The sequence below is a fragment of the Brienomyrus brachyistius genome, unplaced genomic scaffold (genome assembly GCF_023856365.1).
Source record: "Brienomyrus brachyistius isolate T26 unplaced genomic scaffold, BBRACH_0.4 scaffold32, whole genome shotgun sequence".
Classification (NCBI taxonomy): domain Eukaryota; kingdom Metazoa; phylum Chordata; class Actinopteri; order Osteoglossiformes; family Mormyridae; genus Brienomyrus; species Brienomyrus brachyistius.
The window spans coordinates 4383729-4449440 of NW_026042307.1; the positions used below are offsets into that span (position 1 = coordinate 4383729).

A 65712-nucleotide genomic window follows, 5' to 3' on the forward strand; every position below is an offset into this window, starting at 1 on the left:
GGATCCCACATGCTCGATTTGCTTAAAAACATTACCAACCCGCATAACGTGAACGAGGGGAGAAGACCTGTGGGATGGGGCGAATTTCTACAAGGACTGGCTAGACTTAACATGCCTTGCACCCTCATACCTAACCAAGATGTTGGGCGTCTCATAGAAGCGATCAAAAACAAGCCCCACACCGAGGAGCAGCCTGACGGGACACCCCGAGATAGTCGGTCACCGCGAACCCCACGGAAATTCTTAAGACCCGACTGGCTTGTGTTTTAAAATGCTTTTGTACTTACTTAATTAAAACACTCAAACGTGATATTTTGTCTTTGTGGTTTTTATTTGGCATACACAGTCTTTTTCAAAGCCTCACAACATCTCACCGTTTGCATTTTGGTAAATACATTTTTCACATGATTGATATATTTAAATTTAGAAACAAAGTGAGAAACCATATCATCGTTCTTTTTTAAATCATTGCTATAAAACGATAGAATTTTACAAAAAGAAAAGCCTCTACAGCAGTTAATTAAATAAAAAATGCAATGTTGTCCGCACGTCACACTGAGATCGCTTTGAATCTGGTTTGCGTTGCAAATGAGACGGGCACAGTGCCTTGTCATAAAAGCGTTTATGGCCCTCGGAAAGCTGGGGTGATCCGGAGGATTTCCATACGAGTCGAAAAACTCTGCGGTGCTGTCAGTACCGATGAAAAGGGCCAGCCAGTGCTCTCCGTGGGCCCAACTCGCATGTGTGTTGACGATGAAGATTGCGGGTAATTTTTCAAGTTTTACATCCTCCAGCTCGTCACAAGCCAACACCCCATAAAAATGTCTTGCAGTCTAGCGGTTTCTGCTAAGGATGTTGGATAGCTCCAGGGTGTTCATGACTAGTAGTAATCGTACAATACATTTCTCCTTTGGTTAATCTCGATTATATTGTCGAATGATGCGTAAACTATCAATGTCGCTGTCCTGGCCAGCGGCTGGCGGAACCTCATCTCCAGGCGCATATTTCCGCTTTTAACCATGGAGAGATCCTGATTACATCCTTCGTTGGGCGACAAGTTAAAGGCGTACAAAGTGTAGCCGTTTATGTACTCGTTTCTGTCAACAGTGAAAGGCTCGTTTTTCAAATGTCTCCCCGTAGCCAAAATCAAACTAATATTCACGGGCCACGTTTCCTCGGATAAAATCTGGTTGAAAAGGTTTAGCGGGATACTGCTGGCCATCTACGTAAAGCGCTACAAATTCAGCGTCGTAATGTTGAAAATTGAAGGGGTTTTGATCGTACACGCCCATAAAACCCATATTATCTACAAGTCCGATGACTACTGTTTTAGGCAGCTGTCCTAGAAACAAATTTTCTTGCGCACAAACACGGCTTCCCGTGGCAACGCTAAATGCAATGCAATGCAATGGGTAAATGTTTTCATACAGACTCTCTCGATCGGGTATTTCGCGTTGGCTGTCAGCAAAGCGCTCGCGTGTCCCAGTTTGAGAGCCGTCGATACAAAAACTTTTTTAACAAAGAGGGATGCCGATACTATTTTGAGCGAGTACTGCTCAGCTGCATCTCTGCTCATGAGGCAAAACTCATCTTTGTTTCGGACCATTTTAATTTTGACGTCGACCCCATTTAGCATTAGTCGCTCCTGAAAAAATATGTCAGAGTGTATTGGACCCATCAAATCGAAAATGCTGCTTCTTGCCGAAAATGCAGCTCTTTTCTCTGGCCCCGCGTTAATGCCTTGCGGGTCTGTCTCATTCACTCCTGTACTGCTATCTTTGAAAAACAACCCGCAGGTAAACTGTCTGGAGAGTGTACCGATGCTATAATTAAGCAGGCACTCCATCATCACTCTGTAAGGGTAAGTATTGCTAGATTAGCTCATTAGCCCAGGGATACGTCCACTTGTGAGAAAATCGAAGCGATTGGGTAATTTATGACCCCTACTTTTGCACCTGCGTCAATGTTTGCACCGTTAGCTCTTGTGATCCGACACCCGAGATGCAGTAGCGTGTTGTTGAGATCTAGGAGATCTTCCCCATTACTCCAGGGGGCCATTATCAGTTAAGGCTGAGAGTGGTGGCACTTCCACGTAAATATTCTTATTAATGCTTGCTTGCGTGTATGGTAATGCAAAAATATCCCATTCTGATTTCATACACTCTTCCAACATGTTGTGAATGAGGGCCATAGTTTTAGAAAATGTATCTTCTCTGCTTTTTTGGCCATCTTCTTCTCGTGCTTCTTTTTGACTACTGTGCCTCTCTTGGGTATTGCTTTGCGTTTTTTAGCGGAGGTAATTCGATCCCCAGGGGGTCTATGACGCTTGCCACGAGCAAGCACCATGAGCCCCGAGCCCTCTTGCGGGTGTGCTGTCAATTGACCCGTCATGGCTCCTGTTACTACGTCTAACGATACTTTGTGCGGCCAATTTTAAATGCGGTTTCGCCATATTGAAAGTCCTTTTCAGAAATGGCAAAGCCATTCTGAGGAGGCCTCGAAAAAGCCCTCACAGACTCCCGCCGTACATAACGGGGGCGCCATTGTATCCGGGTAGCCCGTTACCCGCCTGGTTTCTGTAGTATTCCACATATCTATGTGGATCTGAAAAGCCGTCGGCGCTGTACATTATTGGGGGTAGTACTGCTTAACCAGCCTGAAATGCAGTTTTACGAGCATTTTCCCGTATCAGAAGGGTATCGCCTTCTTCTGGTCAGACTTTAACTTGATGACTATGTTATCAATGTGATTCTTGCAGAGCGACACATAATGAATCCTGTCGTAAGATATTGTGACCATCGAGTTGTGTTCCCCCGCTATATGTACGCTCCGTAAAAGAGGCAAAAAAAAATATCCCGGCTTTAGCATGTATTGTAGGATCGACGGTATCGACATCCTTCCGGTCAAGTAAAATAAGGGTGTCTTCTTCTACCAGCGTATCCCATGTACGCGAGTAATGGATTTCAGCTACTCCTACTTCCCATTTACTATTCATTTCAATCGGCTTGGCTAGTTGTCGTGTAGCTTGATATGGTATTGTGCGGGAAAACATCTAGAGACGCATTGCTTGGTTAGCGTGACATAAAAGCCGCTTTCCTCCATGGCTGCTTTTGATGGAACTGAACACTACAAACAAGGGGCCGTCGCACTTATATGTCAACTACTTGTTTAGCAGGAACCCAGCTGTTCAATTTGTCTGACTATTCCTGCCATTTCACAAAAAAATTTTTTTTACCACGCTGCGTTTTTTCCGCAACGATTTTCTCAACTTCAAGTTTTTGTCTTTGTCTAGTCTGATCTTTTGTAGCTCTTCGGCGTAAAATGTCCCCTCTATGATTTCGCCATCATAATCTTTTAGCATATACACCGGCGGTGCTCTAGGTAGATGTTCGGCGACGGTGAAATACTCGTCCGTAAAAGTTTGCTCGTATCCTTTGGTGAATTTTCCATGTGCTTTAGACACCCTGACCACATCTCCATTTTTAAACTTATAACGATGCTTTTTAGATGTACTCGGCACCAATCCATAAACGTTGTTGAAGACTTGGGCCGCGTTCTGTGCATTTACCTCGACCGGCTTCATTTTAATGGTACTGTGGTGTGTATTATTGTAAGCTCTCGCTAGGTCTTGTACAATGTCCACATACCTTCTTGTATTATTAGCTGTAAAATAGCGCCACATTCGTGTCTTTAATGTGCTGTTAAACCTTTCCACTACAGACACCTTAACATCGTTACCAGTGGCAAAAAGTATTATTCCATGTTTCTCGGTAAGCTTATGAAACGACGCATTAAACTCTGTCCCGCGATCGGTTTGTAGCTTTTCAGGTGTCCTGCCTTCAGAAAGAAAGTGTTTGAAAACACTCTTTACCTCTGCCCCCGTCTTGCTTTTAAGACATCGTACCCATGTGTATTTTGATGGAATGTCTATACACGTTAACATGTATTTAAAAATTGTCATTCTGTTCCGCGTAAGTCGACATGTCCACCAAGTCAGCTTGCCATTGAGAAACATTTTTATCCCATAGTTCAGCGTTTACACAGCAGCTTGGGGTTGTTTGTATGCGTGCAAAATACAGAATTTATTATATGCATCATCTATAGCCCCCTCGTAATCTGACCCTTTAACATCACGTTTCAACTCACGCAATTTCTCCCGCACGTTTATTTCAGCTTTAAGATCATACATGACTGCCTCAACAGCATCCTGTACTTTCACGGGCGAGGGGTGGGGATTGAACACCGACACCGCTTTCATGATGATATGTTTAAATCATGGTCTATACAGTTTTTTGACCAACTTTTCAAAATTGTTAAAGAAATAAAATGGCTCGGGGTCGTACAAACACGTGTGCCGACGCTGGCTAGGGTGCATCACAGCGCACCCTACACAGTTCTCCTTCAAGTCCTCCTCGATTACTTGATTTAGAATGTAGGATAGAGCCCCTTTGATAATCTTTATAGCCGAGGCAGTGATGCTCCCATCCACATCTTCTTCAGACAATGACAGCGCAGCAAAACGCTCGCAGAGTTCGTCGATCGTTGGTGAAGGGGGCCGTGGTGCTCCCAAGAATACATGCGGGGTCACCGCCGCAGCCTCAACCATTGATGCCGGCCATTGCACCCATGTTGGGCTCGAAGGGGATGACGATGAAAGGCACGGGCCGCCATACGGCCCCCATGATGCCACCTGCTGAAGGTCAAAAGGCTCTGGTGAGTTGTCAAGTCGCAGCCCAAAAGTTGATGGCTGTATAGGTGGAGACCAGGATGGTGGCCGCTGAGGGTGGGTTTCAGCATTGTTCAGCAGCAGTGAACAACAAAATTATTTTCATATAGCGCATTATCACAACATTACATTGTCTCAAAGCGCTTTACAGCATCCTCACCCAAAGCCCCCAGTGAGTAAGCCATAGGCAACAGTGGCAAGGAAAAACTCCCTAGAAGGAAGAAACCTTGGGAGGGACCAGACAGCGCAGTCCAAAAGTATGTTCGTCTATCAGAGGCAGCGGACAGGACAGATCCGGTTGCGTGGTCGCTTCAGGAAACGGCGGGATAGTCGAAGTTGTCTGTTTGCACGCCATTGCTACCTGGGGAGGTGCGTCTTGTCGTCTGAGCGCTGGCTCACAGCCGCGATGGGTATTAATACGTTTTTCACCATGGTTAAGTACAGCCTTCTCTCATCTTATTGGTTGCTAATGCCAAAGGGGGCTGGTCTAATGATTCCCCGTCGATCTCACTTTGTTCAAACTTTCGAGTTTTATACAGATACATTCTTTATGCGAGAATATGCTGCACAGAGCTCCATGCTTGTGTTGCCTCTGCGGCTTGCGGGGGGCCCATGTTGGGTTTAGCGGCACTAAGTCATGTGCCATGTGATGGTGCGTCGCCGCTGTCATCAAACTCATGGCCATGTAAGGACATAAAACTTATAGGTCCTGCAGGCCCCAACTCTGATCAGCCTGCATCAGGCTATTTCAGAACTCCAAGAAAAGGATCCACTGGCCCAGGCATGATTGGACTCCACGCATCAAACCATCCCTTTTAAGGAAGGCAAAGGCCTGCTGGCTCCTGAGAGACTGGATAGGAATAACTGGAGCAACACAGAAAAAGCAAGACCTTTCACCCCCCGGAGTGGCTGGAGTTCCACAGTCAATCCACAGCAACAACAGCTGTCAGTCTCCATACACTGACACCTTTTCCACTATAAACAGGATAACTCACCACACATAGATGTTAGGGACAAATACACGCGTGTTTGGTCTTGTTTGAATAGGCATGAGACGGCGAGTGCTGTACACTCAGATTTAAGGCAGTATAACTTTCCCTAAGAGATATATATAAACTTTGGCTAAACCTACCAAACTGAGAGAGCCTCTCACAGGGTAGAACAAGGGAATTACAACCGCCCCTAAAGTAATCTGATTGGCTGGGGACTTGAGAACCAAGGTCAGCAATGCCCCTAAAATTAACCATTGACCGAAATTGGTCAGTCTTCAGAGACATGCCATCACCTGGGTTGGATACTTAAGGAAGGGCTTCAGAAGAGGTCAGGAAGTCACTCTGTAATCAGAGCTGGCACAGAGAACTGTGTGAAAGTCAGATACTGTAAGTAGTCAGATACTTTCCGCAGAACTTTGTGCACTCTCAGCTGAGGAATGTGATTGTTTAATATTGTATTTGTCCAAATAAGTATGTGGCCACATGTCAATAATTGTATATTGTAATATGTTTAATAAATGTTGTCTTGATTTCTTCATGACTGTCTGATTTGCTGACTTCTTTATAAACTTTCCAGATTGGACTTCTATCCTGATTAGGACTAAAGTGGTAACTACTATCTTGCAGCCTCTGGGTTAAATCCCCTTTATCCGGGTCTCAAACTCGACAGCCCAAGTTAAGTTAGATGGATACCAAAACCACACCTCTGGAGTTCGCACACGCTCAGTTCGCACACGCTCACAATGGGCGGCATCGGCGGAGTCCCTGAGACGAGCCCAAAGTAAAACCTCGTACAAACTACCGCAACAAAAGGTGCGCCGTCACAGCCGCTGAGGTTGACACATGTTATGATATGGGCTGCCCCCGGCTGAACCTCTGAGGTGAACGTACGTGTGGTTCGGGTAAACATCGGCTTAATCTCCGAGGCACCCACATGCTCAGTAATTGGCAGACACTGGGCCTTTGGGGAATTATATAGGTCGAGGGACCCGAATAATCAGAGGCTGACATTGTCTTAAATGGTGGTGATTTCCGTACATCCAAGACAAACTCTGTGGAACAAGCCCACGGATCTGGCGGACTCCTTCGTCAGGGGTAAACTAGAGTTGGTAATCTAAAGGAGAGTCTCGAAGTAATCTGAACAACATAAACATCATGACTACAATATACTGAAATAAGGTCATTAATAAAATGGAGTCAGATATATGTCTAAAAGAATATTTTGTATGTTAAAAAGGGTAAGTAATTCCCAGGAGTGCTTGGAAGGACCAACACGCATTCACAGCCTTCGGCTGCGCCATTGGATTCTGCCATTGGGCCAGTGGGCGGCTCCCTACAGTACCGCAACACCAGACACACCGTACGCTCACGCTCCATCAGGTAACCCACCTGCTCAGCCCCCGGCGGCGGCGTCCGACAAAACCCCCTCCCCCACACTATTAAGCACTCTCCTCAATATAAAAAAATATAATTTTTAAAATAATAACTAAGTAAATTAATACACACTCATAACCACTCTCCTCAATATCATTTAAAATAATACATAAATAATTTAAAATAATAATAATTAAAAATAAATTATTAAATTATTAAATCCAACTCCCGTGACGTCACATCGTACCACCACAGCCAAGCCCCGCCCCCAAAGTGAACGTTTCACCCGTGACCTTTTGACCTTTAGGTCATAAATCATTTTTGAAAGAAGCGGTATTCCATCTCTCTCTTGTGGGCTGTATAAATCAGGATTGAGAATAATTGATTTTTTCTATAGGCTTGCCATTCTGACAGAGAAGAACCCTCTGAATCCAGAAGATTGCTTGGTTGTGCTGAGGGCTGCCAGGAACGTCTTCTTGGCGGCCGTCCTTAAGGTTTATCCAGAAGAAACACCTCTGGAGTTGAAAGAGTGCTGCCTCCTGCTCTACTACCTGGAGGCCATTGTCATCCTGAGGCATCTCCAGCAACCAGGTGTGGTGGAGCACATGACTGTAAGTATTGTTTTCTTTTTGTCTGTCACTTTTGGCCTTACCCTTATTAATCAGTGTGACTCCGTGTTTTGTGCAGGTCCAGGAGTGGCTTGAGAGGACCAAAGACGAGTCGGGCTACACGGTGATTGGGGTGAAGGAGCACACATCGTCCACACGACGAGTGGCAGCGTTTGCCCTATCCTCTGAGGAGGAGAAGGTAAGCTATTGGTCTGGATTTATTTCAAACTTCCTGCCCGAACCAAACGGCACCTTTTCCAAATTAAAAAAAAAAATGTTCATGTGCTTCCTCTGCCAACAGTGGTTTGACACCTACTTCAGTCACGTGCGTCCGCAGCTCCTGGCTGCCAACTGCAGCAAAGGAACCACCGATCATCACGGAGGAGGTGAGAGGTTCTTTGTCTCCACAACAGGAAGGCCGATATACAATGCATCAAACGACCTTCGCCAACTGCACCAAAAGTAAGCTAATCGTCGTGATACATTTCCCCCACGATATGTTCTGAATACACGTTATCAGGCGTCATGTGAGGAGTATTAATAAAGGCCATGTTAATCTTGCACTTTAGGTACCAGCTGGACCCAGTGACCAGCCAGACCGCCCGGCGGGTGTTTGGGACAGCCACCAAGAACATGACAGACTCTGAAAAGACTTTGGTGGCTGATTATATCAGTCATTCTGCTGTGACAGCTCAAAATGTGGTGGCAGGAAGGAAGCTGCTGAGCAAGCTGGCAGGTGACGTAAGGTAAGCATGTTTTATGTTTCTTAATGGACTTAGCAAATTCAACGCACACAATCAAAGCCCTCACAACTGAACATTAACCTGAAACTGTTTGTGTTTCAGTGCCTCCTCTGCAGAAGAGGGAACCATCCATGCCACCCGCGGCGCTGCAGGGAATGCCTACCCCGGATCAAATCAACGGACCGACGTCCAGGCAGCATATGACCAGCTTCTGCAGACCCACCCGGTGACCCTGGATGGAGATGTGCCAGACAGGACCGTGCGTTCACAGACGTCAGGCCAGTTCAAGCGGCAGCTTTACGAGCGCTGGCTGAAGGCCCAGATGAAACTGCGCGCGCAGCATGTCCTCTGTTGAGTATTGTTATTAAGACCAATTAATGAATGACCTTTTTACTGAGAAACTAGCCTATGTACACGATTCCCGTAGTCTTCTTGACCAACCAACCAATTTCATTTGCTTTTGACAGCACACTTTGGCAGACGGGAACCCACCGAGTCGAGGATCGACGCTTGGATAAAGAAGCGGGATTGGAAGAGCAACGTCCCCAGCACTGCCAGGATCCTAAAAGACTGGAAGCCCACCGGATCTGTGAAGACGCCGATGCACTCGAGACGCATCCAGAAGCTCATCACCACACAAAAGTGAAAGGGACTGGCAGATCCACCAGGCTACAACTGAGGAGCAGACTGGGAATATCTTTTTCCTCAAGAACAGTAAAAATAATCACATGTGCATTGATGCACATGCACCTCAATGTGAGTGCCACCCGAAGAAGCAAACTTTTGGACGGCTAATTAATCATTCCAGGAAGAAAGCCAACATTCGACCCAGGATCTGCACCGTGGAGATGGACAGGAAAGAGCAGGACGTCATCCTTTTCTTAGCTCAGAGGGAAATTGATGTTGGTGAAGAACTTTGTTTTGATTGTGGTGTAGAGCAAAAGTCATTCAGAGGAGAGGGTTTGGACCTATGCTGGACATAAAAACCGGCATGGGGCTCTGTACATGTGTGGGTACATGTACAAGTAGTTCTCCACTGACCTGGATATATACTTAGATAATGTATGAATTGAATTGTGTGACATAATGTGATTTCTTGTAATAACTTGTCATATTTTTGTGCATGAAATGGTGCGAAATAAACTGATACTTTCTATTCTAGTGACTTGCATGTATAATCATTTTCTTCTTCTGAAGTAATTATCATATTATTTGGGCGTACATATCTGGATTTTGATAAAGATGGAATAGAATATTTTCTTTTATGCTAAAATATGATCTTCCACATTAATCTAGAGATTGTGAAGCCAAGCGAGTCCAGCTGTAATAGGGTACGTTAAAGATGCTGCAGTTATTCATGTTGCACAGTTTACATACCACTGACACCAGTGACTACTGACACCAACCATGATGGAGAGAATAAAGTCGCTATCAGTCCTACAGCAGAGTCCAAATCCTATGGATGAGACTTTTATGTTGTAGTGGATCGACATGTAAAAAGTCTTTTCTCATATGAAAGGCATGCTTGAGTGTAATAAATTGAATCATGGCACTATAAGTGATATTTGAATTTGCTCAAAATCTTTTATTTGGCAACTGTAGCCAAGAAGTTGCCCTTCGGAATGATGGTACTTATTTTTAAGAAAATCATTAGTTAAAATTCACCAACAAACTTTTAAATGCACATTTGCATTTACTCAGACTGCTAGCTCAAATCCAAGGCAGCTGAATCCTATGTGTGTGACATGGATACCTTCACAAAAGCCTGCCATATCTATACAAAATATCCCAGACACTGACTGACCTGCAAATATGAAAGACACACATTCAAAAACTATATGGAAACACATTGAAACAAACAGACACACAGACAGACAGACAGACAGACAGACTTTGTGAGAGAGTAACCACTGAGACAAAAGGCAGAACGAGCATGCTTTCAAACTTGGACCATTACTTCACTCAGCTTATAACATTTGTGTACAAACATAATTGGAGACATTAGAGACTGGTGTGTTAGTAGGTTTTCAATCTATTTTCACTCTAATTTTCTATAAATAAAACCATAATTCCATATATTTTGTGAATGTGTGTCTTTCATATTTGCAGCTCAGTCAGTGTCTGGGATATTTTGTACAGATATGGCAGGCTTTTGTGAAGGTGTCCATGTCACACACATAGGATTGGGCTGCCTTGGATTTGAGCTAGCAGTCTGAGTAAATGCAAATGTGCCAGGGGTTCACTGGTGATTAGTGTGTTTGCACAACAAAAGCAGGAGGACAATCAAGCTGATGGCCTGTGCAGGCCTAGTAGTGCCAGGGAATTTACGCAAATTTGCGCAGGCTTAGTAATTCTAGTGCTAGGGCTTTTGTTTCCTTGATGAATGTTTTGCACCTCTCTGTGATGCACATGCAGGGATATCCATCCCCCAACAGTCTGGGAACACAACAATTAGGCTGAGATCACGTAAAATGCAGGTCTCGTAAACAAGCACAGTGAAACAAATAAATGTATTAAAGAATTATTTTGGAAGTTTTTTTTTTACAAGAAGTAATTGGATGAAGAGCAATACACAAAATAATTCGGAACATTACAGACCGAGCCTATCCTCCTGCTTATACTAGTAGCGTGTCACTGTATGTCAATTTGTCTGTGCCAGAACAGTACAGATTAGAACACCTTGTGGTGCCATCTGTAATGCGATCTGGGCCCTTTAAGGCTGGCTCGCTGCAAATAGTGAGCGAGTGCGAGTGTGCGTTAGAGCCAGACGGGCGAGGGGTGGCAATTTCAAGCAGAAATTGCAGGGCTGAAAACGGGGAAACCGAAATTGGATCATACTGGCAATGTTGCTCAGAATCGTCTGTAGCTTAAGAAAGCAAACTTTCATTATTATCATTCTATTTATGTTAAATTACGATCTTCCAGATTAATCAAGAGATTGTAAAACTGACATAATTACAGTTCCAATAGCTTATATTAAAGTCACCGGAGAGTCACAACATGGTTCTGAAATGGCAAAGACAGACACAAATCAAATGTATAGGAGCAGCAACGTAAGGGATCTGTTGTTTGGCTATATTATATTACAGTATACTATGTATATGTGGTGTGGTGGCGAATTCGTGCAGAAGTTTTAGAACTGCACTATCGATTTAATACTTTATTTAGAAATATAAATGCAGTTCTTATCCTTTTTAAAAGTTACTTTGTTTCACATCTGAAATCTTCTTTCAAAGCATCCCTCACAATGCCACTGGGGGTGGGGTGGGCGGAGCTACGGGGGGTGGGGACACGTTCAGAAAGGTATATTAAGAGGAGACCTCTAGATGTACGGTTACTCTATCTCTGGTTCGAGCGAGACAAGAGCTCCAGACTCTGTAGAAGATTCCATCTATTGTTGAAGAACTTCTCAAGAATGGCTCCCAAATTGTAAGTTATGATCAATTTATTATTGCATTTGAATCTGTAGGAGATGTGGATAAACTTGTTCTTCCTTTTATGTACTTTACTGACACTGTGCAAAAGTCTCTTAAACTGACTACTTATTTGTTGTTAAAACTTAAATTGCATCCATTACAAAAGTAAAACAATATTTCGAAGCAAATTAAGTGTAGAATACTATTTTTTCATTTGCAGTGTTCACACATGGTTTATACTGCTTAATATAAATGTAACCAAACAGTCAACATGTATTTGTAGTTGTGATTATGTAGTTAACTAGTTACTTTTCACAGTCTGGGATCCATCAGGATTAGAATAAATATGCAAATGTTATTTATCCAAACCGCTGAGGAATGAACAATGGAGATGATGACTGGAATGTGTCCATATTCAACTAAAAATCATGAATCAAATCTTAAGTAACACTCCCATGGCTTAACTGTGACGACTGTTTTTTTAATCCCCAGTGCTTCCAACAGGCATTTCCTGCTCTGCCCCATGTGCAAGAAGACACAGGCAAGCCTCTCGGTGCATCTGACTAGGGTGTGCATGAAGAGGTCGTCGAAAGAGCACGTCCGTGAAGTAGTGGAGAAGGAGAAGCAGGATTCGCTTGAAGTTCTGCAATGGGGCAGGGTGTTCAGCTACAGGCACCTGCGAGAGATTCTGGATGATGCTAATCCATCTAGCAGGTTGGTGGGAAAAGTCTTCGGTCTGTTTTTTGCAAATCTCACGTCGTTTCTTTTCTATGGCATTTATTTACAATTTTTTATTCACTTATTTACTTGAAAGGATGATCCAGGAGCTGGAGTGTCGACACATGGTGGTGACTGAGACTCCCTCCCCAGCAGTGGTGGCGCAGACCAGCAGTGTTCCTCTGGTGGCTGGTACAGTCACAACCGTGCAGCGACCGGAGAGCTCTGAGAGTGAGCATTCGGAAGACATTGTCAGTGTCAGCGGCGGCGAGACCTTTCAAGCGTGAGTATGAGTGTCTCGGCTTTACAGCTTCATTGATACTGTTTGCTTTTGTTTGTCAGCCAATCGAACGTGCAATTTTATGACAAAATACCTTTTGCACGTGACAGCATCCGGGAGGTGCAGTGGTCACAGACCTCCAGGCACATGATGCAGGAGAAGGGACTGTACAGGAAACATTCTCTGGACCATCCCCTCCTGAAGGGCTTCGCTACATACTTGGAGAAGGATCTCCTGAATGAAAATTTTAAGCAGGAGGTGAGGATCCCCTTAAAAATGCACTCTTGTTTTAGCTTTGTAGTAAGTATTATATTCATATATTCATTTATTCTCATACTGTTTTTTTTTCTTTTTAGGTGGAAAATGTCAGCAGGTTCATGTTTTATATGAACCCTCTGAAGCCTTCCCTGGAATTTGTCAGGGAGACAGAGAAGGCCGGGCTCTTCTTTCGGGAGCTGAGTGAGGCCGGGCTGTCCGGGCAGACCCAGGCGACCTACCTGAAGAGCCTGAAGAGGTTGGTGGCATGTTTTGTAGATTTTTATAGTATTTTAATGTGTATTTTATTTATGTGTATTTTATATATGTGTACGTCGTATATATGAATACTTAGATACCTGTACTTCCTCTGACAGATTCCTGAAGTACCACACTGTCGTCACCGACCTCCGGCAGGACAACAGAGGACTGTGGAACGACGCCAAGTTCTTCATGGAGGACCTGAGCTCACTACAGCAGAGCTGTGCTAAGCTGGTGATTAAGGAGATCATCCAGAGGAGGTGAGTTCAATCGTTATAACCTTATTTCATTTGATATCGTGATTTGCTTATAAATTCTGCCCATAGTCTCCTCTGCCATATTTAACTCACTCTTGGGATTTTTATTTCCCCCATTGCTCATGGGCCACACCTCCTGGAGACCCAGGCTAAGCAAGATGTCCTGCCTAACCTGCTGCCTGTGACAGCCCTGCTACCCTCCTGCCTGCAGAAGTGGCACAATTTGCCCGCCTGCCGTGTTACTCGAAATTTAAAATGTGGGCTGTATAAATCAGGATTGAGAATAATTGATTTTTTTTCTATAGGCATGCCATTCTGACAGAGAAGAACCCTCTGAATCCAGAAGATTGCTTGGCTGTGCTGAGGGCTGCCAGGAACGACTTCTTGGCGGCCGTCCTTAAGGTTTATCCAGAAGAAACACCTCTGGAGTTGAAAGAGTGCTGCCTCCTGCTCTACTACCTGGAGGCCATTGTCATCCTGAGGCATCTCCAGCAACCAGGTGTGGTGGAGCACATGACTGTAAGTATTGTTTTCTTTTTGTCTGTCACTTTTGGCCTTACCCTTATTAATCAGTGTGACTCCGTGTTTTGTGCAGGTCCAGGAGTGGCTTGAGAGGACCAAAGACGAGTCGGGCTACACGGTGATTGGGGTGAAGGAGCACACATCGTCCACACGACGAGTGGCAGCGTTTGCCCTATCCTCTGAGGAGGAGAAGGTAAGCTATTGGTCTGGATTTATTTCAAACTTCCTGCCCGAACCAAACGGCACCTTTTCCAAATTAAAAAAAAAAAATGTTCATGTGCTTCCTCTGCCAACAGTGGTTTGACACCTACTTCAGTCACGTGCGTCCGCAGCTCCTGGCTGCCAACTGCAGCAAAGGAACCACCGATCATCACGGAGGAGGTGAGAGGTTCTTTGTCTCCACAACAGGAAGGCCGATATACAATGCATCAAACGACCTTCGCCGGCTGCACCAAAAGTAAGCTAATCGTCGTGATACATTTCCCCCACGATATGTTCTGAATACACGTTATCAGGCGTCATGTGAGGAGTATTAATAAAGGCCATGTTAATCTTGCACTTTAGGTACCAGCTGGACCCAGTGACCAGCCAGACCGCCCGGCGGGTGTTTGGGACAGCCACCAAGAACATGACAGACTCTGAAAAGACTTTGGTGGCTGATTATATCAGTCATTCTGCTGTGACAGCTCAAAATGTGGTGGCAGGAAGGAAGCTGCTGAGCAAGCTGGCAGGTGACGTAAGGTAAGCATGTTTTATGTTTCTTAATGGACTTAGCAAATTCAACGCACACAATCAAAGCCCTCACAACTGAACATTAACCTGAAACTGTTTGTGTTTCAGTGCCTCCTCTGCAGAAGAGGGAACCATCCGTGCCACCCGCGGCGCTGCAGGGAATGCCTACCCCGGATCAAATCAACGGACCGACGTCCAGGCAGCATATGACCAGCTTCTGCAGACCCACCCGGTGACCCTGGATGGAGATGTGCCAGACAGGACCGTGCGTTCACAGACGTCAGGCCAGTTCAAGCGGCAGCTTTACGAGCGCTGGCTGAAGGCCCAGATGAAACTGCGCGCGCAGCATGTCCTCTGTTGAGTATTGTTATTAAGACCAATTAATGAATGACCTTTTTACTGAGAAACTAGCCTATGTACACGATTCCCGTAGTCTTCTTGACCAACCAACCAATTTCATTTGCTTTTGACAGCACACTTTGGCAGACGGGAACCCACCGAGTCGAGGATCGACGCTTGGATAAAGAAGCGGGGTTGGAAGAGCAACGTCCCCAGCACTGCCAGGATCCTAAAAGACTGGAAGCCCACCGGATCTGTGAAGACGCCGATGCACTCGAGACGCATCCAGAAGCTCATCACCACACAAAAGTGAAAGGGACTGGCAGATCCACCAGGCTACAACTGAGGAGCAGACTGGGAATATCTTTTTCCTCAAGAACAGTAAAAATAATCACATGTGCATTGATGCACATGCACCTCAATGTGAGTGCCACCCGAAGAAGCAAACTTTTGGACGGCTAATTAATCATTCCAGGAAGAAAGCCAACATTCGACCCAGGATCTGCACCGTGGAGATGGACAGGAAAGAGCAGGACGTCATCCTTTTCTTAGCTCAGAGGGAAATTGATGTTGGTGAAGAACTTTGTTTTGATTGTGGTGTAGAGCAAAAGTCATTCAAAGGAGAGGGTTTGGACCTATGCTGGTCATAAAAACCGGCATGGGGCTCTGTACATGTGTGGGTACATGTACAAGTAGTTCTCCACTGACCTGGATATATACTTAGATAATGTATGAATTGAATTGTGTGACATAATGTGATTTCTTGTAATAACTTGTCATATTTTTGTGCATGAAATGGTGCGAAATAAACTGATACTTTCTATTCTAGTGACTTGCATGTATAATCATTTTCTTCTTCTGAAGTAATTACCATATTATTTGGGCGTAAATATCTGGATTTTGATAAAGATGGAATAGAATATTTTCTTTTATGCTAAAATATGATCTTTCACATTAATCTAGAGATTGTGAAGCCAAGCGAGTCCAGCTATAATAGGGTATGTTAAAGATGCTGCAGTTATTCATGATGCACAGTTTATATACCACTGACACCAGTGACTACTGACACCAACCATGATGGAGAGAATAAAGTCGCTATCAGTCCTACAGCAGAGTCCAAATCCTATGGATGAGACTTTTATGTTGTAGTGGATCGACATGTAAAAAGTCTTTTCTCATATGAAAGGCATGCTTGAGTGTAATAAATTGAATCATGGCACTATAAGTGATATTTGAATTTGCTCAAAATCTTTTATTTGGCAACTGTAGCCAAGAAGTTGCCCTTCGGAATGATGGTACTTATTTTTAAGAAAATCATTAGTTAAAATTCACCAACAAACTTTTAAATGCACATTTGCATTTACTCAGACTGCTAGCTCAAATCCAAGGCAGCTGAATCCTATGTGTGTGACATGGATACCTTCACAAAAGCCTGCCATATCTATACAAAATATCCCAGACACTGACTGACCTGCAAATATGAAAGACACACATTCAAAAACTATATGGAAACACATTGAAACAAACAGACACACAGACAGACAGACTTTGTGAGAGAGTAACCACTGAGACAAAAGGCAGAACGAGCATGCTTTCAAACTTGGACCATTACTTCACTCAGCTTATAACATTTGTGTACAAACAAAATTGGAGACATTAGAGACTGGTGTGTTAGTAGGTTTTCATTCTATTTTCACTCTAATTTTCTATAAATAAAACCATAATTCCATATATTTTGTGAATGTGTGTCTTTCATATTTGCAGCTCAGTCAGTGTCTGGGATATTTTGTACAGATATGGCAGGCTTTTGTGAAGGTGTCCATGTCACACACATAGGATTGGGCTGCCTTGGATTTGAGCTAGCAGTCTGAGTAAATGCAAATGTGCCAGGGGTTCACTGGTGATTAGTGTGTTTGCACAACAAAAGCAGGAGGACAATCAAGCTGATGGCCTGTGCAGGCCTAGTAGTGCCAGGGAATTTAGGCAAATTTGCGCAGGCTTAGTAATTCTAGTGCTAGGGCTTTTGTTTCCTTGATGAATGTTTTGCACCTCTCTGTGATGCACATGCAGGGATATCCATCCCCCAACAGTCTGGGAACACAACAATTAGGCTGAGATCACGTAAAATGCAGGTCTCGTAAACAAGCACAGTGAAACAAATAAATGTATTAAAGAATTATTTTGGAAGTTTTTTTTTTACAAGAAGTAATTGGATGAAGAGCAATACACAAAATAATTCGGAACATTACAGACCGAGCCTATCCTCCTGCTTATACTAGTAGCGTGTCACTGTATGTCAATTTGTCTGTGCCAGAACAGTACAGATTAGAACACCTTGTGGTGCCATCTGTAATGCGATCTGGGCCCTTTAAGGCTGGCTCGCTGCAAATAGTGAGCGAGTGCGAGTGTGCGTTAGAGCCAGACGGGCGAGGGGTGGCAATTTCAAGCAGAAATTGCAGGGCTGAAAACGGGGAAACCGAAATTGGATCATACTGGCAATGTTGCTCAGAATCGTCTGTAGCTTAAGAAAGCAAACTTTCATTATTATCATTCTATTTATGTTAAATTACGATCTTCCAGATTAATCAAGAGATTGTAAAACTGACATAATTACAGTTCCAATAGCTTATATTAAAGTCACCGGAGAGTCACAACATGGTTCTGAAATGGCAAAGACAGACACAAATCAAATGTATAGGAGCAGCAACGTAAGGGATCTGTTGTTTGGCTATATTATATTACAGTATACTATGTATATGTGGTGTGGTGGCGAATTCGTGCAGAAGTTTTAGAACTGCACTATCGATTTAATACTTTATTTAGAAATATAAATGCAGTTCTTATCCTTTTTAAAAGTTACTTTGTTTCACATCTGAAATCTTCTTTCAAAGCATCCCTCACAATGCCACTGGGGGTGGGGTGGGCGGAGCTACGGGGGGTGGGGACACGTTCAGAAAGGTATATTAAGAGGAGACCTCTAGATGTACGGTTACTCTATCTCTGGTTCGAGCGAGACAAGAGCTCCAGACTCTGTAGAAGATTCCATCTATTGTTGAAGAACTTCTCAAGAATGGCTCCCAAATTGTAAGTTATGATCAATTTATTATTGCATTTGAATCTGTAGGAGATGTGGATAAACTTGTTCTTCCTTTTATGTACTTTACTGACACTGTGCAAAAGTCTCTTAAACTGACTACTTATTTGTTGTTAAAACTTAAATTGCATCCATTACAAAAGTAAAACAATATTTCGAAGCAAATTAAGTGTAGAATACTATTTTTTCATTTGCAGTGTTCACACATGGTTTATACTGCTTAATATAAATGTAACCAAACAGTCAACATGTATTTGTAGTTGTGATTATGTAGTTAACTAGTTACTTTTCACAGTCTGGGATCCATCAGGATTAGAATAAATATGCAAATGTTATTTATCCAAACCGCTGAGGAATGAACAATGGAGATGATGACTGGAATGTGTCCATATTCAACTAAAAATCATGAATCAAATCTTAAGTAACACTCCCATGGCTTAACTGTGACGACTGTTTTTTTAATCCCCAGTGCTTCCAACAGGCATTTCCTGCTCTGCCCCATGTGCAAGAAGACACAGGCAAGCCTCTCGGTGCATCTGACTAGGGTGTGCATGAAGAGGTCGTCGAAAGAGCACGTCCGTGAAGTAGTGGAGAAGGAGAAGCAGGATTCGCTTGAAGTTCTGCAATGGGGCAGGGTGTTCAGCTACAGGCACCTGCGAGAGATTCTGGATGATGCTAATCCATCTAGCAGGTTGGTGGGAAAAGTCTTCGGTCTGTTTTTTGCAAATCTCACGTCGTTTCTTTTCTATGGCATTTATTTACAATTTTTTATTCACTTATTTACTTGAAAGGATGATCCAGGAGCTGGAGTGTCGACACATGGTGGTGACTGAGACTCCCTCCCCAGCAGTGGTGGCGCAGACCAGCAGTGTTCCTCTGGTGGCTGGTACAGTCACAACCGTGCAGCGACCGGAGAGCTCTGAGAGTGAGCATTCGGAAGACATTGTCAGTGTCAGCGGCGGCGAGACCTTTCAAGCGTGAGTATGAGTGTCTCGGCTTTACAGCTTCATTGATACTGTTTGCTTTTGTTTGTCAGCCAATCGAACGTGCAATTTTATGACAAAATACCTTTTGCACGTGACAGCATCCGGGAGGTGCAGTGGTCACAGACCTCCAGGCACATGATGCAGGAGAAGGGACTGTACAGGAAACATTCTCTGGACCATCCCCTCCTGAAGGGCTTCGCTACATACTTGGAGAAGGATCTCCTGAATGAAAATTTTAAGCAGGAGGTGAGGATCCCCTTAAAAATGCACTCTTGTTTTAGCTTTATAGTAAGTATTATATTCATATATTCATTTATTCTCATACTGTTTTTTTTTCTTTTTAGGTGGAAAATGTCAGCAGGTTCATGTTTTATATGAACCCTCTGAAGCCTTCCCTGGAATTTGTCAGGGAGACAGAGAAGGCCGGGCTCTTCTTTCGGGAGCTGAGTGAGGCCGGGCTGTCCGGGCAGACCCAGGCGACCTACCTGAAGAGCCTGAAGAGGTTGGTGGCATGTTTTGTAGATTTTTATAGTATTTTAATGTGTATTTTATTTATGTGTATTTTATATATGTGTACGTCGTATATATGAATACTTAGATACCTGTACTTCCTCTGACAGATTCCTGAAGTACCACACTGTCGTCACCGACCTCCGGCAGGACAACAGAGGACTGTGGAACGATGCCAAGTTCTTCATGGAGGACCTGAGCTCACTACAGCAGAGCTGTGCTAAGCTGGTGATTAAGGAGATCATCCAGAGGAGGTGAGTTCAATCGTTATAACCTTATTTCATTTGATATCGTGATTTGCTTATAAATTCTGCCCATAGTCTCCTCTGCCATATTTAACTCACTCTTGGGATTTTTATTTTCCCCATTGCTCATGGGCCACACCTCCTGGAGACCCAGGCTAAGCAAGATGTCCTGCCTAACCTGCTGCCTGTGACGGCCCTGCTACCCTCCTGCCTGCAGAAGTGGCACAATTTGCCCGCCTGCCGTGTTACTCGAAATTTAAAATGTGGGCTGTATAAATCAGGATTGAGAATAATTGATTTTTTTTCTATAGGCATGCCATTCTGACAGAGAAGAACCCTCTGAATCCAGAAGATTGCTTGGCTGTGCTGAGGGCTGCCAGGAACGACTTCTTGGCGGCTGTCCTTAAGGTTTATCCAGAAGAAACACCTCTGGAGTTGAAAGAGTGCTGCCTCCTGCTCTACTACCTGGAGGCCATTGTCATCCTGAGGCATCTCCAGCAACCAGGTGTGGTGGAGCACATGACTGTAAGTATTGTTTTCTTTTTGTCTGTCACTTTTGGCCTTACCCTTATTAATCAGTGTGACTCCGTGTTTTGTGCAGGTCCAGGAGTGGCTTGAGAGGACCAAAGACGAGTCGGGCTACACGGTGATTGGGGTGAAGGAGCACACATCGTCCACACGACGAGTGGCAGCGTTTGCCCTATCCTCTGAGGAGGAGAAGGTAAGCTATTGGTCTGGATTTATTTCAAACTTCCTGCCCGAACCAAACGGCACCTTTTCCAAATTAAAAAAAAAAATGTTCATGTGCTTCCTCTGCCAACAGTGGTTTGACACCTACTTCAGTCACGTGCGTCCGCAGCTCCTGGCTGCCAACTGCAGCAAAGGAACCACCGATCATCACGGAGGAGGTGAGAGGTTCTTTGTCTCCACAACAGGAAGGCCGATATACAATGCATCAAACGACCTTCGCCGGCTGCACCAAAAGTAAGCTAATCGTCGTGATACATTTCCCCCACGATATGTTCTGAATACACGTTATCAGGCGTCATGTGAGGAGTATTAATAAAGGCCATGTTAATCTTGCACTTTAGGTACCAGCTGGACCCAGTGACCAGCCAGACCGCCCGGCGGGTGTTTGGGACAGCCACCAAGAACATGACAGACTCTGAAAAGACTTTGGTGGCTGATTATATCAGTCATTCTGCTGTGACAGCTCAAAATGTGGTGGCAGGAAGGAAGCTGCTGAGCAAGCTGGCAGGTGACGTAAGGTAAGCATGTTTTATGTTTCTTAATGGACTTAGCAAATTCAACGCACACAATCAAAGCCCTCACAACTGAACATTAACCTGAAACTGTTTGTGTTTCAGTGCCTCCTCTGCAGAAGAGGGAACCATCCATGCCACCCGCGGCGCTGCAGGGAATGCCTACCCCGGATCAAATCAACGGACCGACGTCCAGGCAGCATATGACCAGCTTCTGCAGACCCACCCGGTGACCCTGGATGGAGATGTGCCAGACAGGACCGTGCGTTCACAGACGTCAGGCCAGTTCAAGCGGCAGCTTTACGAGCGCTGGCTGAAGGCCCAGATGAAACTGCGCGCGCAGCATGTCCTCTGTTGAGTATTGTTATTAAGACCAATTAATGAATGACCTTTTTACTGAGAAACTAGCCTATGTACACGATTCCCGTAGTCTTCTTGACCAACCAACCAATTTCATTTGCTTTTGACAGCACACTTTGGCAGACGGGAACCCACCGAGTCGAGGATCGACGCTTGGATAAAGAAGCGGGGTTGGAAGAGCAACGTCCCCAGCACTGCCAGGATCCTAAAAGACTGGAAGCCCACCGGATCTGTGAAGACGCCGATGCACTCGAGACGCATCCAGAAGCTCATCACCACACAAAAGTGAAAGGGACTGGCAGATCCACCAGGCTACAACTGAGGAGCAGACTGGGAATATCTTTTTCCTCAAGAACAGTAAAAATAATCACATGTGCATTGATGCACATGCACCTCAATGTGAGTGCCACCCGAAGAAGCAAACTTTTGGACGGCTAATTAATCATTCCAGGAAGAAAGCCAACATTCGACCCAGGATCTGCACCGTGGAGATGGACAGGAAAGAGCAGGACGTCATCCTTTTCTTAGCTCAGAGGGAAATTGATGTTGGTGAAGAACTTTGTTTTGATTGTGGTGTAGAGCAAAAGTCATTCAGAGGAGAGGGTTTGGACCTATGCTGGTCATAAAAACCGGCATGGGGCTCTGTACATGTGTGGGTACATGTACAAGTAGTTCTCCACTGACCTGGATATATACTTAGATAATGTATGAATTGAATTGTGTGACATAATGTGATTTCTTGTAATAACTTGTCATATTTTTGTGCATGAAATGGTGCGAAATAAACTGATACTTTCTATTCTAGTGACTTGCATGTATAATCATTTTCTTCTTCTGAAGTAATTATCATATTATTTGGGCGTACATATCTGGATTTTGATAAAGATGGAATAGAATATTTTCTTTTATGCTAAAATATGATCTTCCACATTAATCTAGAGATTGTGAAGCCAAGCGAGTCCAGCTGTAATAGGGTACGTTAAAGATGCTGCAGTTATTCATGTTGCACAGTTTACATACCACTGACACCAGTGACTACTGACACCAACCATGATGGAGAGAATAAAGTCGCTATCAGTCCTACAGCAGAGTCCAAATCCTATGGATGAGACTTTTATGTTGTAGTGGATCGACATGTAAAAAGTCTTTTCTCATATGAAAGGCATGCTTGAGTGTAATAAATTGAATCATGGCACTATAAGTGATATTTGAATTTGCTCAAAATCTTTTATTTGGCAACTGTAGCCAAGAAGTTGCCCTTCGGAATGATGGTACTTATTTTTAAGAAAATCATTAGTTAAAATTCACCAACAAACTTTTAAATGCACATTTGCATTTACTCAGACTGCTAGCTCAAATCCAAGGCAGCTGAATCCTATGTGTGTGACATGGATACCTTCACAAAAGCCTGCCATATCTATACAAAATATCCCAGACACTGACTGACCTGCAAATATGAAAGACACACATTCAAAAACTATATGGAAACACATTGAAACAAACAGACACACAGACAGACAGACAGACAGACTTTGTGAGAGAGTAACCACTGAGACAAAAGGCAGAACGAGCATGCTTTCAAACTTGGACCATTACTTCACTCAGCTTATAACATTTGTGTACAAACATAATTGGAGACATTAGAGACTGGTGTGTTAGTAGGTTTTCAATCTATTTTCACTCTAATTTTCTATAAATAAAACCATAATTCCATATATTTTGTGAATGTGTGTCTTTCATATTTGCAGCTCAGTCAGTGTCTGGGATATTTTGTACAGATATGGCAGGCTTTTGTGAAGGTGTCCATGTCACACACATAGGATTGGGCTGCCTTGGATTTGAGCTAGCAGTCTGAGTAAATGCAAATGTGCCAGGGGTTCACTGGTGATTAGTGTGTTTGCACAACAAAAGCAGGAGGACAATCAAGCTGATGGCCTGTGCAGGCCTAGTAGTGCCAGGGAATTTACGCAAATTTGCGCAGGCTTAGTAATTCTAGTGCTAGGGCTTTTGTTTCCTTGATGAATGTTTTGCACCTCTCTGTGATGCACATGCAGGGATATCCATCCCCCAACAGTCTGGGAACACAACAATTAGGCTGAGATCACGTAAAATGCAGGTCTCGTAAACAAGCACAGTGAAACAAATAAATGTATTAAAGAATTATTTTGGAAGTTTTTTTTTTACAAGAAGTAATTGGATGAAGAGCAATACACAAAATAATTCGGAACATTACAGACCGAGCCTATCCTCCTGCTTATACTAGTAGCGTGTCACTGTATGTCAATTTGTCTGTGCCAGAACAGTACAGATTAGAACACCTTGTGGTGCCATCTGTAATGCGATCTGGGCCCTTTAAGGCTGGCTCGCTGCAAATAGTGAGCGAGTGCGAGTGTGCGTTAGAGCCAGACGGGCGAGGGGTGGCAATTTCAAGCAGAAATTGCAGGGCTGAAAACGGGGAAACCGAAATTGGATCATACTGGCAATGTTGCTCAGAATCGTCTGTAGCTTAAGAAAGCAAACTTTCATTATTATCATTCTATTTATGTTAAATTACGATCTTCCAGATTAATCAAGAGATTGTAAAACTGACATAATTACAGTTCCAATAGCTTATATTAAAGTCACCGGAGAGTCACAACATGGTTCTGAAATGGCAAAGACAGACACAAATCAAATGTATAGGAGCAGCAACGTAAGGGATCTGTTGTTTGGCTATATTATATTACAGTATACTATGTATATGTGGTGTGGTGGCGAATTCGTGCAGAAGTTTTAGAACTGCACTATCGATTTAATACTTTATTTAGAAATATAAATGCAGTTCTTATCCTTTTTAAAAGTTACTTTGTTTCACATCTGAAATCTTCTTTCAAAGCATCCCTCACAATGCCACTGGGGGTGGGGTGGGCGGAGCTACGGGGGGTGGGGACACGTTCAGAAAGGTATATTAAGAGGAGACCTCTAGATGTACGGTTACTCTATCTCTGGTTCGAGCGAGACAAGAGCTCCAGACTCTGTAGAAGATTCCATCTATTGTTGAAGAACTTCTCAAGAATGGCTCCCAAATTGTAAGTTATGATCAATTTATTATTGCATTTGAATCTGTAGGAGATGTGGATAAACTTGTTCTTCCTTTTATGTACTTTACTGACACTGTGCAAAAGTCTCTTAAACTGACTACTTATTTGTTGTTAAAACTTAAATTGCATCCATTACAAAAGTAAAACAATATTTCGAAGCAAATTAAGTGTAGAATACTATTTTTTCATTTGCAGTGTTCACACATGGTTTATACTGCTTAATATAAATGTAACCAAACAGTCAACATGTATTTGTAGTTGTGATTATGTAGTTAACTAGTTACTTTTCACAGTCTGGGATCCATCAGGATTAGAATAAATATGCAAATGTTATTTATCCAAACCGCTGAGGAATGAACAATGGAGATGATGACTGGAATGTGTCCATATTCAACTAAAAATCATGAATCAAATCTTAAGTAACACTCCCATGGCTTAACTGTGACGACTGTTTTTTTAATCCCCAGTGCTTCCAACAGGCATTTCCTGCTCTGCCCCATGTGCAAGAAGACACAGGCAAGCCTCTCGGTGCATCTGACTAGGGTGTGCATGAAGAGGTCGTCGAAAGAGCACGTCCGTGAAGTAGTGGAGAAGGAGAAGCAGGATTCGCTTGAAGTTCTGCAATGGGGCAGGGTGTTCAGCTACAGGCACCTGCGAGAGATTCTGGATGATGCTAATCCATCTAGCAGGTTGGTGGGAAAAGTCTTCGGTCTGTTTTTTGCAAATCTCACGTCGTTTCTTTTCTATGGCATTTATTTACAATTTTTTATTCACTTATTTACTTGAAAGGATGATCCAGGAGCTGGAGTGTCGACACATGGTGGTGACTGAGACTCCCTCCCCAGCAGTGGTGGCGCAGACCAGCAGTGTTCCTCTGGTGGCTGGTACAGTCACAACCGTGCAGCGACCGGAGAGCTCTGAGAGTGAGCATTCGGAAGACATTGTCAGTGTCAGCGGCGGCGAGACCTTTCAAGCGTGAGTATGAGTGTCTCGGCTTTACAGCTTCATTGATACTGTTTGCTTTTGTTTGTCAGCCAATCGAACGTGCAATTTTATGACAAAATACCTTTTGCACGTGACAGCATCCGGGAGGTGCAGTGGTCACAGACCTCCAGGCACATGATGCAGGAGAAGGGACTGTACAGGAAACATTCTCTGGACCATCCCCTCCTGAAGGGCTTCGCTACATACTTGGAGAAGGATCTCCTGAATGAAAATTTTAAGCAGGAGGTGAGGATCCCCTTAAAAATGCACTCTTGTTTTAGCTTTATAGTAAGTATTATATTCATATATTCATTTATTCTCATACTGTTTTTTTTTCTTTTTAGGTGGAAAATGTCAGCAGGTTCATGTTTTATATGAACCCTCTGAAGCCTTCCCTGGAATTTGTCAGGGAGACAGAGAAGGCCGGGCTCTTCTTTCGGGAGCTGAGTGAGGCCGGGCTGTCCGGGCAGACCCAGGCGACCTACCTGAAGAGCCTGAAGAGGTTGGTGGCATGTTTTGTAGATTTTTATAGTATTTTAATGTGTATTTTATTTATGTGTATTTTATATATGTGTACGTCGTATATATGAATACTTAGATACCTGTACTTCCTCTGACAGATTCCTGAAGTACCACACTGTCGTCACCGACCTCCGGCAGGACAACAGAGGACTGTGGAACGATGCCAAGTTCTTCATGGAGGACCTGAGCTCACTACAGCAGAGCTGTGCTAAGCTGGTGATTAAGGAGATCATCCAGAGGAGGTGAGTTCAATCGTTATAACCTTATTTCATTTGATATCGTGATTTGCTTATAAATTCTGCCCATAGTCTCCTCTGCCATATTTAACTCACTCTTGGGATTTTTATTTTCCCCATTGCTCATGGGCCACACCTCCTGGAGACCCAGGCTAAGCAAGATGTCCTGCCTAACCTGCTGCCTGTGACGGCCCTGCTACCCTCCTGCCTGCAGAAGTGGCACAATTTGCCCGCCTGCCGTGTTACTCGAAATTTAAAATGTGGGCTGTATAAATCAGGATTGAGAATAATTGATTTTTTTCTATAGGCATGCCATTCTGACAGAGAAGAACCCTCTGAATCCAGAAGATTGCTTGGCTGTGCTGAGGGCTGCCAGGAACGACTTCTTGGCGGCCGTCCTTAAGGTTTATCCAGAAGAAACACCTCTGGAGTTGAAAGAGTGCTGCCTCCTGCTCTACTACCTGGAGGCCATTGTCATCCTGAGGCATCTCCAGCAACCAGGTGTGGTGGAGCACATGACTGTAAGTATTGTTTTCTTTTTGTCTGTCACTTTTGGCCTTACCCTTATTAATCAGTGTGACTCCGTGTTTTGTGCAGGTCCAGGAGTGGCTTGAGAGGACCAAAGACGAGTCGGGCTACACGGTGATTGGGGTGAAGGAGCACACATCGTCCACACGACGAGTGGCAGCGTTTGCCCTATCCTCTGAGGAGGAGAAGGTAAGCTATTGGTCTGGATTTATTTCAAACTTCCTGCCCGAACCAAACGGCACCTTTTCCAAATTAAAAAAAAAAATGTTCATGTGCTTCCTCTGCCAACAGTGGTTTGACACCTACTTCAGTCACGTGCGTCCGCAGCTCCTGGCTGCCAACTGCAGCAAAGGAACCACCGATCACCACGGAGGAGGTGAGAGGTTCTTTGTCTCCACAACAGGAAGGCCGATATACAATGCATCAAACGACCTTCGCCGGCTGCACCAAAAGTAAGCTAATCGTCGTGATACATTTCCCCCACGATATGTTCTGAATACACGTTATCAGGCGTCATGTGAGGAGTATTAATAAAGGCCATGTTAATCTTGCACTTTAGGTACCAGCTGGACCCAGTGACCAGCCAGACCGCCCGGCGGGTGTTTGGGACAGCCACCAAGAACATGACAGACTCTGAAAAGACTTTGGTGGCTGATTATATCAGTCATTCTGCTGTGACAGCTCAAAATGTGGTGGCAGGAAGGAAGCTGCTGAGCAAGCTGGCAGGTGACGTAAGGTAAGCATGTTTTATGTTTCTTAATGGACTTAGCAAATTCAACGCACACAATCAAAGCCCTCACAACTGAACATTAACCTGAAACTGTTTGTGTTTCAGTGCCTCCTCTGCAGAAGAGGGAACCATCCATGCCACCCGCGGCGCTGCAGGGAATGCCTACCCCGGATCAAATCAACGGACCGACGTCCAGGCAGCATATGACCAGCTTCTGCAGACCCACCCGGTGACCCTGGATGGAGATGTGCCAGACAGGACCGTGCGTTCACAGACGTCAGGCCAGTTCAAGCGGCAGCTTTACGAGCGCTGGCTGAAGGCCCAGATGAAACTGCGCACGCAGCATGTCCTCTGTTGAGTATTGTTATTAAGACCAATTAATGAATGACCTTTTTACTGAGAAACTAGCCTATGTACACGATTCCCGTAGTCTTCTTGACCAACCAACCAATTTCATTTGCTTTTGACAGCACACTTTGGCAGACGGGAACCCACCGAGTCGAGGATCGACGCTTGGATAAAGAAGCGGGGTTGGAAGAGCAACGTCCCCAGCACTGCCAGGATCCTAAAAGACTGGAAGCCCACCGGATCTGTGAAGACGCCGATGCACTCGAGACGCATCCAGAAGCTCATCACCACACAAAAGTGAAAGGGACTGGCAGATCCACCAGGCTACAACTGAGGAGCAGACTGGGAATATTTTTTTCCTCAAGAACAGTAAAAATAATCACATGTGCATTGTTGCACATGCACCTCAATGTGAGTGCCACCCGAAGAAGCAAACTTTTGGACGGCTAATTAATCATTCCAGGAAGAAAGCCAACATTCGACCCAGGATCTGCACCGTGGAGATGGACAGGAAAGAGCAGGACGTCATCCTTTTCTTAGCTCAGAGGGAAATTGATGTTGGTGAAGAACTTTGTTTTGATTGTGGTGTAGAGCAAAAGTCATTCAGAGGAGAGGGTTTGGACCTATGCTGGTCATAAAAACCGGCATGGGGCTCTGTACATGTGTGGGTACATGTACAAGTAGTTCTCCACTGACCTGGATATATACTTAGATAATGTATGAATTGAATTGTGTGACATAATGTGATTTCTTGTAATAACTTGTCATATTTTTGTGCATGAAATGGTGCGAAATAAACTGATACTTTCTATTCTAGTGACTTGCATGTATAATCATTTTCTTCTTCTGAAGTAATTATCATATTATTTGGGTGTACATATCTGGATTTTGATAAAGATGGAATAGAATATTTTCTTTTATGCTAAAATATGATCTTCCACATTAATCTAGAGATTGTGAAGCCAAGCGAGTCCAGCTGTAATAGGGTACGTTAAAGATGCTGCAGTTATTCATGTTGCACAGTTTACATACCACTGACACCAGTGACTACTGACACCAACCATGATGGAGAGAATAAAGTCGCTATCAGTCCTACAGCAGAGTCCAAATCCTATGGATGAGACTTTTATGTTGTAGTGGATCGACATGTAAAAAGTCTTTTCTCATATGAAAGGCATGCTTGAGTGTAATAAATTGAATCATGGCACTATAAGTGATATTTGAATTTGCTCAAAATCTTTTATTTGGCAACTGTAGCCAAGAAGTTGCCCTTCGGAATGATGGTACTTATTTTTAAGAAAATCATTAGTTAAAATTCACCAACAAACTTTTAAATGCACATTTGCATTTACTCAGACTGCTAGCTCAAATCCAAGGCAGCTGAATCCTATGTGTGTGACATGGATACCTTCACAAAAGCCTGCCATATCTATACAAAATATCCCAGACACTGACTGACCTGCAAATATGAAAGACACACATTCAAAAACTATATGGAAACACATTGAAACAAACAGACACACAGACAGACAGACAGACAGACTTTGTGAGAGAGTAACCACTGAGACAAAAGGCAGAACGAGCATGCTTTCAAACTTGGACCATTACTTCACTCAGCTTATAACATTTGTGTACAAACATAATTGGAGACATTAGAGACTGGTGTGTTAGTAGGTTTTCAATCTATTTTCACTCTAATTTTCTATAAATAAAACCATAATTCCATATATTTTGTGAATGTGTGTCTTTCATATTTGCAGCTCAGTCAGTGTCTGGGATATTTTGTACAGATATGGCAGGCTTTTGTGAAGGTGTCCATGTCACACACATAGGATTGGGCTGCCTTGGATTTGAGCTAGCAGTCTGAGTAAATGCAAATGTGCCAGGGGTTCACTGGTGATTAGTGTGTTTGCACAACAAAAGCAGGAGGACAATCAAGCTGATGGCCTGTGCAGGCCTAGTAGTGCCAGGGAATTTACGCAAATTTGCGCAGGCTTAGTAATTCTAGTGCTAGGGCTTTTGTTTCCTTGATGAATGTTTTGCACCTCTCTGTGATGCACATGCAGGGATATCCATCCCCCAACAGTCTGGGAACACAACAATTAGGCTGAGATCACGTAAAATGCAGGTCTCGTAAACAAGCACAGTGAAACAAATAAATGTATTAAAGAATTATTTTGGAAGTTTTTTTTTTACAAGAAGTAATTGGATGAAGAGCAATACACAAAATAATTCGGAACATTACAGACCGAGCCTATCCTCCTGCTTATACTAGTAGCGTGTCACTGTATGTCAATTTGTCTGTGCCAGAACAGTACAGATTAGAACACCTTGTGGTGCCATCTGTAATGCGATCTGGGCCCTTTAAGGCTGGCTCGCTGCAAATAGTGAGCGAGTGCGAGGGGTGGCAATTTCAAGCAGAAATTGCAGGGCTGAAAACGGGGAAACCGAAATTGGATCATACTGGCAATGTTGCTCAGAATCGTCTGTAGCTTAAGAAAGCAAACTTTCATTATTATCATTCTATTTATGTTAAATTACGATCTTCCAGATTAATCAAGAGATTGTAAAACTGACATAATTACAGTTCCAATAGCTTATATTAAAGTCACCGGAGAGTCACAACATGGTTCTGAAATGGCAAAGACAGACACAAATCAAATGTATAGGAGCAGCAACGTAAGGGATCTGTTGTTTGGCTATATTATATTACAGTATACTATGTATATGTGGTGTGGTAGCGAATTCGTGCAGAAGTTTTAGAACTGCACTATCGATTTAATACTTTATTTAGAAATATAAATGCAGTTCTTATCCTTTTTAAAAGTTACTTTGTTTCACATCTGAAATCTTCTTTCAAAGCATCCCTCACAATGCCACTGGGGGTGGGGTGGGCGGAGCTACGGGGGGTGGGGACACGTTCAGAAAGGTATATTAAGAGGAGACCTCTAGATGTACGGTTACTCTATCTCTGGTTCGAGCGAGACAAGAGCTCCAGACTCTGTAGAAGATTCCATCTATTGTTGAAGAACTTCTCAAGAATGGCTCCCAAATTGTAAGTTATGATCAATTTATTATTGCATTTGAATCTGTAGGAGATGTGGATAAACTTGTTCTTCCTTTTATGTACTTTACTGACACTGTGCAAAAGTCTCTTAAACTGACTACTTATTTGTTGTTAAAACTTAAATTGCATCCATTACAAAAGTAAAACAATATTTCGAAGCAAATTAAGTGTAGAATACTATTTTTTCATTTGCAGTGTTCACACATGGTTTATACTGCTTAATATAAATGTAACCAAACAGTCAACATGTATTTGTAGTTGTGATTATGTAGTTAACTAGTTACTTTTCACAGTCTGGGATCCATCAGGATTAGAATAAATATGCAAATGTTATTTATCCAAACCGCTGAGGAATGAACAATGGAGATGATGACTGGAATGTGTCCATATTCAACTAAAAATCATGAATCAAATCTTAAGTAACGCTCCCATGGCTTAACTGTGACGACTGTTTTTTTAATCCCCAGTGCTTCCAACAGGCATTTCCTGCTCTGCCCCATGTGCAAGAAGACACAGGCAAGCCTCTCGGTGCATCTGACTAGGGTGTGCATGAAGAGGTCGTCGAAAGAGCACGTCCGTGAAGTAGTGGAGAAGGAGAAGCAGGATTCGCTTGAAGTTCTGCAATGGGGCAGGGTGTTCAGCTACAGGCACCTGCGAGAGATTCTGGATGATGCTAATCCATCTAGCAGGTTGGTGGGAAAAGTCTTCGGTCTGTTTTTTGCAAATCTCACGTCGTTTCTTTTCTATGGCATTTATTTACAATTTTTTATTCACTTATTTACTTGAAAGGATGATCCAGGAGCTGGAGTGTCGACACATGGTGGTGACTGAGACTCCCTCCCCAGCAGTGGTGGCGCAGACCAGCAGTGTTCCTCTGGTGGCTGGTACAGTCACAACCGTGCAGCGACCGGAGAGCTCTGAGAGTGAGCATTCGGAAGACATTGTCAGTGTCAGCGGCGGCGAGACCTTTCAAGCGTGAGTATGAGTGTCTCGGCTTTACAGCTTCATTGATACTGTTTGCTTTTGTTTGTCAGCCAATCGAACGTGCAATTTTATGACAAAATACCTTTTGCACGTGACAGCATCCGGGAGGTGCAGTGGTCACAGACCTCCAGGCACATGATGCAGGAGAAGGGACTGTACAGGAAACATTCTCTGGACCATCCCCTCCTGAAGGGCTTCGCTACATACTTGGAGAAGGATCTCCTGAATGAAAATTTTAAGCAGGAGGTGAGGATCCCCTTAAAAATGCACTCTTGTTTTAGCTTTATAGTAAGTATTATATTCATATATTCATTTATTCTCATACTGTTTTTTTTTTCTTTTTAGGTGGAAAATGTCAGCAGGTTCATGTTTTATATGAACCCTCTGAAGCCTTCCCTGGAATTTGTCAGGGAGACAGAGAAGGCCGGGCTCTTCTTTCGGGAGCTGAGTGAGGCCGGGCTGTCCGGGCAGACCCAGGCGACCTACCTGAAGAGCCTGAAGAGGTTGGTGGCATGTTTTGTAGATTTTTATAGTATTTTAATGTGTATTTTATTTATGTGTATTTTATATATGTGTACGTCGTATATATGAATACTTAGATACCTGTACTTCCTCTGACAGATTCCTGAAGTACCACACTGTCGTCACCGACCTCCGGCAGGACAACAGAGGACTGTGGAACGATGCCAAGTTCTTCATGGAGGACCTGAGCTCACTACAGCAGAGCTGTGCTAAGCTGGTGATTAAGGAGATCATCCAGAGGAGGTGAGTTCAATCGTTATAACCTTATTTCATTTGATATCGTGATTTGCTTATAAATTCTGCCCATAGTCTCCTCTGCCATATTTAACTCACTCTTGGGATTTTTATTTTCCCCATTGCTCATGGGCCACACCTCCTGGAGACCCAGGCTAAGCAAGATGTCCTGCCTAACCTGCTGCCTGTGACGGCCCTGCTACCCTCCTGCCTGCAGAAGTGGCACAATTTGCCCGCCTGCCGTGTTACTCGAAATTTAAAATGTGGGCTGTATAAATCAGGATTGAGAATAATTGATTTTTTTTCTATAGGCATGCCATTCTGACAGAGAAGAACCCTCTGAATCCAGAAGATTGCTTGGCTGTGCTGAGGGCTGCCAGGAACGACTTCTTGGCGGCTGTCCTTAAGGTTTATCCAGAAGAAACACCTCTGGAGTTGAAAGAGTGCTGCCTCCTGCTCTACTACCTGGAGGCCATTGTCATCCTGAGGCATCTCCAGCAACCAGGTGTGGTGGAGCACATGACTGTAAGTATTGTTTTCTTTTTGTCTGTCACTTTTGGCCTTACCCTTATTAATCAGTGTGACTCCGTGTTTTGTGCAGGTCCAGGAGTGGCTTGAGAGGACCAAAGACGAGTCGGGCTACACGGTGATTGGGGTGAAGGAGCACACATCGTCCACACGACGAGTGGCAGCGTTTGCCCTATCCTCTGAGGAGGAGAAGGTAAGCTATTGGTCTGGATTTATTTCAAACTTCCTGCCCGAACCAAACGGCACCTTTTCCAAATTAAAAAAAAAAATGTTCATGTGCTTCCTCTGCCAACAGTGGTTTGACACCTACTTCAGTCACGTGCGTCCGCAGCTCCTGGCTGCCAACTGCAGCAAAGGAACCACCGATCATCACGGAGGAGGTGAGAGGTTCTTTGTCTCCACAACAGGAAGGCCGATATACAATGCATCAAACGACCTTCGCCGGCTGCACCAAAAGTAAGCTAATCGTCGTGATACATTTCCCCCACGATATGTTCTGAATACACGTTATCAGGCGTCATGTGAGGAGTATTAATAAAGGCCATGTTAATCTTGCACTTTAGGTACCAGCTGGACCCAGTGACCAGCCAGACCCCCGTGTTTGGGACAGCCACCAAGAACATGACAGACTCTGAAAAGACTTTGGTGGCTGATTATATCAGTCATTCTGCTGTGACAGCTCAAAATGTGGTGGCAGGAAGGAAGCTGCTGAGCAAGCTGGCAGGTGACGTAAGGTAAGCATGTTTTATGTTTCTTAATGGACTTAGCAAATTCAACGCACACAATCAAAGCCCTCACAACTGAACATTAACCTGAAACTGTTTGTGTTTCAGTGCCTCCTCTGCAGAAGAGGGAACCATCCATGCCACCCGCGGCGCTGCAGGGAATGCCTACCCCGGATCAAATCAACGGACCGACGTCCAGGCAGCATATGACCAGCTTCTGCAGACCCACCCGGTGACCCTGGATGGAGATGTGCCAGACAGGACCGTGCGTTCACAGACGTCAGGCCAGTTCAAGCGGCAGCTTTACGAGCGCTGGCTGAAGGCCCAGATGAAACTGCGCGCGCAGCATGTCCTCTGTTGAGTATTGTTATTAAGACCAATTAATGAATGACCTTTTTACTGAGAAACTAGCCTATGTACACGATTCCCGTAGTCTTCTTGACCAACCAACCAATTTCATTTGCTTTTGACAGCACACTTTGGCAGACGGGAACCCACCGAGTCGAGGATCGACGCTTGGATAAAGAAGCGGGGTTGGAAGAGCAACGTCCCCAGCACTGCCAGGATCCTAAAAGACTGGAAGCCCACCGGATCTGTGAAGACGCCGATGCACTCGAGACGCATCCAGAAGCTCATCACCACACAAAAGTGAAAGGGACTGGCAGATCCACCAGGCTACAACTGAGGAGCAGACTGGGAATATCTTTTTCCTCAAGAACAGTAAAAATAATCACATGTGCATTGATGCACATGCACCTCAATGTGAGTGCCACCCGAAGAAGCAAACTTTTGGACGGCTAATTAATCATTCCAGGAAGAAAGCCAACATTCGACCCAGGATCTGCACCGTGGAGATGGACAGGAAAGAGCAGGACGTCATCCTTTTCTTAGCTCAGAGGGAAATTGATGTTGGTGAAGAACTTTGTTTTGATTGTGGTGTAGAGCAAAAGTCATTCAGAGGAGAGGGTTTGGACCTATGCTGGTCATAAAAACCGGCATGGGGCTCTGTACATGTGTGGGTACATGTACAAGTAGTTCTCCACTGACCTGGATATATACTTAGATAATGTATGAATTGAATTGTGTGACATAATGTGATTTCTTGTAATAACTTGTCATATTTTTGTGCATGAAATGGTGCGAAATAAACTGATACTTTCTATTCTAGTGACTTGCATGTATAATCATTTTCTTCTTCTGAAGTAATTATCATATTATTTGGGCGTACATATCTGGATTTTGATAAAGATGGAATAGAATATTTTCTTTTATGCTAAAATATGATCTTCCACATTAATCTAGAGATTGTGAAGCCAAGCGAGTCCAGCTGTAATAGGGTACGTTAAAGATGCTGCAGTTATTCATGTTGCACAGTTTACATACCACTGACACCAGTGACTACTGACACCAACCATGATGGAGAGAATAAAGTCGCTATCAGTCCTACAGCAGAGTCCAAATCCTATGGATGAGACTTTTATGTTGTAGTGGATCGACATGTAAAAAGTCTTTTCTCATATGAAAGGCATGCTTGAGTGTAATAAATTGAATCATGGCACTATAAGTGATATTTGAATTTGCTCAAAATCTTTTATTTGGCAACTGTAGCCAAGAAGTTGCCCTTCGGAATGATGGTACTTATTTTTAAGAAAATCATTAGTTAAAATTCACCAACAAACTTTTAAATGCACATTTGCATTTACTCAGACTGCTAGCTCAAATCCAAGGCAGCTGAATCCTATGTGTGTGACATGGATACCTTCACAAAAGCCTGCCATATCTATACAAAATATCCCAGACACTGACTGACCTGCAAATATGAAAGACACACATTCAAAAACTATATGGAAACACATTGAAACAAACAGACACACAGACAGACAGACAGACAGACTTTGTGAGAGAGTAACCACTGAGACAAAAGGCAGAACGAGCATGCTTTCAAACTTGGACCATTACTTCACTCAGCTTATAACATTTGTGTACAAACATAATTGGAGACATTAGAGACTGGTGTGTTAGTAGGTTTTCAATCTATTTTCACTCTAATTTTCTATAAATAAAACCATAATTCCATATATTTTGTGAATGTGTGTCTTTCATATTTGCAGCTCAGTCAGTGTCTGGGATATTTTGTACAGATATGGCAGGCTTTTGTGAAGGTGTCCATGTCACACACATAGGATTGGGCTGCCTTGGATTTGAGCTAGCAGTCTGAGTAAATGCAAATGTGCCAGGGGTTCACTGGTGATTAGTGTGTTTGCACAACAAAAGCAGGAGGACAATCAAGCTGATGGCCTGTGCAGGCCTAGTAGTGCCAGGGAATTTAGGCAAATTTGCGCAGGCTTAGTAATTCTAGTGCTAGGGCTTTTGTTTCCTTGATGAATGTTTTGCACCTCTCTGTGATGCACATGCAGGGATATCCATCCCCCAACAGTCTGGGAACACAACAATTAGGCTGAGATCACGTAAAATGCAGGTCTCGTAAACAAGCACAGTGAAACAAATAAATGTATTAAAGAATTATTTTGGAAGTTTTTTTTTTACAAGAAGTAATTGGATGAAGAGCAATACACAAAATAATTCGGAACATTACAGACCGAGCCTATCCTCCTGCTTATACTAGTAGCGTGTCACTGTATGTCAATTTGTCTGTGCCAGAACAGTACAGATTAGAACACCTTGTGGTGCCATCTGTAATGCGATCTGGGCCCTTTAAGGCTGGCTCGCTGCAAATAGTGAGCGAGTGCGAGTGTGCGTTAGAGCCAGACGGGCGAGGGGTGGCAATTTCAAGCAGAAATTGCAGGGCTGAAAACGGGGAAACCGAAATTGGATCATACTGGCAATGTTGCTCAGAATCGTCTGTAGCTTAAGAAAGCAAACTTTCATTATTATCATTCTATTTATGTTAAATTACGATCTTCCAGATTAATCAAGAGATTGTAAAACTGACATAATTACAGTTCCAATAGCTTATATTAAAGTCACCGGAGAGTCACAACATGGTTCTGAAATGGCAAAGACAGACACAAATCAAATGTATAGTAGCAGCAACGTAAGGGATCTGTTGTTTGGCTATATTATATTACAGTATACTATGTATATGTGGTGTGGTGGCGAATTCGTGCAGAAGTTTTAGAACTGCACTATCGATTTAATACTTTATTTAGAAATATAAATGCAGTTCTTATCCTTTTTAAAAGTTACTTTGTTTCACATCTGAAATCTTCTTTCAAAGCATCCCTCACAATGCCACTGGGGGTGGGGTGGGCGGAGCTACGGGGGGTGGGGACACGTTCAGAAAGGTATATTAAGAGGAGACCTCTAGATGTACGGTTACTCTATCTCTGGTTCGAGCGAGACAAGAGCTCCAGACTCTGTAGAAGATTCCATCTATTGTTGAAGAACTTCTCAAGAATGGCTCCCAAATTGTAAGTTATGATCAATTTATTATTGCATTTGAATCTGTAGGAGATGTGGATAAACTTGTTCTTCCTTTTATGTACTTTACTGACACTGTGCAAAAGTCTCTTAAACTGACTACTTATTTGTTGTTAAAACTTAAATTGCATCCATTACAAAAGTAAAACAATATTTCGAAGCAAATTAAGTGTAGAATACTATTTTTTCATTTGCAGTGTTCACACATGGTTTATACTGCTTAATATAAATGTAACCAAACAGTCAACATGTATTTGTAGTTGTGATTATGTAGTTAACTAGTTACTTTTCACAGTCTGGGATCCATCAGGATTAGAATAAATATGCAAATGTTATTTATCCAAACCGCTGAGGAATGAACAATGGAGATGATGACTGGAATGTGTCCATATTCAACTAAAAATCATGAATCAAATCTTAAGTAACACTCCCATGGCTTAACTGTGACGACTGTTTTTTTAATCCCCAGTGCTTCCAACAGGCATTTCCTGCTCTGCCCCATGTGCAAGAAGACACAGGCAAGCCTCTCGGTGCATCTGACTAGGGTGTGCATGAAGAGGTCGTCTAAAGAGCACGTCCGTGAAGTAGTGGAGAAGGAGAAGCAGGATTCGCTTGAAGTTCTGCAATGGGGCAGGGTGTTCAGCTACAGGCACCTGCGAGAGATTCTGGATGATGCTAATCCATCTAGCAGGTTGGTGGGAAAAGTCTTCGGTCTGTTTTTTGCAAATCTCACGTCGTTTCTTTTCTATGGCATTTATTTACAATTTTTTATTCACTTATTTACTTGAAAGGATGATCCAGGAGCTGGAGTGTCGACACATGGTGGTGACTGAGACTCCCTCCCCAGCAGTGGTGGCGCAGACCAGCAGTGTTCCTCTGGTGGCTGGTACAGTCACAACCGTGCAGCGACCGGAGAGCTCTGAGAGTGAGCATTCGGAAGACATTGTCAGTGTCAGCGGCGGCGAGACCTTTCAAGCGTGAGTATGAGTGTCTCGGCTTTACAGCTTCATTGATACTGTTTGCTTTTGTTTGTCAGCCAATCGAACGTGCAATTTTATGACAAAATACCTTTTGCACGTGACAGCATCCGGGAGGTGCAGTGGTCACAGACCTCCAGGCACATGATGCAGGAGAAGGGACTGTACAGGAAACATTCTCTGGACCATCCCCTCCTGAAGGGCTTCGCTACATACTTGGAGAAGGATCTCCTGAATGAAAATTTTAAGCAGGAGGTGAGGATCCCCTTAAAAATGCACTCTTGTTTTAGCTTTATAGTAAGTATTATATTCATATATTCATTTATTCTCATAGTGTTTTTTTTTCTTTTTAGGTGGAAAATGTCAGCAGGTTCATGTTTTATATGAACCCTCTGAAGCCTTCCCTGGAATTTGTCAGGGAGACAGAGAAGGCCGGGCTCTTCTTTCGGGAGCTGAGTGAGGCCGGGCTGTCCGGGCAGACCCAGGCGACCTACCTGAAGAGCCTGAAGAGGTTGGTGGCATGTTTTGTAGATTTTTATAGTATTTTAATGTGTATTTTATTTATGTGTATTTTATATATGTGTACGTCGTATATATGAATACTTAGATACCTGTACTTCCTCTGACAGATTCCTGAAGTACCACACTGTCGTCACCGACCTCCGGCAGGACAACAGAGGACTGTGGAATGACGCCAAGTTCTTCATGGAGGACCTGAGCTCACTACAGCAGAGCTGTGCTAAGCTGGTGATTAAGGAGATCATCCAGAGGAGGTGAGTTCAATCGTTATAACCTTATTTCATTTGATATCGTGATTTGCTTATAAATTCTGCCCATAGTCTCCTCTGCCATATTTAACTCACTCTTGGGATTTTTATTTTCCCCATTGCTCATGGGCCACACCTCCTGGAGACCCAGGCTAAGCAAGATGTCCTGCCTAACCTGCTGCCTGTGACGGCCCTGCTACCCTCCTGCCTGCAGAAGTGGCACAATTTGCCCGCCTGCCGTGTTACTCGAAATTTAAAATGTGGGCTGTATAAATCAGGATTGAGAATAATTGATTTTTTTCTATAGGCATGCCATTCTGACAGAGAAGAACCCTCTGAATCCAGAAGATTGCTTGGCTGTGCTGAGGGCTGCCAGGAACGACTTCTTGGCGGCCGTCCTTAAGGTTTATCCAGAAGAAACACCTCTGGAGTTGAAAGAGTGCTGCCTCCTGCTCTACTACCTGGAGGCCATTGTCATCCTGAGGCATCTCCAGCAACCAGGTGTGGTGGAGCACATGACTGTAAGTATTGTTTTCTTTTTGTCTGTCACTTTTGGCCTTACCCTTATTAATCAGTGTGACTCCGTGTTTTGTGCAGGTCCAGGAGTGGCTTGAGAGGACCAAAGACGAGTCGGGCTACACGGTGATTGGGGTGAAGGAGCACACATCGTCCACACGACGAGTGGCAGCGTTTGCCCTATCCTCTGAGGAGGAGAAGGTAAGCTATTGGTCTGGATTTATTTCAAACTTCCTGCCCGAACCAAACGGCACCTTTTCCAAATTAAAAAAAAAAAATGTTCATGTGCTTCCTCTGCCAACAGTGGTTTGACACCTACTTCAGTCACGTGCGTCCGCAGCTCCTGGCTGCCAACTGCAGCAAAGGAACCACCGATCATCACGGAGGAGGTGAGAGGTTCTTTGTCTCCACAACAGGAAGGCCGATATACAATGCATCAAACGACCTTCGCCGGCTGCACCAAAAGTAAGCTAATCGTCGTGATACATTTCCCCCACGATATGTTCTGAATACACGTTATCAGGCGTCATGTGAGGAGTATTAATAAAGGCCATGTTAATCTTGCACTTTAGGTACCAGCTGGACCCAGTGACCAGCCAGACCGCCCGGCGGGTGTTTGGGACAGCCACCAAGAACATGACAGACTCTGAAAAGACTTTGGTGGCTGATTATATCAGTCATTCTGCTGTGACAGCTCAAAATGTGGTGGCAGGAAGGAAGCTGCTGAGCAAGCTGGCAGGTGACGTAAGGTAAGCATGTTTTATGTTTCTTAATGGACTTAGCAAATTCAACGCACACAATCAAAGCCCTCACAACTGAACATTAACCTGAAACTGTTTGTGTTTCAGTGCCTCCTCTGCAGAAGAGGGAACCATCCATGCCAACCGCGGCGCTGCAGGGAATGCCTACCCCGGATCAAATCAACGGACCGACGTCCAGGCAGCATATGACCAGCTTCTGCAGACCCACCCGGTGACCCTGGATGGAGATGTGCCAGACAGGACCGTGCGTTCACAGACGTCAGGCCAGTTCAAGCGGCAGCTTTACGAGCGCTGGCTGAAGGCCCAGATGAAACTGCGCGCGCAGCATGTCCTCTGTTGAGTATTGTTATTAAGACCAATTAATGAATGACCTTTTTACTGAGAAACTAGCCTATGTACACGATTCCCGTAGTCTTCTTGACCAACCAACCAATTTCATTTGCTTTTGACAGCACACTTTGGCAGACGGGAACCCACCGAGTCGAGGATCGACGTTTGGATAAAGAAGCGGGGTTGGAAGAGCAACGTCCCCAGCACTGCCAGGATCCTAAAAGACTGGAAGCCCACCGGATCTGTGAAGACGCCGATGCACTCGAGACGCATCCAGAAGCTCATCACCACACAAAAGTGAAAGGGACTGGCAGATCCACCAGGCTACAACTGAGGAGCAGACTGGGAATATTTTTTTCCTCAAGAACAGTAAAAATAATCACATGTGCATTGATGCACATGCACCTCAATGTGAGTGCCACCCGAAGAAGCAAACTTTTGGACGGCTAATTAATCATTCCAGGAAGAAAGCCAACATTCGACCCAGGATCTGCACCGTGGAGATGGACAGGAAAGAGCAGGACGTCATCCTTTTCTTAGCTCAGAGGGAAATTGATGTTGGTGAAGAACTTTGTTTTGATTGTGGTGTAGAGCAAAAGTCATTCAGAGGAGAGGGTTTGGACCTATGCTGGTCATAAAAACCGGCATGGGGCTCTGTACATGTGTGGGTACATGTACAAGTAGTTCTCCACTGACCTGGATATATACTTAGATAATGTATGAATTGAATTGTGTGACATAATGTGATTTCTTGTAATAACTTGTCATATTTTTGTGCATGAAATGGTGCGAAATAAACTGATACTTTCTATTCTAGTGACTTGCATGTATAATCATTTTCTTCTTCTGAAGTAATTACCATATTATTTGGGCGTAAATATCTGGATTTTGATAAAGATGGAATAGAATATTTTCTTTTATGCTAAAATATGATCTTTCACATTAATCTAGAGATTGTGAAGCCAAGCGAGTCCAGCTATAATAGGGTATGTTAAAGATGCTGCAGTTATTCATGATGCACAGTTTACATACCACTGACACCAGTGACTACTGACACCAACCATGATGGAGAGAATAAAGTCGCTATCAGTCCTACAGCAGAGTCCAAATCCTATGGATGAGACTTTTATGTTGTAGTGGATCGACATGTAAAAAGTCTTTTCTCATATGAAAGGCATGCTTGAGTGTAATAAATTGAATCATGGCACTATAAGTGATATTTGAATTTGCTCAAAATCTTTTATTTGGCAACTGTAGCCAAGAAGTTGCCCTTCGGAATGATGGTACTTATTTTTAAGAAAATCATTAGTTAAAATTCACCAACAAACTTTTAAATGCACATTTGCATTTACTCAGACTGCTAGCTCAAATCCAAGGCAGCTGAATCCTATGTGTGTGACATGGATACCTTCACAAAAGCCTGCCATATCTATACAAAATATCCCAGACACTGACTAACCTGCAAATATGAAAGACACACATTCAAAAACTATATGGAAACACTTTGAAACAAACAGACAGACAGACAGACAGACAGACAGACAGACTTTGTGAGAGAGTAACCACTGAGACAAAAGGCAGAACGGGCATGCTATCAACCTTGGACCATTACTTCACTCAGCTTATGACATTTGTGTACAAACAAAATTGGAGACATTGGAGACTGGTGTGTTAGTAGGTTTTCATTCTATTTTCACTCTAATTTTCTATAAATAAAACCATAATTCCATATATTTTGTGAATGTGTGTCTTTCATATTTGCAGCTCAGTCAGTGTCTGGGATATTTTGTACAGATATGGCAGGCTTTTGTGAAGGTGTCCATGTCACACACATAGGATTGGGCTGCCTTGGATTTGAGCTAGCAGTCTGAGTAAATGCAAATGTGCCAGGGGTTCACTGGTGATTAGTGTGTTTGCACAACAAAAGCAGGAGGACAATCGAGCTGATGGCCTGCGCAGGCCTAGTAGTGCCAGGGAATTTACGCAAATTTGCGCAGGCTTAGTAATTCTAGTGCTAGGGCTTTTGTTTCCTTGATGAATGTTTTGCACCTCTCTGTGATGCACATGCAGGGATATCCATCCCCCAACAGTCTGGGAACACAACAATTAGGCTGAGATCACGTAAAATGCAGGTCTCGTAAACAAGCACAGTGAAACAAATAAATGTATTAAAGACTTATTTTGGAAGTTTTTTTTTTACAAGAAGTAATTGGATGAAGAGCAATACACAAAATAATTCGGAACATTACAGACTGAGCCTATCCTCCTGCTTATACTAGTAGCGTGTCACTGTATGTCAATTTGTCTGTGCCAGAACAGTACAGATTAGAACACCTTGTGGTGCCATCTGTAATGTGATCTGGGCCCTTTAAGGCTGGCTCGCTGCAAATAGTGAGCGAGTGCGAGTGTGCGTTAGAGCCAGACGGGTGAGGGGTGGCAATTTCAGGCAGAAATTGCAGGGCTGAAAACGGGGAAACCGAAATTGGATCATACTGGCAATGTTGCTCAGAATCGTCTGTAGCTTAAGAAAGCAAACTTTCATTATTATCATTCTATTTATGTTAAATTACGATCTTCCAGATTAATCAAGAGATTGTAAAACTGACATAATTACAGTTCCAATAGCTTATATTAAAGTCACCGGAGAGTCACAACATGGTTCTGAAATGGCAAAGACAGACACAAATCAAATGTATAGGAGCAGCAACGTAAGGGATCTGTTGTTTGGCTATATTATATTACAGTATACTATGTATATGTGGTGTGGTGGCGAATTCGTGCAGAAGTTTTAGAACTGCACTATCGATTTAATACTTTATTTAGAAATATAAATTCAGTTCTTATCCTTTTTAAAAGTTACTTTGTTTCACATCTGAAATCATCTTTCAAAGCATCCCTCACAATGCCACTGGGGGTGGGGTGGGCGGAGCTACGGGGGGTGGGGACACGTTCAGAATGGTATATTAAGAGGAGACCTCTAGATGTACAGTTACTCTACCTCTGGTTCGAGCGAGACAAGAGCTCCAGACTCTGTAGAAGATTCCATCTATTGTTGAAGAACTTCTCAAGAATGGCTCCCAAATTGTAAGTTATGATCAATTTATTATTGCATTTGAATCTGTAGGAAATGTGGATAAACTTGTTCTTCCTTTTATGTACTTTACTGACACTGTGCAAAAGTCTCTTAAACTGACTACTTATTTGTTGTTAAAACTTAAATTGCATCCATTACAAAACTAAAACAATATTTCGAAGCAAATTAAGTGTAGAATACTATTTTTTCATTTGCAGTGTTCACACATGGATTATACTGCTTAATATAAATGTAACCAAACAGTCAACATGTATTTGTAGTTGTGATTATGTAGTTAACTAGTTACTTTTCACAGTCTGGGATCCATCAGGATTAGAATAAATATGCAAATGTTATTTATCCAAACCGCTGAGGAATGAACAATGGAGATGATGACTGGAATGTGTCCATATTCAACTAAAAATCATGAATCAAATCTTAAGTAACGCTCCCATGGCTTAACTGTGACGACTGTTTTTTTAATCCCCAGTGCTTCCAACAGGCATTTCCTGCTCTGCCCCATGTGCAAGAAGACACAGGCAAGCCTCTCGGTGCATCTGACTAGGGTGTGCATGAAGAGGTCGTCGAAAGAGCACGTCCGTGAAGTAGTGGAGAAGGAGAAGCAGGATTCGCTTGAAGTTCTGCAATGGGGCAGGGTGTTCAGCTACAGGCACCTGCGAGAGATTCTGGATGATGCTAATCCATCTAGCAGGTTGGTGGGAAAAGTCTTCGGTCTGTTTTTTGCAAATCTCACGTCGTTTCTTTTCTATGGCATTTATTTACAATTTTTTATTCACTTATTTATTTGAAAGGATGATCCAGGAGCTGGAGTGTCGACACATGGTGGTGACTGAGACTCCCTCCCCAGCAGTGGTGGCGCAGACCAGCAGTGTTCCTCTGGTGGCTGGTACAGTCACAACCGTGCAGCGACCGGAGAGCTCTGAGAGTGAGCATTCGGAAGACATTGTCAGTGTCAGCGGCGGCGAGACCTTTCAAGCGTGAGTATGAGTGTCTCGGCTTTACAGCTTCATTGATACTGTTTGCTTTTGTTTGTCAGCCAATCGAACGTGCAATTTTATGACAAAATACCTTTTGCACGTGATAGCATCCGGGAGGTGCAGTGGTCACAGACCTCCAGGCACATGATGCGGGAGAAGGGACTGTACAGGAAACATTCTCTGGACCATCCCCTCCTGAAGGGCTTTGCTACATACTTGGAGAAGGATCTCCTGAATGAAAATTTTAAGCAGGAGGTGAGGATCCCCTTAAAAATGCACTCTTGTTTTAGCTTTATAGTAAGTATTATATTCATATATTCATTTATTCTCATACTGTTTTTTTTTTCTTTTTAGGTGGAAAATGTCAGCAGGTTCATGTTTTATATGAACCCTCTGAAGCCTTCCCTGGAATTTGTCAGGGAGACAGAGAAGGCCAGGCTCTTCTTTCGGGAGCTGAGTGAGGCCGGGCTGTCCGGGCAGACCCAGGCGACCTACCTGAAGAGCCTGAAGAGGTTGGTGGCATGTTTTGTAGATTTTTATAGTATTTTAATGTGTATTTTATTTATGTGTATTTTATATATGTGTACGTCGTATATATGAATACTTAGATACCTGTACTTCCTCTGACAGATTCCTGAAGTACCACACTGTCGTCACCGACCTCCGGCAGGACAACAGAGGACTGTGGAACGACGCCAAGTTCTTCATGGAGGACCTGAGCTCACTACAGCAGAGCTGTGCTAAGCTGGTGATTAAGGAGATCATCCAGAGGAGGTGAGTTCAATCGTTATAACCTTATTTCATTTGATATCGTGATTTGCTTATAAATTCTGCCCATAGTCTCCTCTGCCATATTTAACTCACTCTTGGGATTTTTATTTTCCCCATTGCTCATGGGCCACACCTCCTGGAGACCCAGGCTAAGCAAGATGTCCTGCCTAACCTGCTGCCTGTGACGGCCCTGCTACCCTCCTGCCTGCAGAAGTGGCACAATTTGCCCGCCTGCCGTGTTACTCGAAATTTAAAATGTGGGCTGTATAAATCAGGATTGAGAATAATTGATTTTTTTCTATAGGCATGCCATTCTGACAGAGAAGAACCCTCTGAATCCAGAAGATTGCTTGGCTGTGCTGAGGGCTGCCAGGAACGACTTCTTGGCGGCCGTCCTTAAGGTTTATCCAGAAGAAACACCTCTGGAGTTGAAAGAGTGCTGCCTCCTGCTCTACTACCTGGAGGCCATTGTCATCCTGAGGCATTTCCAGCAACCAGGCGTGGTGGAGCACATAACTGTAAGTATTGTTTTCTTTTTGTCTGTCACTTTTGGCCTTACCCTTATTAATCAGTGTGACTCCGTGTTTTGTGCAGGTCCAGGAGTGGCTTGAGAGGACCAAAGACGAGTCGGGCTACACGGTGATTGGGGTGAAGGAGCACACATCATCCACACGACGAGTGGCAGCGTTTGCCCTATCCTCTGAGGAGGAGAAGGTAAGCTATTGGTCCGGATTAATTTCAAACTTCCTGCCCGAACCAAACGGCACCTTTTCCAAATTAAAAAAAAAAATGTTCATGTGCTTCCTCTGCCAACAGTGGTTTGACACCTACTTCAGTCACGTGCATCCGCAGCTCCTGGCTGCCAACTGCAGCAAAGGAACCACCGATCACCACGGAGGAGGTGAGAGGTTCTTTGTCTCCACAACAGGAAGGCCGATATACAATGCATCAAACGACCTTCGCCGGCTGCACCAAAAGTAAGCTAATCGTCGTGATACATTTCCCCCACGATATGTTCTGAATACACGTTATCAGGCGTCATGTGAGGAGTATTAATAAAGGCCATGTTAATCTTGCACTTTAGGTACCAGCTGGACCCAGTGACCAGCCAGACCGCCCGGCGGGTGTTTGGGACAGCCACCAAGAACATGACAGACTCTGAAAAGACTTTGGTGGCTGATTATATCAGTCATTCTGCTGTGACAGCTCAAAATGTGGTGGCAGGAAGGAAGCTGCTGAGCAAGCTGGCAGGTGACGTAAGGTAAGCATGTTTTATGTTTCTTAATGGACTTAGCAAATTCAACGCACACAATCATTAATCTGAAACTGTTTGTGTTTCAGTGCCTCCTCTGCAGAAGAGGGAACCATCCATGCCACCTGTTTTATTTTACAAAAAATTTTGTAGGCTTTTTATCAAAAGAGACTTTGTTAATGTAACATGAAGTTTTTTTTTATTTTCAAAGTTGCACAAGTGTTTTTAAATGTATGATGTATACGTATGTTGTATTTATCAAGCTGGTGCAAAAATGTTTGTTTACATTTATCAAATGAGTTTTTAAAATGTAACATGACCGCGTGTTTTATTATTCAAAATAAAAGTTGTACATATGTTTTGTTATGTGTATGCATCACGGTCGTGTTTTTAAAATGTACTAATTTTGCGGGGTGGTGGGAGTAAAGCGTATTTAAAGGGGTACCTCTCATGGAATCTACCAATCTTTTACCAGCTGATGAACCCTGAGCCACATTGGGACTGGGGGTTTTAGCCGTGAGACTCGACACCTACGCATTAGATCCTTAAGTCAGCAATGGTCCCCATGTACCCATTGTAGGGTCAGGTCCAGAGAACGACCCGCCAACATTTCTCACATCAACGAATATGTAACCATTCTTTCCATTCATTATATACTCAGTTTTACGCAATTGTTTTTGGATGAAGCATAAACAGCTGTAACTACGAGTGCACCTGGTTAATAGAATTTAATTTATAACAGTAGGAGCTAGTAAACTGCATTTAGCAGTCACATTAAAACACGGTAAAGACTTTAAAGAATAAAGCCTTAGTTATTTTTTAATGATGCCGGCTCTTCAGTAAATGTTGGCTTTCCTACAAGGTGACCCCGAGGCCTATGCTTGTAGCATCCGGGTGCCTGATTTGAGATGCTTACTGAGGATGCCATGTTAAGTTAACACCGGTAACTGAGCTGCACCATGTGTCACACTTAATGAAACTTAGTCTTAATTCAACAGAACCAGTCGTCATCCACTTTGCAGTGAGATTTCTGAGCGAAAAGTGAGCGAAGTTTCATTTTCTTACTTAATAATATGTCGGACACGTCAATGGCACTGAGCGCGAGGGAGTGTGCGGTGTGGCGCTAGCTGCTAGCTGATGTAACGCTGTGAACAGTGGGGCTCTTATGTTTTTAAGATGCGGCTAACTATCCCCGAGACACTTTAGCCGGGTTTGTGTATACAGACCCTTTCCAAAAAATTAGAATATCATGGAAAAGTTGATTTATTTCCATAATTCCATTCAAAAAGTTAAACTTTCATAGATTATAGATTCAGGGCCCACAACTTAAACAATTTCAAGTACTTAGTTGTTTATTTGTACATAATTTGGTCTTCCAGCTCATAAAACCCACAAAAACAGGAATTCAAAAAATTAGAATACTGTGAAGACATCACCATTTACTTCTTAGTTTTTGCAGAAAAAAATGAAAGAAATTAGGATCACATCAAATCAATCAAAATATGGTACTTTCAAAACGATATGTCAGTCTTCAATACTTGGTTGGGAATCCCTTTGCTGGTCTGTTGGACCTCATTTTCCTCTTGATAATACCGCATAGATTCTCAGTGGGGTTTAGGTCCAGCGAGTTGGCTGGCCAGTCAAGCACTGTGATGGCATGGCCATCAAACCAGGTTTTGGTGCTTCTGGAGGTATGGGCAGGGGCCAGGTCCTGCTGGAAGATGAAATCTGCATCTCCATACAGATCCTCAGCAGAAGAAATCATGAAGTCCTCTAAAACATTCTGGTAGACTGTTCCAGTGACCTTGGATTTAAGAAAGCAGAGTGTACCAACACCTGCACCGGACATTGCACCCCAAACATGACTGACTGTGGTTATTTCACAATGGACCTCAGGCAACTTGGGTTCTGTTTCTCACCCGTTTTCCTCCAAAACCTTGGACCTTGATTTCTGAATGAAAGGCACACTTTACTTTCATCGGAAAAGAAGACCTTGGACCACTGGCCAACGGTCCAGTCCTTATTCTCCTTGGCATAATTTGCCCAGGCTCAGAAGTGGTTTGATCCGAGGAACCCGACAGTTGTAGCCCATCTCCCAGATGCGTCTGAATGTGGCGGTATTTGAAACTGACTCCTGCCTCATTCCACTCTTTCTGGATCTCTGCCAGATTCTTGAATCTTCTCTGTTTCATTTTGCCCTTCCAATAGACTTTCCATCAATATGCTTGGACACAGCACTCTGTGAACAGCCAGCCTCCTTAGCTATGAACTTTTGTGGCTTACCCATCCTATGGAGGGTATCAATGATGCTCTTCTGGCCAGTTGTCAAGTCTGCAGTCTTCCCCATATTGAACCTAACTGAGACAATTGAACGTACACGGTTTAGAAGAAAACCTAATCAACATTTAAATAAATAAAAAAATAAACGTACAAAACTATTGAAATCCACCAGAAGCATATGCATATTTTTCTGGTTCACATGTTGTGTCTGTGGTTGTCTAAGCACCATCGACCTAGTGTTTGATAGGTGATGGAGAAGCGTACGGTCGTAAACTGCATGCGCTTATGCCAACAGGTGTTTAAGTAGCTACAAACATAGACGCTTTCTTTAACGTAAATCATTTAAAGGCTCATTCTGCTTTGTAAACATTCTTAATTTTATTCAAGTAGCCTCTAATCACCTTACATTTGTTCTCTTTTACTGTAGAGTATTTTAAAACAATGTTTAAGCTAACAAGGTATAACTTGATTATATCAGTGGAACAAAGCCATCGCCTGAATATGTATAGACAGATCATGTGTTGCTCAGCAAATCAACAGCATTTTGAAATCTATTTGTATTTAGACAAATATATTGGGAATGAAGCGTCGCGTTTTAAAAGGCAGACATTGAGGCTGAATTTAAGTTGGTCAGAAATGTATATTTCTTCTGCAGCTAGAAGTGTCGTCTGAGCCTGATTTTAACTGGCATGTCGGTGTGAGATTCTTGTAGTAGAAGTTATGTGAATTGCGGTACTCTGAAATTAAGTGATATGTGTATTAGAATCGTGAAGTGTCATCTTCCTTTTATTTTAGGTTCGTCCCGGGCATTTTTATGAACTGTATTGTAATATCAGTGTCATGCCCGGCTCGTCCGCTCCTCCTGTGTGCCACGCCCCCTGATTACCCACGTGTTTTCTCCCGATTGTACCCAGCTGTATCTAGTTAATTTGCTCAGTCCTGTGTATTTCAGTCCGTGTCTTACCTGAGTCCTTCGTCCGTCATTGATGTTTGTAAGCGTGAGCTGTTTCCCGGTCCCCGTCTCCATAATAAACTCCCGTTTGCCCCGTATTCTGGCTTCCTGCTTGCCTGCTTGCCCGCACGATCGCCGCTCTCGCTTCTGCCAATCGTGACAATCAGACAGTGTGTCATGAATTTCTGAAGGCATGTTATATATGACCATTTCTTGGAAACGTCTCTTGTACAGTAGTTGCAGTTTGTCAGGACTAAAGACTGTTTGGTTAATATTACATGGTGAACAAGTCCTGTGATTAAAGCATGCATGCTGCTTAAAACATTGTGTTGTATGCTGAAGGTTTCTTGCCGGTAGAGTACATGTTGAATTACCATTCTATTAGAATATTCAAGTATTATTTTTAAATAATTTAATGAAATAGGTAAATATCTCATCATTGATGACTGTGGTCCACCTGTGTGACAAGTAACCTGTCCCAGATAGAGGTTTCCTCAAGGCCTATTGTGGGAACCCTATGGTGTAGCATTATGAGATATAAGTATACAGGGAGTAGTACAAATGAGCAGTCGCCCTGCCCCTCTTTTACTCATTTTGGAAGCTTAAATTACTAAATTGTGTCTTTAATGCAAATCTGTTTGATTCTATGGTCTGAGTGAGCCTCCAGTACTACATGAATGGTAAACTACTCTACTTCTCTTAGCTTAATAATATTTTCTTTCTTGAGTTGAACTAGTTTGTGTCTAATTTTCATTTTATTGATTTTCTGCACACTTGGATTGTTTATTTGCCCCCATTGTCTTAAAGGCTAGAAGGGGTCTGTGCTTCTGACCTGGCAATTATTTTCGGTGTTTGTCAATGAACTTGCAATATAAAATTTGAAGACAGGTCTGTGACCTGTGCTTGCAACAAAAAAATGTAAGTGGTAGTAGGCAAAGCACAGCACTGCCTATACTTTCTGAAAAGGCTAATCTTTATGGCACAGGCAGGAAAAAGGTGTTAGTGGGTCATCACTACAGCTTATTCCCTGTATTATGCTATCTTGGTGCCCCCTGCTGGATTATTCCCTGCCCTGCAATGGGTTGGTGCCCCCTCCTGGGTTTTTCCCTGCCCTGAGATGGGTTGGTGCCCCCTACTGGGTTATTCCCTGCCCTGTGATGGGTTGGTGCCTCCTCCTGGGGTATTCCCAGTTTTATAGTAGGTTGGTGCCCCCTGCCAGGTTATTCCCTGCCCTGTGATGCGTTGATGCCCACTACTGGGTTACTCCCTGCCCTGTGATGGGGTTGGTGCCCCCTGCTGGGTTATTCCCTGCCCTGTGATGGGTTGGTGCCCCCTCCTGGGTTATTCCCAGCCCTGCAATGGGGTCCTGCCCCCTGCTGAGTTATTCCCTGTATTTTCGTAGGTTAGTGCCCCCTCCTGGGTTATTCCCTGCCCTGCAATGGGTTGCTTCCCCCTGCTGGGTTATTCCCTGCCCTGTGACTGGTTGGTGCCCCCTACTGGTTTACTCCCTGCCCTGTAATGGGCTGGTGCCCCCTACTGGGTTTTTCCCTGCCCTGTGATGGGTTGTTACCCCTGCTGAGTTATTCCCTGCCCTGTGATGGGTTGTTGCCCCGTGCTGCATTATTCCCTGACCTGTAATGGGTTGGTCCCCCCTACTGGGTTATTCCCTGCCCTGTGATGGGTCGTTACCCCTGCTGAGTTATTCCCTGTCCTGTGATGGGTTGTTGCCCCGTGCTGCATTATTCCCTGCCCTGTAATGGGTTGGTCCCCCCTACTGGGTTATTCCCTGCCCTCTAATGGGTTGGTGCCCACTCCTGGGCTATTCCCTGTTTTGTGGTAGGTTGCTGGCCCCTACTGGGTTATTCCCTGTATTGTGGTAGGTTGGTCCCCCCTACTGGGTTATTACCTGCACTGTGATGGGTTGGTGCCCCCTACCGGGTTACTCCCTGCCCTGTGATGGGTTGTTGCCCCGTGCTGCATTATTCCCTGCCCTGTAATGGGTTGGTCCCCCCTACTGGGTTATTCCCTGCCCTCTGATGGGTTGGTGTCCTCTCCTGGGTTATTCCCTGTATTCTGGTAGGTTGGTGCCCCCTACTGGGTTATTCCCTGCCCCGTGATGGGTTGGTGCCCCCTGTTGGGTTATTCCCTGTATTGTTGTAGGTTAGTGCCCCTTACTGGGTTACTCCCTGCCCTGTGATGGGTTGCTGCTCCCTGCTGGATTATTCCCTGTATTCTGGTAGGATGGTCCCCCCTACTGGGTTATTCCCTTTATTTTGGTAGGATGGTCCGCCCTACTGGGTTATTCCCTGCCTTCTGATGGGTTGGTACCCCCTATTGGGTTATTTCCTGTATTTTGGTAGGATGGTCCCCCCTACAAGTTTATTCCTTGCCCTGTGATGGGTTGGTGCCCCCTACTGGCTCCTTCCCTGCCCTGTGATGGGTTGGTGCCCCCTACTGGATTATTACCTGCACTGTGAAGCATTGGTGCCCCCTACTGGGTTATTCTCTGTATTGTGGTAGGTTGGTGCCCCCTAATGGGTTATTCCATGCCCTGTGATGGGTTGGTGTCCCCTACTGGGTTACTCCCTGCCCTGTGATGGGTTGCTGCCCCCTGCTGGGTTATTCTCTGTATTCTGGTAGGATGGTCCCCCCTACTGGGTTATTCCCTTTATTTTGGTAGGACGGTCCCCCCTACTGGGTTATTCCCTGCCCTCTGATGGGTTGGTGCCCCCTATTGGGTTATTCCCTGTATTTTGGTAGGATGGTCCCCCCTACAGGTTTATTCCTTGCCCTGTGATGGGTTGGTGCCCCCTACTGGCTCCTTTCCTGCCCTGTGATGGGTTGGTGCCCCCTACTGGATTATTACCTGCACTGCGATGCGTTGGTGCCCCCTACTGGGTTAATCTCGGTATTGTGGTAGGTTGGTGCCCCCTACTGGGTTATTCCCTGCCCTGTGATGGGTTGGTGCCCCCTACCGACTTACTCTCTGCCCTGTGATGGGTTGGTGCCCCCTACTGGGTTATTCCCTGCCCTCTGATGGGTTGGTGCACCCTACTGGCTCATTCCCTACCCTGTGAAGGGTTGGTGTCCTCTCCTGGGTTATTCCCTGTATTCTGGTAGGTTGGTGCCCCCTGTTGGGTTATTCCCTGTATTGTTGTAGGTTAGTGCCCCCTACTGGGTTATTCCCTGCCCTCTGATGGGTTGGTGCCCACTCCTGGGCTATTCCCTGTTTTGTGGTAGGTTGCTGCCCCCCTGCTGGGTTATTCCTGTATTCTGGTAGGATGGTCCCCCCTACTGGGTTATTCCCTGTATTTTGGTAGGATGGTACCCCCTACAGGTTTATTCCTTGCCCTGTGATGGGTTGGTGCCCCCTACTGGCTCCTTCCCTGCCCTGTGATGGGTTGGTGCCCCCTACTGGATTATTACCTGCACTGTAATGCGTTGGTGCCCCCTACTGGGTTAATTTCGGTATTGTGGTAGGTTGGTGCCCCCTACTGATGGGTTGGTGCCCACTCCTGGGCTATTCCCTGTTTTGTGGTAGGTTGCTGCCCCCTACTGGGTTATTCCCTGTATTGTGGTAGGTTGGTCCCCCCTACTGGGTTATTACCTGCACTGTGATGGGTTGGTGCCCCCTACCGGGTTACTCCCTGCCCTGTGATGGGTTGGTGCCCCCTACTGGGTTATTCCCTGCCCTCTGATGGGTTAGTGCCCCCTACTGGCTCATTCCCCACCCTGTGACGGGTTGGTGTCCTCTCCTGGGTTATTCCCTGTATTCTGGTAGGTTGGTGCCCTCTACTGGGTTATTCCCTGCCCTGTGATGGGTTGGTGCCCCCTGTTGGGTTATTCCCTGTATTGTTGTAGGTTAGTGCCCCCTGTTGGGTTATTCCCTGTATTGTTGTAGGTTAGTGCCACCTCCTGGCTTATTCCCTCTCCTGTGATGGGTTGGTGCCCCTTACTGGGTTAATCCCTGCCCTGTAATGGGGTCGTGCCCCCTGTTGGGTTATTCCCTGTACTGTCGTAGGTTAGTGCCCCCCTCCTGGGCTGGGACGGATTATGGGTTGTGTGGGCAAAACGTTCACGAGCCATAAATAATAAATCTATGAAAGTGAACCAAAATGCAGTGTACCTGTTATAATCTGCAATTGTTGCTTTGCAGCTTTCCCAAAGAAGACAATTACCTCCTCGTAGCTAGGGGGCAGTCATATCATGCGCAGGGCCAGGAACAAATAAATTGAAGGACACCAACAGAATGAAATGGTAAAGTAAGCGAAATCACAAATACTACCCATCCGTGTCATATTTAATAAACCAATAACTTAGATAAACAGCAGGTTTACACGTGGGTTGTCAGAATGTTGTGGAGAAGTGCGCTCATGTAGTTGAGAGGTGGCCGGGCGTTAGCTTGCCAGATGCAAGTTAACATGTATAAATCTGACGATGGTATAAGGTGCAACAAATAGACCCAACAAGAAATATGATGCGGTCAAAATAATATGTGCTGTGAATTTCTTGCCAACTAGAGCCACGGCGGGCAAATGATAAATGAAACCTATTGTCCTACCTTAAAACATCGTAGCTACAGTTAATGTTGTCTTTAGCTGTGTGATCCTTTTGTCTTCTTGCCGGCTCATGGAAGTCTTTATCAGTTCAAATTTGCAATTGTAGATCTACTTTTATTACATTACTTTTCGTTCTTTTACTTTATGCCATATAGATTTAGGAGGGCAAGCATACTATAATAGAGACTGAAACAAAAAAAAAACACGTTGCTCCACGACAAGAAAAACATATCCATGATTTCAACTTGGGAATGCCCACTAGAAACGTCTACCGCACGCCCATATAATTCTTTTCTTTTCTTCATTTAAATTGCTTAATTTTCTGTCAAATCCGTGTGCATTGGCTATTACTGACCAATTGGGCTGAAATTAACGATACACCTGTTTAAAAGCATGGCTTTTCTTCCCTTAGCAACCGTTGGCATGGGTAAACAAAATCAACTAAGCAATATGATCTAGCTTATTTTGCTGATAAAATCGGCAATGTATTTGGTACAATAACGTGGATTAAAATAGCATTAAAACAATGTATTGTATGCAGAACTTCCTAGATTAGAATAACACTCTAGAATCTTTGATCCGAATATTAGCAACATTCCATAACCTGTGCGAAGCAGCCATAGACTGTGTATTGGCAGCAGCCGGTGGGCTGGGCTCTACACTGGCAGCCAGCATGTGTCACGTTCTTAAGGGGGAGGGAGGGAGATAATTCACCATGAACCAGTTGTGAAACTTTGGGGACTTTTTATGCAGCTAAAGGGAGAAATAACATTTAATTTTACTGTTCCTACTCCAAGTCACCATTTTGTATAATATGGATAACATTTAGGTCTAATTATAGATATTTTGTGAAAAAGTTTTAAAAAAAATATTAAACCACCTGTCAAACACTAACCCTAACCCATCTGTCAATAGCCTACCTTACATAACTTACTTTCTACTCTTCCTTCTTGCAAAGTCATCCACTAATTCATTAAAGTTAAGCTGTCTAACCAACTCTGATTCGATGGCCAGAAGTGACAGTGAATTCAGGTGGTTTTGGCACATCCTAATCCTGAGTTCATTTTTAATGCGAGTGAGTTTGGAAAATGAGCGCTCCCCTTCACAGTTTGTAATAGGCAGGGTCAAAAAAAGTCAAAGTGCTATATACACATTTGGAAATCTAAATCCATCATTGTTCTGAGCATTTTACTTGGGCATGTCTCTTTTTCTGACATGAATGACTTGTACTGCATCAGTTCATCTGCCAGGCTCATGTTCAGATCTGAAGGATCTGCTGCAACGAGTGAGTTAGCCTTTAAAGTGAGCTCACTGTTGGACATATTTTCAGATAGGTAAAGAGCACCAAATAGCTCAGTTACGTGTGTGTGTATGCACTCAAACGATTGTTAAGACAAGACACAAGTTTGTCGATAACAACTTTGAATGTTTCAATCCGAAAGTGGTCCCTACCATTAAGTGTAACACCTGGCTCTGCGCTTTCATCAAATATTCGTGGGCACTTTGTGCGCTGGAGGTCATGACTATAGTCCTGGGAGACAGTAGTGGTGATATTTAAAACGGCCGCTTCAAATACCTCAAAATTGTCTCTTTGTGCTGCCACAAAGTCTCGTAAAGATGACAGTAGACATTTAGCTGTACATATGTTAATGTCTGGCTTCTGCAACTGCAGGCTGGTGGCTTGGAACCTCTGTAATATTGTATTCCAGAAGTGTGCCATGAAAGCCATCTCCAGTGTATCCAATTTCCCACAAAGTGCAGAGGCTTCACTGCGAGTTTCTCGCTTCTCCTCCTTATCTTTGGCAATATTATTCAATGCCTCTCTCAGTTGTGCATAATACCTCCACAGAGCCTGAGTGGAGTGCACTCCACCGAGTACCTGACAGCGATTTCAGTGGGAGTTTGACACCAGTGTTATGGAAGACCTTCCCCCACCTGTGCGTAGATGATGCACAAAAAGTGTACATTGTCTGTAGCAGGTCAAAGAAATGTCCAGCCTCTGAGCTGCTGTCTACAGCATTGACACCAACTAAATTCAATGAATGTGCTGCACAAGGGACATGACAAATCAGTGGGTTTCGTCGTTTAACATGAGCTTGGACTCCATTGTACTTTCCCGACGTGTTACTTGCAATACTTCGCTCCTTTTGTGGGTCCTCATGACCCAATTTAATTTGCAGTTTTGTAGCATTTTTTTTAATATTTTGGGATTCAGCTGTAGTGCGCTGACTTTGTGTGTTTGGGGGCGTATCTCAGGACGGTATGATACCAAGATAACGAAAAAAAAAGCTTGCGCTACGAAAATGGCGCCTGGAAATACGGTATAGGTCCTAAGGACCCAGTATTCAAAATAATGGGATTAGGGGCAGAGCCTGCATTCAACGACCAGGAAAAAAAACTAAATCCTAATCAACCAAAGGGCTATGGCAATGCAGAAGGGATGGGGCTAAAGGTATGAACCCTAGAAAAAATGATAGCTAGTAATAAACAGTTGTAATAAAAAACAGAAAAATGTAAGACCGTCAACTGTGAATACGCTCTGGGTCCTAAAGACCTAGTATTCAAATTAGTGGGATTAGGAGCGGAGCCTGTATTCAACGACCATGGAAAAAAAAAAACTAAATCCTAATCAGATATGAAACCAAAGCGCTATGGCAATGCAGAAGGGATGGGGCTAAAGGTATGAAAGAATGATAGCTAGTAATAAACAGCTAAATTTGTAATAAACAAGCAAAATGTAAAAAATACAGTTTACACACAATCTGGGTTGCAGCATTCACTTCACCTGCATCCTAATAAAAAATGAAGACAATGAGCCAGCCAGTACTAAAGGGATGAAACTTTATAAAAAGACATGAACCTTGTGAAATAAATTTTAGAAAACAAAAAAACAATTACAGAACTAGAGAACACACAATTGCGGGTAGAACGGGAACACAGAATAAAAGTATGGTTGCATAAAAGTGCTAAATTAGATTGATGAGATAATTGCAGGTAAAATGGGAACACAGAACACAGAAAGAGGTAAATACAATTCTTGAAACAAATGGGAAAAGTTTAAATTCTTAAAACGGGAACACAGGGGAACACAAAACACAAACAAGTGCGGCAAACAATCTTCAACTACAACATACACTATCACACTATAAATAATAAAAAAACCTAAACTATTTACAGTGATTATTATTTACAGTTCATGGTTTGCATTTTTTACAGAAAATGCTATAATGCTCTTTGCACACTTGTGCCCCACACTGGCGACACAGCGCGTTTGTTTTGCGGTCAGCAGCATAATGGCAAAGGCTGCACCTCTTTCTCTTAGATTTCGCTTCCGGGGGAGGCGGGACTGGAGCGGGTTGGGATTGGCTGAGCTGGGCGTCCCCAAACGATCTCACCATCGCTGCAGCAAAGGGCCCTCGAGGAAGACGCGTTCGCTGCAGAACGGTGGGAGCGATTAGGGCTTCGCCTAGCTCTTGCAGGAATACCCTGCGCCTCCTTTTTGATCCTGTCCTCCATCCAGGATTGATCTCCCGCCACACGATGTAGGCATTGTGCGCCGAAATGTCCAGCATATTGTAAAACATTGCAAGGGGCCAGAGAGGGGTTTTCCTTTTGCAGGAATAGTTGGAAACGAGCTGGTCTATGGTGTCAACCCCTGCCTTCGTTTTGTTGTAATACATTATTATTTCTGGCTTTTTGTCATGCCGTTGGCTTATATTTGGCTTGTTGTGGAACGTGCTCATGAGAATTACGTTTTTGTTTTTTTTGGCATGTAAGACACCAGTGTGGTGCCTTGAGAAAATGCGAATTTTGATGAGTGTACAAGCCTGCCCTTAGTTGCTAGCAGGGCAGGCAGCAGCTCTGGACGATTTTGGCGCACAGTGCCTACCATCGTCATGTGGCGCTTGAGGAGCTCCTGTCCCAGACAGACGGAGGTGAAAAAATTATCAAGAGTGATGGTGTGCCCCCTCAGCCCCTCAGACAGTTCCAACACCACTTTTTTACCCACATCGACCTCTCGTGCCTCCCCCGGAGGCTTCCCCGTGTACAGCTTCACTCGCCAGCAGTAGCTTGTCCTGGCGTTGCACAGCGCCCAGATTTTTAGTGTGTACCTCCCGGGCTTGCGAGGCATATATTGCCTGAAGGAGCAGCGTCCTGCAAGGACGCATCGAAGGAATATCAATTTGATGTCAAATGAAGTAATCGGATACAACGTACACATTTTTAGGTAACCCGTTACAATCTAACTCCTAAGTAACTACTCGGGCACAAATCATGAAAAAGGTAACTGGTTGAAATCAATGATACATTACGATTCATTACTAATGAACATGAGATCTATATTTGAACAATAAACTTGAAGCAATGTGTCACGGGAACGCTCGGCGATTGCGGGCAGAGCGGCGGGTAAGGAGCAGGCAGGCAAGCGGGATACGGGAAAACGGGGTTTTAATAAGGATAAGCGGGTCAGGGAACACTGGACGGCAACAGACAGCAGGAAACATCAATGACGGACAAGGGAAACCGGGGAGACCAGGACTTAAATACACAGGACTAATCAAAGTAACTAGACAAAGCTGGAGACGATCAGGGAAATACACGTGGGTAATCAGGGGGCGTGGCACACACGAGGAGCGGACGAGCCGGGTATGACAGAACCCCCCCCCAAAGGCGCGCTTCTCCGGGCGCGCCAAGGAAGGGGGCGACGGACGGGACGAGGCAAAACAGGACCTGAAAAACAAAACCAGAAATCAACGAGGGACAGGGAACAAGACAGACAGGCAAAACTGACACAGAGGCAGAAGCCAGGACAAGACATGACACAGGACAGGAAAGGCAGACAGACAGACAAGAAACGGGGACACGGAGGGAACAGGCGGAACAAAAGGGCCAGGAGTGAACCCAGAAGGACGAGGAGCAGAGACGGGAGGAACAAAGCAAGGGGGAGCAAAAAACGAAGGGGCAGAGACAGGCGGGACAAAGGCAGGGGCGTAGGGAGACAAGGAGGAGGAAGGAAGGGGAGCCCGAGGGAGCCCCAGCGGGCGACGGGAGGCAGCCGGAGGGGCCGCAGGCGGCCGGGAGGCCGGAGCCGGAGGGGACCTCGGAGGGGCCGAGGAGGCAGGGCGAGGGACCCGCGGAGGGGCCAGGGAGGAAGCAGGAGGGAGCACTGGGGAAGGGGACGAGGGAGCAGGAGGGGCCCACGGCGAAGGCCCGGAGGAGGGGGGAGCCGCAGCAGGCGGCGACGTCCGGCGGAGGGTCGGAGGTAGGGGCCCCGCAGGCAACCGAGGAGCCGCCGTCGGGGAGCCCGCAGGCGACCGACCAGGCTCTGGAGAGGGGAGCGAGGCGGGGCGACGAGGCATCGGAGAGGGACCCGCAGGCGACAGCCGACCCGGAGGGCCAGGACCCGCAGGCGCCAACCGAGCCCCAGCGCAGGCGAGGCAGGGCGAGCCAGGGGGCAGGGCGGGCGGGACCCCAGCCCTGCGTCTGTGTCCCCGCCCCTTACGGGACACGGACATCACGCCCCTCGGTCGGGGCCGAGGACGCCGAGGCAAGGGCAGAGGAGTCACAGGAGCGGGGCCAGGGACAGGAGCGGGGCCAGGGACAGGAGCGGGGCCAGGGACAGGGACCGGAACAGGGTCAGCAGGCGGAGGGGGCGCCTCGGGAGCTGCTGCAGCGCGGTCAGGGGGCGCCTCGGGAGCTGCTGCAGCGCGGTCAGGGGGCGCCTCGGGAGCTGCTGCAGCGCGGTCAGGGGGCGCCTCGGGAGCTGCTGCAGCGCGGTCAGGGGGCGCCTCGGGAGCTGCTGCAGCGCGGTCAGGAACAGGAGCGCGGTCAGGAACAGGAGCGCGGTCAGGAACAGGAGCGCGGTCAGGAACAGGAGCGCGGTCAGGAACAGGAGCTGGCTGCAGTGGGGGCGCCTGCCCGGGAGCTGCAGGTTGCTGCAGTGGGGGCGCCTGTCCGGGAGCTGCAGCAGGCGGCTGCAGAGGGGGCGCCTGCCCGGGAGCTGCAGCAGGCGGCTGCAGAGGGGGCGCCTGCCCGGGAGCTGCAGCAGGCGGCTGCAGAGGGGGCGCCTGCCCGGGAGCTGCAGCAGGCGGCTGCAGAGGGGGCGCCTCTGCAGGAACTGAAGCGCGGTCAGGAACTAGAGCGCGGTCAGGAACTAGAGGTGGCTGCAGTGGGGGCGCCGGCCCGGGAGCTGCAGCAGGCGGCTGCAGAGGGGGCGCCTGCCCGGGAGCTGCAGCAGGCGGCTGCAGAGGGGGCGCCTCTGCAGGAACTGGAGCGCAGTCAGGAACAGGAGGTGGCTGCAGTGGGGGCGCCGGCCCGGGAGCTGCAGCAGGCGGCTGCAGAGGGGGCGCCTGCCCGGGAGCTGCAGCAGGCGGCTGCAGAGGGGGCGCCTCTGCAGGAACTGAAGCGCGGTCAGGAACTAGAGCGTGGTCAGGAACTGGAGGTGGCTGCAGTGGGGGCGCCGGCCCGGGAGCTGCAGCAGGCGGCTGCAGAGGGGGCGCCTGCCCGGGAGCTGCAGCAGGCGGCTGCAGAGGGGGCGCCTCTGCAGGAACTAGAGCGCGGTCAGGAACAGGAGCGCTGACGAGAGCTGCAGCAGGCGGCTGCAGAGGGGGTGCCGGCCCGGGAGCTGCAGCAGGCGGCTGCAGAGGGGGCGCCTCTGCAGGAACTGCAGGTGGTTGCAGTGGGGGCGCCTGCCCTGGAGCTGCAGGTGGCTGCAGTGGGGGCGCCTGCCCTGGAGCTGCAGGTGGCTGCAGTGGGGGCGCCTGCCCTGGAGCTGCAGCAGGCGAAGGGGGCAGCGAAGGCGGCTGCGCAGGCGGTGGCTGCACGGGAGCGGGGTCCGCCGGCAATGGCGGCGACTCGGAAGTCACAGCCGAGGCTCTCCGGAGTTTGATTAGCCTCCGGAGGTCCTCAGCAATTCTCTCCAGATCTGAGTAAGGGGATTCTGGAGTGAAGGAGGCCAAGTCCTGCCCCAGCTGTGTGGCGAGTCTTTCCCCCTCCAGGGGGGCCTGTGGGGCCGGTTCTCCTATCACCCTCCAATAAAGCCCCTGGAGGGTGAAGTATCGGTCAGCTAGGACCGCGGGCGGCGGCGGCAGCGAAGGCGGCTGCGCAGGCGGCGGCGACCGCACGGGAGCGGGGTCCGCCGGCAATGGCGGCCGCACGGGAGCGGGGTCCGCTGGCAATGACGGAGGGAGGTCCTCCGTACTGGCGATCGCCGTTCTCCTCCGTCTCCCTCGCTGGCGCCTGGCGGTTGCGGGAGGCGGCGCGATGTCCGTGAAAACGGACGGTGGAAGAAAGGCTTCCGGCTCCGGGTAGTGGAAGGGCTCCTCGTCCTCGTCCTCACTTGAGAGCCAGTACTTCCACGCAGGATCGGGGACGCGTGTGGTCGGCCCCCGGGCTGGAGGTAGGGCAGGTACCTCCCTCTCGTCCTCCGCCGGAAGCCAAAGCCTGGAGAGCGAGCAGGCGCCGAGAGAGATCGGCTCTTGTGGGAGCCTCTTCCTCCCTCTCCGCTTCTTTTTGTGGTCCGTCATTCTGTCACGGGAACGCTCGGCGATTGCGGGCAGAGCGGCGGGTAAGGAGCAGGCAGGCAAGCGGGATACGGGAAAACGGGGTTTTAATAAGGATAAGCGGGTCAGGGAACACTGGACGGCAACAGACAGCAGGAAACATCATTGACGGACAAGGGAAACCGGGGAGACCAGGACTTAAATACACAGGACTAATCAAAGTAACTAGACAAAGCTGGAGACGATCAGGGAAATACACGTGGGTAATCAGGGGGCGTGGCACACACGAGGAGCGGACGAGCCGGGTATGACACAATGTATATATAATAACTGTAGATCAGTAATAAAAATAACACATTTTACGTACCTTTGAATGGTACCAGGCTCTCGTCCACTGTCAAGTCGTGGCCAAGATTGTACATCGCAGGGAGATTTCCTGACCACAGGTCCCAGATGACTCTGATAAGTGCGAGCTTGTAACTCGTTCTTTTACTTGCCCGCGATCCTTTGTTGTCAAACCTTAGGGCCAGAGACAGGCGGGACAAAGGCAGGGGCGTAGGGAGACAAGGAGGAGGAAGGAAGGGGAGCCCGAGGGAGCCCCAGCGGGCGACGGGAGGCAGCCGGAGGGGCCGCAGGCGGCCGGGAGGCCGGAGCCGGAGGGGACCTCGGAGGGGCCGAGGAGGCAGGGCGAGGGACCCGCGGAGGGGCCAGGGAGGAAGCAGGAGGGAGCACTGGGGAAGGGGACGAGGGAGCAGGAGGGGCCCACGGCGAAGGCCCGGAGGAGGGGGGAGCCGCAGCAGGCGGCGACGTCCGGCGGAGGGTCGGAGGTAGGGGCCCCGCAGGCAACCGAGGAGCCGCCGTCGGGGAGCCCGCAGGCGACCGACCAGGCTCTGGAGAGGGGAGCGAGGCGGGGCGACGAGGCATCGGAGAGGGACCCGCAGGCGACAGCCGACCCGGAGGGCCAGGACCCGCAGGCGCCAACCGAGCCCCAGCGCAGGCGAGGCAGGGCGAGCCAGGGGGCAGGGCGGGCGGGACCCCAGCCCTGCGTCTGTGTCCCCGCCCCTTACGGGACACGGACATCACGCCCCTCGGTCGGGGCCGAGGACGCCGAGGCAAGGGCAGAGGAGTCACAGGAGCGGGGCCAGGGACAGGAGCGGGGCCAGGGACAGGAGCGGGGCCAGGGACAGGGACCGGAACAGGGTCAGCAGGCGGAGGGGGCGCCTCGGGAGCTGCTGCAGCGCGGTCAGGGGGCGCCTCGGGAGCTGCTGCAGCGCGGTCAGGGGGCGCCTCGGGAGCTGCTGCAGCGCGGTCAGGGGGCGCCTCGGGAGCTGCTGCAGCGCGGTCAGGGGGCGCCTCGGGAGCTGCTGCAGCGCGGTCAGGAACAGGAGCGCGGTCAGGAACAGGAGCGCGGTCAGGAACAGGAGCGCGGTCAGGAACAGGAGCGCGGTCAGGAACAGGAGCTGGCTGCAGTGGGGGCGCCTGCCCGGGAGCTGCAGGTTGCTGCAGTGGGGGCGCCTGTCCGGGAGCTGCAGCAGGCGGCTGCAGAGGGGGCGCCTGCCCGGGAGCTGCAGCAGGCGGCTGCAGAGGGGGCGCCTGCCCGGGAGCTGCAGCAGGCGGCTGCAGAGGGGGCGCCTGCCCGGGAGCTGCAGCAGGCGGCTGCAGAGGGGGCGCCTCTGCAGGAACTGAAGCGCGGTCAGGAACTAGAGCGCGGTCAGGAACTAGAGGTGGCTGCAGTGGGGGCGCCGGCCCGGGAGCTGCAGCAGGCGGCTGCAGAGGGGGCGCCTGCCCGGGAGCTGCAGCAGGCGGCTGCAGAGGGGGCGCCTCTGCAGGAACTGGAGCGCAGTCAGGAACAGGAGGTGGCTGCAGTGGGGGCGCCGGCCCGGGAGCTGCAGCAGGCGGCTGCAGAGGGGGCGCCTGCCCGGGAGCTGCAGCAGGCGGCTGCAGAGGGGGCGCCTCTGCAGGAACTGAAGCGCGGTCAGGAACTAGAGCGTGGTCAGGAACTGGAGGTGGCTGCAGTGGGGGCGCCGGCCCGGGAGCTGCAGCAGGCGGCTGCAGAGGGGGCGCCTGCCCGGGAGCTGCAGCAGGCGGCTGCAGAGGGGGCGCCTCTGCAGGAACTAGAGCGCGGTCAGGAACAGGAGCGCTGACGAGAGCTGCAGCAGGCGGCTGCAGAGGGGGTGCCGGCCCGGGAGCTGCAGCAGGCGGCTGCAGAGGGGGCGCCTCTGCAGGAACTGCAGGTGGTTGCAGTGGGGGCGCCTGCCCTGGAGCTGCAGGTGGCTGCAGTGGGGGCGCCTGCCCTGGAGCTGCAGGTGGCTGCAGTGGGGGCGCCTGCCCTGGAGCTGCAGCAGGCGAAGGGGGCAGCGAAGGCGGCTGCGCAGGCGGTGGCTGCACGGGAGCGGGGTCCGCCGGCAATGGCGGCGACTCGGAAGTCACAGCCGAGGCTCTCCGGAGTTTGATTAGCCTCCGGAGGTCCTCAGCAATTCTCTCCAGATCTGAGTAAGGGGATTCTGGAGTGAAGGAGGCCAAGTCCTGCCCCAGCTGTGTGGCGAGTCTTTCCCCCTCCAGGGGGGCCTGTGGGGCCGGTTCTCCTATCACCCTCCAATAAAGCCCCTGGAGGGTGAAGTATCGGTCAGCTAGGACCGCGGGCGGCGGCGGCAGCGAAGGCGGCTGCGCAGGCGGCGGCGACCGCACGGGAGCGGGGTCCGCCGGCAATGGCGGCCGCACGGGAGCGGGGTCCGCTGGCAATGACGGAGGGAGGTCCTCCGTACTGGCGATCGCCGTTCTCCTCCGTCTCCCTCGCTGGCGCCTGGCGGTTGCGGGAGGCGGCGCGATGTCCGTGAAAACGGACGGTGGAAGAAAGGCTTCCGGCTCCGGGTAGTGGAAGGGCTCCTCGTCCTCGTCCTCACTTGAGAGCCAGTACTTCCACGCAGGATCGGGGACGCGTGTGGTCGGCCCCCGGGCTGGAGGTAGGGCAGGTACCTCCCTCTCGTCCTCCGCCGGAAGCCAAAGCCTGGAGAGCGAGCAGGCGCCGAGAGAGATCGGCTCTTGTGGGAGCCTCTTCCTCCCTCTCCGCTTCTTTTTGTGGTCCGTCATTCTGTCACGGGAACGCTCGGCGATTGCGGGCAGAGCGGCGGGTAAGGAGCAGGCAGGCAAGCGGGATACGGGAAAACGGGGTTTTAATAAGGATAAGCGGGTCAGGGAACACTGGACGGCAACAGACAGCAGGAAACATCATTGACGGACAAGGGAAACCGGGGAGACCAGGACTTAAATACACAGGACTAATCAAAGTAACTAGACAAAGCTGGAGACGATCAGGGAAATACACGTGGGTAATCAGGGGGCGTGGCACACACGAGGAGCGGACGA

The 65712-nt window shown here is 46.3% G+C and overlaps 8 protein-coding genes across 15 annotated transcripts; all 8 read left to right on the plus strand.

Moving 5' to 3' along the window:
- Positions 1-4767: 4767 nt before the first annotated feature.
- LOC125721098 (uncharacterized) lies at positions 4768-22481 on the plus strand. The gene is made up of 7 exons (XM_048997029.1): positions 4768-4783; positions 7507-7703; positions 20659-20778; positions 20881-21041; positions 21149-21325; positions 21425-21672; positions 21790-22481. Exons 1-7 carry the CDS (start codon positions 4768-4770, stop codon positions 21966-21968), a joined length of 1098 nt encoding a protein of 365 aa, XP_048852986.1. The 3' UTR covers positions 21969-22481.
- Positions 13639-15880, plus strand: LOC125721170 (uncharacterized). 2 transcript variants are annotated; one of them, XM_048997213.1, is made up of 6 exons: positions 13639-14148; positions 14225-14344; positions 14448-14608; positions 14716-14892; positions 14992-15239; positions 15370-15533. In XM_048997213.1, exons 1-6 carry the CDS (start codon positions 14143-14145, stop codon positions 15405-15407), a joined length of 750 nt encoding a protein of 249 aa, XP_048853170.1. In that variant the 5' UTR covers positions 13639-14142; the 3' UTR covers positions 15408-15533. The 2 variants fall into 2 exon arrangements, with proteins under 2 accessions (XP_048853170.1, XP_048853169.1); XM_048997212.1 differs by having other exon boundaries at positions 13805-14148; positions 15357-15880.
- Positions 22482-24663: 2182 nt separating the features above from the next.
- LOC125721175 (uncharacterized) lies at positions 24664-46089 on the plus strand. 7 transcript variants are annotated; one of them, XM_048997219.1, is made up of 6 exons: positions 24664-24747; positions 31642-31863; positions 44845-45030; positions 45138-45285; positions 45385-45542; positions 45661-46089. In XM_048997219.1, the coding sequence occupies exons 1-6, from the start codon at positions 24734-24736 to the stop codon at positions 45806-45808; spliced, it is 876 nt and encodes a 291-aa protein (XP_048853176.1). In that variant the 5' UTR covers positions 24664-24733; the 3' UTR covers positions 45809-46089. The 7 variants fall into 7 exon arrangements, with proteins under 7 accessions (XP_048853176.1, XP_048853178.1, XP_048853181.1 ...); XM_048997221.1 differs by lacking the exon at positions 31642-31863 and adding an exon at positions 38078-38299; XM_048997224.1 differs by lacking the exons at positions 24664-24747; positions 44845-45030 and adding exons at positions 31079-31162; positions 38400-38585.
- On the plus strand, positions 25553-26525 carry LOC125721186 (uncharacterized). Its single transcript, XM_048997243.1, has 4 exons — positions 25553-25734; positions 25842-25989; positions 26088-26245; positions 26364-26525. Exons 1-4 carry the CDS (start codon positions 25577-25579, stop codon positions 26509-26511), a joined length of 612 nt encoding a protein of 203 aa, XP_048853200.1. The 5' UTR covers positions 25553-25576; the 3' UTR covers positions 26512-26525.
- Positions 26899-28925, plus strand: LOC125721171 (uncharacterized). The gene is made up of 6 exons (XM_048997214.1): positions 26899-27022; positions 27099-27218; positions 27321-27481; positions 27589-27765; positions 27865-28112; positions 28230-28925. The coding sequence occupies exons 1-6, from the start codon at positions 27017-27019 to the stop codon at positions 28406-28408; spliced, it is 891 nt and encodes a 296-aa protein (XP_048853171.1). The 5' UTR covers positions 26899-27016; the 3' UTR covers positions 28409-28925.
- Positions 31968-32941, plus strand: LOC125721187 (uncharacterized). The gene is made up of 4 exons (XM_048997244.1): positions 31968-32149; positions 32257-32404; positions 32504-32661; positions 32780-32941. The coding sequence occupies exons 1-4, from the start codon at positions 31992-31994 to the stop codon at positions 32925-32927; spliced, it is 612 nt and encodes a 203-aa protein (XP_048853201.1). The 5' UTR covers positions 31968-31991; the 3' UTR covers positions 32928-32941.
- LOC125721174 (uncharacterized) lies at positions 33317-35332 on the plus strand. The gene is made up of 6 exons (XM_048997217.1): positions 33317-33439; positions 33516-33635; positions 33738-33898; positions 34006-34176; positions 34276-34523; positions 34641-35332. Exons 1-6 carry the CDS (start codon positions 33434-33436, stop codon positions 34817-34819), a joined length of 885 nt encoding a protein of 294 aa, XP_048853174.1. The 5' UTR covers positions 33317-33433; the 3' UTR covers positions 34820-35332.
- LOC125721172 (uncharacterized) lies at positions 39750-41773 on the plus strand. Its single transcript, XM_048997215.1, has 6 exons — positions 39750-39873; positions 39950-40069; positions 40173-40333; positions 40441-40617; positions 40717-40964; positions 41082-41773. The coding sequence occupies exons 1-6, from the start codon at positions 39868-39870 to the stop codon at positions 41258-41260; spliced, it is 891 nt and encodes a 296-aa protein (XP_048853172.1). The 5' UTR covers positions 39750-39867; the 3' UTR covers positions 41261-41773.
- Positions 46090-65712: the final 19623 nt, after the last annotated feature.

What these genes read in the sequence shown, in the direction of transcription:
- LOC125721098 (XM_048997029.1), top strand. An exon ending in TATCCTCTGAGGAGGAGAAG is followed by an intron (nt 20,779 to 20,880) that starts GTAAGCTATTGG and finishes CTCTGCCAACAG; the next exon opens with TGGTTTGACACCTACTTCAG. An exon ending in CTTCGCCGGCTGCACCAAAA is followed by an intron (nt 21,042 to 21,148) that starts GTAAGCTAATCG and finishes CTTGCACTTTAG; the next exon opens with GTACCAGCTGGACCCAGTGA.
- LOC125721170 (XM_048997212.1), top strand. An exon ending in TATCCTCTGAGGAGGAGAAG is followed by an intron (nt 14,345 to 14,447) that starts GTAAGCTATTGG and finishes CTCTGCCAACAG; the next exon opens with TGGTTTGACACCTACTTCAG. An exon ending in AAGCTGGCAGGTGACGTAAG is followed by an intron (nt 14,893 to 14,991) that starts GTAAGCATGTTT and finishes TTTGTGTTTCAG; the next exon opens with TGCCTCCTCTGCAGAAGAGG.
- LOC125721175 (XM_048997219.1), top strand. An exon ending in GATGCTAATCCATCTAGCAG is followed by an intron (nt 31,864 to 44,844) that starts GTTGGTGGGAAA and finishes TTTATTTGAAAG; the next exon opens with GATGATCCAGGAGCTGGAGT. An exon ending in ATGAAAATTTTAAGCAGGAG is followed by an intron (nt 45,286 to 45,384) that starts GTGAGGATCCCC and finishes TTTTCTTTTTAG; the next exon opens with GTGGAAAATGTCAGCAGGTT.
- LOC125721186 (XM_048997243.1), top strand. Translation starts at nt 25,577, where the DNA reads ATGGTGGTGACTGAGACTCCCTCCCCAGCAGTGGTGGCGCAGACCAGC. An exon ending in ATGAAAATTTTAAGCAGGAG is followed by an intron (nt 25,990 to 26,087) that starts GTGAGGATCCCC and finishes TTTTCTTTTTAG; the next exon opens with GTGGAAAATGTCAGCAGGTT. An exon ending in TACCTGAAGAGCCTGAAGAG is followed by an intron (nt 26,246 to 26,363) that starts GTTGGTGGCATG and finishes TTCCTCTGACAG; the next exon opens with ATTCCTGAAGTACCACACTG.
- LOC125721171 (XM_048997214.1), top strand. An exon ending in TATCCTCTGAGGAGGAGAAG is followed by an intron (nt 27,219 to 27,320) that starts GTAAGCTATTGG and finishes CTCTGCCAACAG; the next exon opens with TGGTTTGACACCTACTTCAG. An exon ending in AAGCTGGCAGGTGACGTAAG is followed by an intron (nt 27,766 to 27,864) that starts GTAAGCATGTTT and finishes TTTGTGTTTCAG; the next exon opens with TGCCTCCTCTGCAGAAGAGG.
- LOC125721187 (XM_048997244.1), top strand. Translation starts at nt 31,992, where the DNA reads ATGGTGGTGACTGAGACTCCCTCCCCAGCAGTGGTGGCGCAGACCAGC. An exon ending in GGCGGCGAGACCTTTCAAGC is followed by an intron (nt 32,150 to 32,256) that starts GTGAGTATGAGT and finishes TGCACGTGACAG; the next exon opens with CATCCGGGAGGTGCAGTGGT. An exon ending in TACCTGAAGAGCCTGAAGAG is followed by an intron (nt 32,662 to 32,779) that starts GTTGGTGGCATG and finishes TTCCTCTGACAG; the next exon opens with ATTCCTGAAGTACCACACTG.
- LOC125721174 (XM_048997217.1), top strand. An exon ending in CTTCGCCGGCTGCACCAAAA is followed by an intron (nt 33,899 to 34,005) that starts GTAAGCTAATCG and finishes CTTGCACTTTAG; the next exon opens with GTACCAGCTGGACCCAGTGA. An exon ending in GCGCGCGCAGCATGTCCTCT is followed by an intron (nt 34,524 to 34,640) that starts GTTGAGTATTGT and finishes TGCTTTTGACAG; the next exon opens with CACACTTTGGCAGACGGGAA.
- LOC125721172 (XM_048997215.1), top strand. An exon ending in AAGCTGGCAGGTGACGTAAG is followed by an intron (nt 40,618 to 40,716) that starts GTAAGCATGTTT and finishes TTTGTGTTTCAG; the next exon opens with TGCCTCCTCTGCAGAAGAGG. An exon ending in GCGCGCGCAGCATGTCCTCT is followed by an intron (nt 40,965 to 41,081) that starts GTTGAGTATTGT and finishes TGCTTTTGACAG; the next exon opens with CACACTTTGGCAGACGGGAA.